Source organism: Hordeum vulgare, chromosome 3H, assembly GCF_904849725.1.
Source record: "Hordeum vulgare subsp. vulgare chromosome 3H, MorexV3_pseudomolecules_assembly, whole genome shotgun sequence".
Classification (NCBI taxonomy): domain Eukaryota; kingdom Viridiplantae; phylum Streptophyta; class Magnoliopsida; order Poales; family Poaceae; genus Hordeum; species Hordeum vulgare.
The window spans coordinates 374342302-374414390 of NC_058520.1; the positions used below are offsets into that span (position 1 = coordinate 374342302).

The window sequence follows — 72089 nt, forward strand, 5'->3', positions numbered from 1 at the left end:
AAACTCTGTCCTTGGTGTGCTTTGCCGGACAAATTTCCCGGGGTTTGTCACGTTGCCTGGTGAGGGTCAGGTTCCTACACTAGGATTTACCTGGGAGCACTACCAGGTTGCGCAGGCCCCGCCGGAGGAGATTATAGATGGTGTCTTGTGCCACACGAGGGCCGAGATGGTGATCAAGAGCTTTTGGGTAAATTATCCTTTTACAGAATCTAAAAATAACAATATAGCTAATTATTGTACTAATCGGTGTTTTCACGTTTGATTGCAGACCTTCTATAGGTGTGAGGATGGATATGAGGAGGAGGCGGACAGGGTTCTCGAGGTCGAGTGTAGGCGGTTACTACAGAACTTGCGCCACGAGGCCCGGCCGCAGGCTATTCAAGATTACTATGCCACGCGTGGTATTAAGAAGGAGAAGAAGGATTGCCGCGGAAAGTTTCTGAAGAAGGAGCAATACATGAAGGTAATTACCTATTCTTAAGTCATTCTACGTAGTTTTCTTGATTTCATTCATAGGTGTAGCGCTGAAAATTCTTTCTAATAACTTACAGGTGCCCCCGAGATGGTGTGCGGATAAGATGGATTGTTGGGAGGCATTGGTTGATGAGTGGTGCACAGGCAGCTGGCGAGCCATCCACGAGGATGCGAGGGATCGGCGTAGCCAAATGGTTGGTGTGCCACACCATCAAGGCAGCGCCAACTTACTTCAGTTTGGACGAAACTGGGTATGTGATTTGCTTCATGATTCATGCAATTCATTCTTGATGCTAATATTTTGTTCCTCTCTTTTAGGCGCATCACAATAAGACTGAGATGCCACACTTGTACGACCTTTATGGCATGGCACATACTGCCTCGTACAAGAAGGCGAAGGCATTCTCTGAGTCTGACCTGGATGATCCCAATAACTTCACCAACATATCATCCCACCAGAAGCTCGTGGCATACAAGGACGTGGGGAAGGCTACGAAAGGGGATGACTTCAACCCTAGCCAGGAACCTTTGGATCCAGAGCTGGTGATGATATCTGGTGGCGGGAGGCCCCATGGCTCGATAGCCATTGGAGATGGGATAATACGTTGTCCACTCACTCTTCCGGAGATCAAGGCGCGCCAGTCGAGCAGATGTCCTGAGATAACGTCTCGTCCACGGCCAGTCGAACTTGCCATCGAGGTTAGTTGTACGGACTAAGAACACTTTCATCCATTTCATTATGTGTGTCACCATAGATCATTACTGTGGTAATGAGGAATGGTGTTTCAGGCTGCTCTTTAGAAAGAGAGAGCGGCAAACCAGGTTGCTCTTGAGAAAGAGAGATTGGCAAGCCAGGCTGCTCTTCAGGCTGCTCTTGATGAGAGGGACCAGACCACGTCACGATTGCTTGAGGAGGAGAGGGCCCGGAATGAGGCGGGTCAACGGGCCCTGTACGAGCTTTTTGTGGTATGTTTTTTTCACATTAGCCAAATCATGTGTGTAATGTCTGTTTCAATACTAACTAATACGACCCACTCTTCAGGGTCTGTGCAAGAAGAGCGGTCAAGTCCCTCCGCCGATGCCCGTCTTCTCTTCGATTGGTAAGGTGAGTTTCATTATAAACTAGTATTAATAATTGAGTGTCATCATGCTAACTGAGACATTGCAAAATATCTTTTCTGCAGAATAACTCCCGAGCGGCATCGCACGACCCTTCTCCAGGGCAACCGTCTCCAAATGAAGCCGCCGCGAGCAACCGTGGTGTTTCTCCTCCTTGATGACCACTACGGTAAGTTTCTCCTCCAAACTTAGCTAGTTTTCCTCTAAAATGGGATAATTAGCCCATTTAGCTCAAAAAAGACATAATTAGGTAATTTAGCTCCAACAAGAGGAGAAGAGGAGAAGAAATAGGCAAAATGAAAAGAAAGAAGAATAAGAAGAAGAAGAAGAGAAGAAGGAGAAGGAGGAGGAGGAGGAGGAGGAGAAGGCCAAGGACCTTCTATCCTTCTCCTCATCCTCCTTCTTGATTTCTTCTTCTTCTCCTCCTCCTCCTCTTTCTTCTCCTATTTCATATTATCCTTGCTTTAATTAACCCAACAATGACATAATTAGCCCATTTAGCTCCAAAATACCATAATAAGATCAAAATGGCATAAGAACCTTGGTTAGCTCATTAATATAATATACTTAGCTTGTTTTCCTCTAAAATGGGATAATTAGCCCATTTAGCTCAAAAAAGACATAATTAGGTAATTTAGCTCCAACAAGAGGAGAAGAGGAGAAGAAATAGGAAAAATTAAAAGAAAGAAGAAGAAGAAGAAGAAGAAGAAGAAGAAGAAGAGAAGAAGGAGAAGGAGGAGGAGGAGAAGGCCAAGGACCTTCTATCCTTCTCCTCCTCCTCCTTCTTGATTTCTTCTTCTTCTCCTCATCCTCCTCTTTCTTCTCCTCTTTCATATTATCCTTGCTTTAATTAACCCAACAATGACATAATTAGCCCATTGAGCTCCAAAATACCATAATAAGCTCAAAATGGCATAAGAACCTTGGTTAGCTCAGTAATATTATATACTTAGTTAGTTTTCCTCTAAAATGGGATAATTAGCCCATTTAGCTCAAAAAAGACATAATTAGGTAATTTAGCTCCAACAAGAGGAGAAGAGGAGAAGAAATAGGCAAAATGAAAAGAAAGAAGAAGAAGAAGAAGAAGAGAAGAAGGAGAAGGAGGAGGAGGAGGAGGAGGAGGAGGCCAAGGACCTTCTATCCTTATCCTCCTCCTCCTCCTCCTCCTTCTTCTTGATTTCTTCTTCTTCTCCTCCTCCTCCTCCTCTTTCTTCTGCTCTTTCATATTATCCTTTCTTTAATTAACCCAACAATGACATAATTAGCCCATTTAGCTCCAAAATACCATAATAAGCTCAAAATGGCATAAGAACCTTGGTTAGCTTAGTAATATTATATACTTAGCTAGTTTTCCTCTAAAATGGGATAATTAGCCATTTAGCTCAAAAAAGACATAATTAGGTAATTTAGCTCCAACAAGAGGAGAAGAGGAGAAGAAATAGGCAAAATGAAAAGAAATAAGAAGAAGAAGAAGAAGAGAAGAAGAAGAGAAGAAGGAGAAGGAGGAGGAGGAGGAGAAGGCCAAGGACCTTCTAGTCCTTCTCCTCCTCCTCCTTCTCCTCCTTCTCCTCCTTCTTCTTGATTTCTTCTTCTTCTCCTCCTCCTCCTCTTTCTTCTCCTCTTTCATATTATCCTTGCTTTAATTAACCCAACAATGACATAATTAGCCCATTTAGCTCCAAAATGCCATAATAACCTCAAAATGGCACAAGAACCTTGGTTAGCTCATGAATATTATATACTTATCTTGTTTTCCTCTAAAATGGGATAATTAGCCCATTTAGCTCAAAAAGACATAATTAGGTAATTTAGCTCCAACAAATGATATATAGTTCACCACACATATACTTAGCTTGTTTTCCGCTAAAAATGACATAATTAGCTGAAAAACATCATATTTTGTTCTTCTTCTAACTTTCTTATTCACATTTTTGCACATTGGATATACTACATGCATGGAAGCTGGCATTCATGGAGTTGAACAATGTCAATGGATGAACTTTATATGTATATCATCTAGTTTTCATTTGAGTTGATGAACAATGTCGAACTATATGTATATGTATATATGGATAAACAGTGCAATACTTGGTATGTTGCTTCTTTGGATATATGGGGATGTACATTGGTGAATCATATATGTGTGGTGAATTATATATATATGTGTTGGCAAGTATATGTGTGGTGAACTATATATCATATATGTGTGGTGAATTATATAAATGTGCTATCAGATATATATGTGTGTGTGTGTGTGTGTGTGCTGTGAAATAATATAAAACAAAAAAATAGGAACTATATGGGCTCTTTGCCGTCTGCCAACTGATGGCAAAGACCTGTGCCATCAGCTGGCAGATGGCAAAGGTGCCACATGGCACCCAGCTGTGCATCCTCGGGTGTCTATGTAGTCTCTTTGTCGTCAGCCTCCAGGGTGGGCAGACGGCAAAGAAGAGGGAACAGAGGAGGGGGGGAGGAGGCAGATGGCAAAGAGTGGAGAGAGGGGGGAGGGGAGGAGCAGGCAGACGGCAAAGATGGACGAGGAGGCAGACGACAAAGATGGAGGGGATGGGAGGGGAGGAGAAGGCAGACGGCAAAGATGGACGGGGAGGCAGACGGCAAAGATGGAGGGGGAGGCAGACGGCAAAGCCTCCGTTAACCCCTAACGGAGGCAACGCGTGTCGGCTGCCGTCTCGAGCACTTTGCCGACTGCTCCTAAGGAAAGCTGACGGCAGAGAGCTTTGTCGTCCACTTTGCCTGGGCAGACGGCAAAGAAGATCCTATGCCGTCGTAGGCTGACGCAGAAATTTTGCCGGCCGTGAGAATCTTTGCCGTCTGCGATATTGTCTTTGCCGTCCGGGATATTGTCTTTGCCGTCTGTGATGGCAGACGGCAAAGAAGATGATTCCTGTAGTGAAGACTCTGATACAATGTTCATGCTTAAAGCTGGTACTAAATAACAATTATTAAGGTTTAAAACTAATCCTGATGGTAGATGTAGAGGTAGCGTGCCGACGACGATCACATCGACCTTTGAACCATTCCCGACGCGCATCGTCACCTCGTCCTTGGCCAGTCTCCGCTTATTCCGCAGTTCCTGCTTTGAGTTGCAAATGTGAGCAACATCACCAGTATCAAATACCCAGGAGCTACTACGAGCGCTGGTAAGGTACACATCAATAACATGTATATCACATATACCTTTAACGTTTCCGACCTTCTTGTCCGCTAAGTATTTGGGGCAGTTCCGCTTCTAGTGACCTTCTAGTGACCCAGTCTCAGGCTTGGGTCCATTCTTTTTCTTCTTCCCGGCATCTGGATTACCGGGCGCGGCAACATCTTTGCCGTCTTTCTTGAAGTTCTTCTTACCCTTGCCTTTCTTGAAACTAGTGGTCTTGTTGACCATCAACACTTGATGCTCTTTCTTGATTTCTACTTCTGCAGACTTGAGCATCGAGTACAACTCGGGAATGGTCTTCTCCATCCCTTGCATGTTGTAGTTAAGCACAAAGCCTTTGTAGCTTGGTGGGAGAGACTGGAGGATTCTGTCAATTATAGCATCATCCGGAAGTTCGACTCCACGTGAAGTCAGACGACCGTGTAACCCAGACATTTTGAGTATGTGCTCACTGACAGAACTGTTCTCCTCCATCTTACAGCTAAAGAACTTGTCGGAGACTTCATATCTCTCGACACGGGCATGATCTTGAAAAACTAGCTTCAGCTCCTGGAACATCTCATATGCCCCGTGTTGCTCAAAACGCCTTTGGAGCCCCGTTTCTAAACTGTATAACATGCCACACCTAACCAGAGAGTAGTCATCACTCCGCATTTGCCAGACGTTCAGAATGTCCTGGGCTGCTGCAGGAGCGGGAGGGTCACCTAGCGGCGCATCAAGGACATAAGCCTTTTTAGCTGCTTCAAGGATGAGCTTCAAGCTGCGAACCCAGTCCGCATAGTTGCTACCATCATCTTTCAGCTTGTTTTTCTCTAGGAATGCGTTGACATTGAGGTTGACATTGGCCATCTACAATATTTATAAAGACAACTTTTAGACTAAGTTCATGACATTAAGTTCATTTAATCAAATTAAGTATGAACTCCCACTTAAATCGACATCCCTCTAGTCATCTAAGTGATACATGATCCATGTTGACTAACCCGTGTCCGATCATCACGTGAGACGGACTAGTCACCATGGTGAGCAACTTCATGCTGATCGTATTCAACCATACGACTCATGTTCGACCTTTCGGTCTCTTGTATTCGAGGTCATGTCTGTACATGCTAAGCTCGTCGAGTCAACCTAGGTGTTTCGCGTGTGTAAATCTGGCTTACACCCGTTGTATGCGAACGTTAGAATCTATCACACCCGATCATCACGTGGTGCTTCGAGACAACGAACCTTCGCAATGGTGCACACTTAGGGGAATACGTTCTCGAAATTTTAAGAGGGATCATCTTATTATGCTACCGTCGTTCTAAGCAATAAGATGTAAAACATGATAAACATCACAATGCAATCATATAGTGACATGATATGGCCATTATCATCTTCGCCCTTTCGATCTCCATCTTCAGGCATCGCATGATCATCATCGTCACCGGCGTGACACCATGATCTCCATCATCATGTCTCCGTGAAGTCGTCACGCCAACTACTACTATCACTACTACTATAGCTAACCGTTAGCAATGAAGTAAAAGTAGTAAGCACATGGCGTTGCATCTCATACAATAAATTAAGACAACTCCTATGGCTCCTGCCGGTTGTCATACTCATGGAAATGCAAGTCGTAAAACCTATTACAATAACATGATCATCTCATACATCATACATGCAACATCACAACTTTGGCCATATCACATCACATGTCAAACCCTCCAAAAACAAGTTAGACGTCCTCTAATTGTTGTTGCAAGTTTTACGTGGCTGATTTGGGTTTCTAGCAAGAACGCCTTCTTACCTACGTGACAGCCACAACGATGATATGCCAAAGCTATTTACCCTTCATAAGGACCCTTTTCATCAAATCCAATCCGACTAGAGTAGGAGAGACAGACACCCGCTAGCCACCTTTATGCACGGTGTGCATGTCTGTCGGTGGAACCAGTCTCACGTAAGCGTACGTGTAAAGTCGGTCCGGGCCGCTTCATCCCACAATACCGCCGGAGAAGAATAAGACTAGTAGCAGCAAGAAAATTGAAAAATCATCGCCCACAACTTTTGTGTTCTACTCGTGCATAGAATCTACGCATAGAAAACCTGGCTCGGATGCCACCGTTGGGTAACGTAGCATAAATTCAAAATTTCCCTACGCATATTCAGATCTTCCTATGGAGAGACCAGCAACGACGGAGGGGTAAGAGCATCTTCATACCTTTGAAGATCGCTAAGCGGAAGCGTTGCTAGAATGCGGTTGATGGAGTCGTACTCGCAGCGATTCCGATCTAGTGCCGAACTACGACACCTCCGCGTTTAACACACGTGCAGCCCGGTGACGTCTCCCGCACCTTGATCCAGCAAGGAGGAGGGAGAGGTTGCGGAAGAACTCCAGCAGCACGACGGCGTGGTGTCGATGGAGAGACGAGGTCTCCCGGCAGGGCTTCGCCAAGCACCGGCACAGAGGAGGAGGAAGAAGGGCAGGGCTGCGCCGAGAGAGAGGCAAAAGTCTGATCTCCAATGGCCAAAAGTGCCCACTATATATAGGGGGAGGGAGGGGCTGCGCCCCCTTGAGGGTTTCCCTCTCCTGGGGGGGGGGGGCAGCCCTAGATGGGGGCTGGTGCGGCGGCCAAGGGGGGGAGGAGGGGTGTGGCGCACCCCTGGTGGGCCTTAGGCCCACCTGGCTTAGGGTTTGCCCCCCCTTTTCTCTCCCCACGCATTGGGCTGAGTGGGGAGGCGCACCAGCCCACCTAGGGGCTGGTTCCCTTACTCACTTGGCCCAATTTACCTCCCGGGGTCGTTGCCCCCCCTTCGGTGGACCCCCGGGGCCACCTCCGGTGGTCCCGGTGGTACGTTACCGGTGATGCCCGAAACACTTCCGGTATCCGAAACCATCCGTCCTATATATCAATCTTTACCTCCGAACCATTCGGGAGCTCCTCGTGACGTCCAGGATCTCATCCGGGACTCCGAACAACTTTCAGTAACCTCGTATAACAATTCCCTATAACCCTAGCGTCATCGAACCTTAAGTGTGTAGACCCTACGGGTTCGGAAGACAGGCAGACATGACCGAGACGCCTCTCCGGCCAATAACCATCAGCGGGGTCTGGATACCCATGGTGGCTCCCACTTGCTCCATGATGATCTCATCGGATGAACCACGATGTCAATGATTCAATCAATCCCGTATACGATTCCCTTTGTCTGTCGGTATAGAACTTGCCCGAGATTCGATCGTCGGTATACCTATACCTTGTTCAATCTCGTTACCGGTAAGTCTCTTTACTCGTTCCGTAGCACGTCATCGTGTGACTAACTCCTTAGTCACATTGAGCTCATGATGATGTTCTACCGAGTGGGACCAGAGATACCTCTCCGTCACATGGAGTGACAAATCCCGATCTCGATTCGTACCAACCCAACAGACACTTTCGAAGGTACCCGTAGTGCACCTTTATAGTCACCCAGTTACGTTGTGACGTTTGATACACCCAAAGCACTCCTACGGTATCCGGGAGTTGCACAATCTCACGGTCGAAGGAAAAGATACTTGACATTAGAAAAGCTTTAGCATACGAACAATACGATCTAGTGCTATGCTTAGGATTGGGTCTTGTCCATCACATCATTCTCCTAATTATGTGATCCCGTTAGCAATGACATATAATGCCCATGATCAGGAAACCATGATCATCTATTGACTAACGAGCTAGCCAACTAGAGGCTTGCTAGGGACACTTTGTGATCTATTTATTCACACATGTATTACTGTTTCCTGTTAATACAATTATAGCATGAACAATAGACGATTATCATGAACAAGGAAATATGATAATAACCATTTTATTATTGCCTCTAGGGCATATTTCCAACATCAGCGGACGACAAAGACTTGGCAGACGGAAAATTTTAGGATTCCAGTAGTGCATCCCTTCAGCACACATCATAACACCTCCATACTTGGTCTTCAAGTGGCATCCATCTAAGCACATGACAGGACTACAAGCTTGCATGAACCCCCTTTTGCATGCATCAAGAGAGAAATAACAACTTGCAAAGATACCATTATTCACTCCCACATAGAAAGAGTTGTCTAGGTTTGATCTTCTGAATTCTTGTGCATAATCCCACATATGCTATTATACTGTTCTAACTCATCTCCTTCAATGACTTTTTTGACTAACCTCTTAGCCCTTCTCAATTTTCTTCTTGATGTTGTCATATTCCAGTCCTTCTGAACCACTCTTGAAAAATTCTTCGTGTTCATATTTTCATGAGCTCTAAAAGAACCAAGGTACTTTCCAACCATAAAAGGAGTAGTGAATGACCTAACACTCCATTTCTTTGCGCGGGTATGCTTTGGATTGTATATCTTGACCATGAAGCAACCAATTCTAATGTCACATGAAGCAGACAAAAACCAAGGACACCCATCTTCACACTTAGCAGCAAGTCTTTTCCTATCATTTCTGGGCACCTAATGTCAACTCTTTCTTGAAAGTTGTACTCTTTGATGGCTTTTCTAAGTAACTCAACTGTGCCAAAGGTCTGACCAACTTGGAACTCAGGTTTAGCGAGGTCTTCTTCTCTAAAATATTTGAATTCCAGGTTAACCTTATCTTCATCACAGTCAAGCAAACACAAGTCACCATCTTCAGTAGGATCATCAGGTTGTTCTTGGACTACTTTACCTTTCTCAAAATCAACATTGTTGTCAAACAAGTCATTATCATCTTTAATATCAATGTCTGAATCAACAAACTGTGGATTGTAATCACCATTCGTCGAGTCATGAACAACTAAATCAAACATACCATCTGCCGCATCCATGTTCAAAGCCCTATATGTTTTTCTGGCCATATGCTCAAAGTGATATGAAGGAACATGATATCCTGGTTGAGGGGGTCCTGGTATGTAATCATCTTCTGACTCTTCCCCACTTTCAGATAGTGCATCTCCCTCACTTGGATCTTGATCACCCTCTTGATCACCATCTTGCTGTGGATCTACATGATTAAGTCCTGCTCTGTCTCTGATTGTTCCACTTGTTGTGGATATGCATGGTTAAGTTCTTCTTGGTTAAGCTACTCCACATGCTTGGTCTTTGCTTGTTCCACTTGCTGTTCATCTGCATGTTCAACTTGAACTTGAACAACCTGTTGCTCTTGCTGGTGATGTGACTGCTCCTCTTGCACTTGCTCCTTCTCTGGCCTAATGCCACTGAATTTGACCACAGAAGGATCCTTATCATTAGAATCAACAGGAACAGTAGTAACATATGATGTCAGGTTGTGATCATGATCAAGATAAATCTGAATCCTTCATGTTTTCAGTCATAGTGTTGTCCCCCAGCTTAATCTCTCTTAGTCCATTCTTGTAAACTGTCAACCCAAGAACGCACCAATAAGCCCTGATCCCGCCCTCAGACTCATAACCTATTTCCTCCACTAAACTGGCAACAACATTAGGTGTCCAATTATCTATATCACAATAGTCATACCAAATAGAGTGGCCTTTGTAGTAACCCCTCTGCTTTCCTGAGCAAAGAAAATAGCCACAATGTATAACCTGAACAAAGAAGAAGTTGCATTTGGGTTCTGCAAAACAAGTACATTGACAATGTTCAGACAATGCAATCTTCAAACATGTACAAATAGATGGTCCAAAGTGTAAAATGTGCAGTCTTCAGAATATGAATACAGTAATGCAATCATATGCACAATATTCATACATTTTGATACACACAAATTACACGAGTGTTAGTAAAAAGAGACAGTGCAAACTTCAGACATGGTTTGACAGTTATATCACACAGTGCAATCTTTAGACTTTTTTTTGACATTTTGTTAAAACTTCAATCATCTGTAGAATAAAAACAAGACATATGACCTTTATTTGCACTGTCAAATCAACAGTCATCCACAGGACAAATGCATGATATGTGACATCCAAAATCGTGTACCTTGTTTGCACTATGGTCAACAAAATGCATAAATGCATATGAAAGTGACACACTTTTTTGAGCAAAATTACCAAGTCTTTAAGTAACAGCACCGACAAATCCTAATCATATGAAAGCATACTTCTGTTTCACCCACTAACCGCACCCATGAAACCCTAATCGTAATCTGCTGCTACAACTGCTAAATCCTACTTGGAGTACCTAAAACCCTACAAGCCCGTGGCCTCGATCCGTGACGACAGAGCAAAACCCCAAACAAACTAACGCAATTGAAGACATCACGGAGCCGTTCCATCATTTATCGTTCCATGAGCTACCGGAGAAGGGCGGGACGACGACGGCGTACCGTAAAGTGGGAGGTCAGCATCGGATGGATGGCGCATCGGGGCAAAAGGACGTCGCGCACTACTTTATCAAAGGGGGCGAACGACGGCGGCTCAGCATCCAACGACGAGCTCATGTCGCCGTCACCGCACGCGGGCATGCCGGTGAGCTCGAGGGCACCACATCGACATCGACGGCGGGTGAGCGAGGAGGAACAAGGGAGGGGCGATCAAGGAGGAACACCGGAGCAGGTGGTGATCGGGTGCGGTCCAACCAGGTCTATTTCTGTTAATGCGTGGTGAATTTGCAAAAACCCCGTGGCTTACAAGCGTATAGCAGCCAAGCGATGATTCTGAGCTGAGTTGTCGGTCAAAGCATACGTGGCGAAGCCAGTCAAACGTCAACTAAGCAAATACATACACAAAATCGTATATTGTACTGTATGTAAACCCACATGACAAGTACGAGGAATGTATTTTGGATATTTTTTTTGAGAGTACGCCAAAGGTGCAACTACATGGACTAAAGAGGACGTGTGATGAAATTTTCTCAAAAATAATTCCACTCCACCTCGTCGCCGCATCGCTCTGTCAGTTCGTCGCCGCCGGAGAAATGCCACCCCGGAGGCGGGATCGCCAGAGTCGTCGCGACCCCTCGCCGTCCCCCTCCCGCCCAAGCGGGCCACGAGCTTCCCCCTCTAGCCCCCGCCTCCGCCTCGCCTTCATCGTCCCTCTCCTGCTTCTCCTCGTCCTCACAGCGCTCCACTTCACCGGCCGCCTTTCCCGATCCCCTTCCTACCCCCAAATGCCGCGGAAGACCCCACTCTCCGTCCATGATCGCGGCCTAGTCAAGCGCCAAGTCTCCGCCGGCGAGATCCTTGCCGTAAGGGCCTCCTCAAGGTCGGTCCAGTCGTTCCAGCTGAGAGTTCATCGGCACTGACGCCATGTTTTTTTCTTTTTCCGTCGGGCCGCTCGGTACCGTCTGCAGGAGCACGCTAGAATTTCGGAGAACCAGTCGCGCCGCCACTTCCCCAACCCCGTCCTGGCCTACGTGACCCCCTGGTGCGTCATTTCTGCTAAATCAACTGCTACATCAAGTTAGATAGAGTTTATAGCATTTGAATAAATTTAGACGATTTTTTTAGGGGAAAGATTGCAATTATATTAATAAAACATCATCATCATTACAATCAGATAGCAGCAGCAATTCCAGATGCGGAGGTAGTTGGCCCAAAAAGATCGCCCCTCTACCACTGATCTGAGAAAGCTTAGCTAGTTCATGAGCACACTTGTTGCCCTCTCTCCTTATCTTTCGAAAAACAATGTCTGCAGAAAAAACTACTGTGTGATTGGTCGGCAGAAAAAACAATGAAGATAACCATTGCACATCGGTTCTGCAATTATTTTAAGTTCTTAAATCTCATAGGAATATCATTGTGGCTGTACTTCTCTGTGATTTCAATCCTATCCCAAGCAAATTGAGTCAGATAAGTCGACTAGAACACATTTTTTTATAAGAAGAGGACTGTAGCTGATCTCCCCCCTCGGATTCCCATTACTAGAGACCAATCAAGTTCCTTTCAGCCAAACCAAAACTAAAGAAAGAAATAACTTATCTAAAGAGGCAAGAGGCCGAATGTTGCACCAAGCCATAGTACACAGCCACATGCGTCTCAATATAGAGACCATGTTCAGGGCCAAAGCAAAAAGAAGTGTAGCTGATCTTCCCTCCTTGGAATGCACAGCAACAAGGATCTTCAGCAGCAGGAGGTTTTTTCTAGAACGGAGGCATATCCTGGCCTTAAACCTAGGCCGTTAGAGCATCTCCAGCCGCGCCCCCAACAGGCCCCCCAGGGCATGTTTTTTTTCGCCGGCGCCGAAAAATCCCCCCAGCTGCACCCTCAGGACGCCAATTTTCGCCGCTTCGGCCCATTTTTTGGCCCGGCGATCCTAGGCCGAACCCAGTGCACTGGGGGCGCCTGGGGGCTTCGGCGGAAGGGAAAACGGCGCGTGGGTCACCACTGTCAGACGAAAAACATTTTTTCCACCTCCAGATCCGCCCCCCGCACGCACTACACCTTTCGCCGCCGTGTCGATCCCGGTGCCGCCCACCTGTCTACCGCTGCTAGAAAGGCCACCTCCCCGGCGAGAAAGAGATGGTTCGCCGCGGCATCGTCCCCCTGCTTCTGGGCGAGCTTTTTCGGCGCTCTGGCCACGCAAGCGGGGATACGGGCGGCTGCGCTCCTACCATGCCCGCTAGGTGTTCGGCAATTTGTCTCGGCGATGGACTCCGACGACGAGGAGGCGTTCGCGGTGCTGCTGGAGGAGGAAGTTGATACCGACGCCCAGGACGAAGATCACCTCATGGTCCTCGCCGCTCTGGCCGGCCTGTTCGCGAGCAACGCAAAGCCGCGGCGAGGTGGCTCGACGTCGGCTGGCTGAAGGCAAAGCAGAGGCATCGACTGGAAGGTTATTGCTTGCACTACTCCGACTACTTCTCCGACGCTCCACTGCACTGCGAGAAAATATTTCGGCGCCGTTATTGGATGAGTCAGAAGCTCTTCCTTAGGATTATGAATTCTATCAGGGAGTTCGACAACTACTTCAAGTGTAAGAAGGATTGCACCGGCACACTTGGATTCACCTCACTCCAGAAGCGCACGACAGCTATGAGGATGCTTGCATACGAAGCTCCCGGTGATATACTGGAAGACTATGGATGCATGGCCGAGTGCACCACCATTGAGTGTGTGTACAAATTCTGCAGGGCAGTGGTGGTAGTGTTTGGACCTCAATACTTGTGATCACCCAATGCTGAAGACACTGCTTGGATCCTAGCACAGAATGCAGCAAGAGGATTTCCTGGGATGCTTGGAAGTATCGACTGCATGCATTGGAAATGGAAAATCTATCCATTTGCTTGGCAGGGGATGTACAAACTTGCAGTGTGGTACTTGAGGCAGTGGCCACACATGACCTCTGGATTTGGCACTCCTTTCGTATGCCGGGAACTCATAATGACATCAACATACTACAGTGCTCGAAACTTGTTGAAGGTCATGCTCCTCCGGTGAACTTCGAGGTCAATGGGTACCACTGCACCAAGGGATACTACCTAGCAGATGGCATCTATCCGAGATGGTCCACATTTGTGAAGACTATCTCAAACCCTGTGCCAGGAGGCAAGAACTCCTACTTTGCCAAGTGTCAAGATGTTTGCAGGAAGGATGTCGAGCGGGCATTTAGTGTGCTCCAATCTCGATTTGCTGTTGTCCGGTACCCCGCTCAGACCTGGTCGAAAGATCAAATGTGGGAAGTCATGACTTGTTGTGTCATCTTGCACAACATGATCATTGAGAGCGAGCAGGAAGAGCCAGTGTTTGACATTGAACCATATTACAGGCAGAGTCCTCTTGCCCAAGTTGATCACCATCTACCGGCAACCTGGGCTGCCTTCCTCAACATGCGTCAGGAGATCCGAGACCGACTGGTGCATCAACAACTGCATCATGATTTGGTGGAGCACCTATGGAGGCTCAAGGACAACGCCTAGCTCGATGTGTGATGAATTATGAATTTTTATTTGTTGAACTATTTTGATTTGTATTGATTTGTTGAACTATTTTGATTTGTATTGATTTCTGTGATGAACTATGTGATAAAAATAAGCATCTGTTGAATTTGTGCCGAAGCATGCCGAATATGGTCCAATTTTGTGTCGAAAGTGGGCCAATTTGCGTCGAAAGTGGGCCGGAATCGGCGGCTGGGGGGCGACCTTGGGGGGCGGCTGGGAACCTGACTAACCGAGCCCCCCCACGCAGATTTTTTCGCAGACGCACCCCTAGGCGGCGCTAATGAGCCCCTGGGGGGCCGAACGGTTGGAGATGCTCTTACGGTTAACAACAAGGTAGACTCTAGCCAAACCTTGAATTCGTGAGGCTCTCCCTCCCCGCGTCGCTCCCATGAGGCGAACGGGGGGGGGGGATCCTAGCCCACGGGCCTTGCCCCCCTCCCTCCCTCGCCGCTGCCGGGCCACGCTGATGGGCAAAGCCCGCCGCTGTCGGTGGCGGCGGGGCTCCTTCACCCCGTGTTCGGGGAATGTTGGCGCGGGCCAACGGCTTCCGGCGGTGCGTCGTGCTAGTGAGGAGCGCGGTGGCGGGCTCCGACGGCGGGGTCACGGGAGCTTGGCGGCGGTGCGATGGGCTTCACGGGGCGGGCTCGCGCCCGGGGCTGTGGTGGCGGCCTGGTCTGGGCACAGTCAGATATGGCGGCGTGCGGCTCCCGTTTGCGGCATGCGGCGTCTCTCCGACAGGGGCGACCAATGGCGGCACAGGGCGGAGCTGGGGTCGGCTGCATGCAGGCATGCGCTGGGTGCTGTGTGCCGTGGTTACCGGCGCCCGACCCTCCAGACTTGGACGAGGGCGGTGTGTTCCCGTCGGCTCCGACGCTTGGGAGCTCGACGGGCGGCGTGGGTTGGGCAGTGGCTCGGTGTGGCTGCTGCTCCGGCCGTGGGTGGCTCCACGACAGCTTGGCAGGCTGGCTGCGGCGGCTGGCATGTTCCGGCGTTGGCTCGTCCATAGGTGGCTTGTGTCGGCCTTCGACTCCTCTCTTCGTCGTTCGGGCATAACTTTCGTCGAAGGGCTGGGCCTCTCCCAGCTGCGGTCCATCTCTCGTCTCGCGCCCGGTGCCGCTGGACCTCGCTCGTCTCGCGTCCGGCCGCAGGACCGAGCTCATCTTGCGCCCGGTGCAGCAGGACGGGTCGATGGAGGCTAGTTTTGGCCGGCCTTTTGGGTCTCGGCGCTGGGGGCTGCCTAGGGGTGTGAAAGTTAGGGCCTTTCCGCTCGTCTCTTTGGTTGGGGTAGCGACGTGGCTTGGGTGAGGTGGTGTCAAGGTCTTGGATGCCGGGGTGGCAGCCCTGGTGGTGGTTGCGCGGTGCTCGTGGGTAAAGGCCGTCGCTGGTGCTGCCCGGTGTCCATGGTCGTGTGGGTGGCGTGGTAGCCGGGGTGTGGCGTTCGATGGCGGTGAGTGTTGGCCGGGGTGAAAACCTGATCTATCTTCGGACGGACCGGCGGCGGCGAAGCTCGTTCCCTTCCTGAAGGCGTCGTTGTGGCTCTCATTGTCCGCCGTGTTGCTCCAGGGGAAACTCTGATCCTCAGATCGGGCGGTGGTGGCGCTCCGGTGTCTTTTCCTTCCTGAAGGCGCCGCCTTGGAGTCCACGGTTCGTCGTATGCGGCTTCATCTCTTCGTGCTAAGGATGGTGTAGCTGTGCTCGGCGCCTTTGTATCCTGCCTTGGGTGTGTGAGTGTGTTGTGGTGGTGTGCATTTGTACTGGACTGCTGTTGATCGTTGCTTTATATATAAAGCAGGACGAAAGCCTTTTCCGGTAACAACAAGGTAGCAGAAAATAAAGGGAGTTCGATACAGGGTCATAAACTCATAAATGACCAGACACAGTGACGCAGCGCTAGTGAACAGAAATGAAATGTCATGCTGACAAATGAACGATACAAAGAGGTGTCGCGCCGGGCGAGCCTCACTACAAGTACTGCCTAAGCATGGGTGGCTCCTCTAGCAAGTAGTGTCCCATCTTGAGGCAGCACATAGCACTTGACTTCTTGCGAGGAGGTTGTTGGTGAGCCGATCATGCTGCCATCGGTCATGTTGTCTCCCCCACGGTCTCCAACTCTCCATAGCTGTAAAAAGACAATTAGTCAGCTCGATGAACCATGCCATTTTCCTATCCTTCCCATGTGTTCCCTGGATCAATTGACGGAGATTAGCAAAGCCCGCCAGGCTCCAAGAACACCCGTGGCATCTCGCATAACACTCCAAATGAATTTGGCCACAGTACACCGAAAGAGAATGTGGTCACAACTCTCGTCTTATTTGCGCCACACACACGTCCCATCCCCTGGCCCATGTCTTTTGAGAACCTGGTCGCCGCTCGGAATTCTGTTCCTAGCCACTTACCAAAGGAAGATCTTAATCTTGGTCGGGATCCTTGCTTTCCAAATGTCCCTCTCTTGGCTCGTGGAGCCGATTTAAAGATTTCTCTGTATAGAGAACCTGTGGAGAACTTGCCCGATGGTTCCAAGCTCCCAAGCTCCAGGACACCATATCCTCATCATTGGACTGCGTATTGTTCAAACACACGGTGGCCAGCTGTTGCCAATCCTCTACATCATGCGGGCCCAGAGTCCGCCGAAAATTGGGAGTCCATCAGTTGTCCACCCAAAGATTTGCGACTTTGGCCTCAGGGTCATTAGCAATGGTGAGCTTCATGTGCTACTTGTTCGAACAGCTTTACTCCCCTTCTCAGTGCCTTGCAATTTTCCCTTTTTGTAGGATCGACCAATTGTCAGCCAGTAAGCAACTAGATGTATAAACACAAAAGGTCAGTGACTCTTTTGTTGTCAAAACATGCTTCATTTCATATTTCCAAATGGTCCAGAATACTGCAGCAATACCGACAGTAATCAACATTTTTTCCTGCTTACTGGCTAGTTGGTGTTTTAAAAAAGCAATTACAATGGGAAGGCTATGGTCCAACTTGGTCCTCATGAAGCTCCACCCTTGGTTGATAGAGTGAAATTTATTGACTACAAATTTACAATGGTATAAGCTTTTTTTGGGAGAAAACGCAAAAGCTTGCTTCTTGATGAATTGATAGAAAGAGAGAATTGTTCGTTACAACTTACAAGTACAGTGTATGGACAACACCTCAAAAAACAAAATCGCAACACGGCTAAGAAGACACTGCTGGGAGAAGTGTGGCTAGGCCCACCACCCTCGCCTTCACCAATGATCAAGCCTCAGACTTGATCATGTCGAGCAAAGCGGTGATGCTAGGCTGCGTTGCGTAATCACCGAGGAGGTGCTAAACGAAGTCCTCGCCGGCATCGCGTCGGCGGGGGTTGATCTGATACGGATAGGACCTTGTGGCACAAGGTCCGCGAGAAGGGGAAAACTGTGAGTATGTGAGTCATGGACTCCACAACCTGGTCACAGAACAAACAACGTGGGTGGTGCTACAAGCCCCGGCTCACAAGCCTTTAAGCAGTCCAACAACAGTCTTGGCAAGCAAGCCAAACGAAGAACTTCACCCGCGGGGGTGCCCAGGAGGGCCAGTTCAACCTCCAAGAACCTGACACAGCACCCCCCTGAAAGAGGATGTTGTAACCTGACATAATGGTATAACCATGGCTTTAGATATTCGACGGAGAGTTCAAACTGGTCCATGTGGGCAGTAGGAATTTCGATCCAGTAGAGTTAGCATGTGTGGATATATACTTTCTACCATTGTATCTATTTTCTATTAACTTGTTCAAGGCCCACACCATGCTAGGAGTTGCAGTACAAAAAACAGTTTTTTTTTTAACAAAGCGAATGTTCTTTGTTTAAAGAAACATCAAACTTGCTTCAGATCAGAAGAAACCCAATTAGCATATAGTTAATTCTTAGTGTGAAAAGGGAGGTAATTGAGGGTTAATATCAGATCTTAAAACGGGAATAGAGCTGAGGCTAGGTTTGTTATCTAATATGTGGAATGTAAGGTCTTGAAACTTATTCCTTTATAAGGACTATAGACCTAGATCTACATACATAAAAGAAACAACTAGGATGTATAATTGGCATTTAGCAATACCTTTTGATTGTTGTAAATCTTAATCTGTCTAATGTTTTTCCATATACACTTGTTGTGCAATGAACTTCCCTGCAGGAATTCTAAAGGCTATGATATGGCAAAGTTGTTCAGCACGAAGCTTACTCATGTATCACCAGTGTGGTATGACTTGAAGAGGTATGTGGTTTCCATCCCTGGATGCATTTTCCAATTATCTTGTTTCATCAAGTTGTTTGTCTAACGTGTTCTTTGTCCAGTGATGGGAATAAGCTATCTTTGGAAGGACAGCACAATTATGATGCTGGATGGGTCTCAGAACTTCAAAATGACGGTTCTTTGGTAAATTAATTATCTGCCTGTCTTGCTAAATAGGGAGTTCCATACGTATTATGTTGGCCAAGCATCTGTTCTCTCCAGGATGTTCATAAGTGCGCATAAGTATTGACGATAAACTAACAGAATTTTATGTTGTCTACCTAGTATAATTTGTTTCTGGTTCTTATGCTTGTTCTTTAGGTAGTGCCAAGAGTTGTCTTAGAGGCATTCCCTGGTGTTGTACTTCTGAAAAAGAAGCCAAGGGACAAAACCATTGAACTAATAGTGAGCGAATGCAGGTAAAAGAAAACCTTTATTTGTTGCATTCCAGATGCAGGTATTCTTATGATCGTCAGTTTGATGTCTGACTGTCGGTTAATAGGGATAAGGGGTATGATGGTGTTGTGCTGGAATCCTGGTCAAGATGGGCTGCTTATGGTGTGCTAGATGATCCAGAGCTGCGCCAACTGGTAATTCATTACCACCATACCTTAATAATCTCTACTATGGTTCTAACAAAGAATTTTGCATCACCATCTGGGATAGTATGCAATCCATGCATTCGCGGAGTCTTGTCACATATGTGGTTTGCTTTCTTTTATTATTGCTGAATTACTTTACGAAGTAAACTAGTTAAACAAACTAATCTCGAGGCACTTCTATGATTATATGACCGTAGGTCCTTGTTGATTTAGCACTTGTATAAACTGAAGATGGAGAAACGCCTGGTTTTTCTTTCTAGAAATTATTTTTGAGCATTATACAATTGAATCTCTTGTTTTTATCGCACAACCCGTCGCTGTTTTTCGTGCCATAGCTCCAATATTATTAGTTGCCTCACCAGCTTAACATGATTATCATAGGTCCTGCTTGTAAGAAATTTAGGGTTGTGGTCTACCCCCTATTCCTCTGCGCTTATCCGTGGTGCCGCTCACAATTTGCATCTTTGAGGCTAGGGGTAGGGACCTTCTTATACTGTCTTTCCAAAGAGTCCACCTCTTGTACAGATATAAGATTCTAGTATTTTCCACTAGTTTTCGGGATAGAGTCCAGATCAAATTACCAACCACGATCATATTTGTCTGTTAACGGATTTTACCCGTTATGTCTCCGGAGCACACGCTTGTGAGCAACGTGCCATAATAGAGTGTAAATTCCTCTAATTACGTAGATCAATATTAGGGCTGTAATCTAATTATACGATCTAGCTCCTTCCAATCATCAGTGTACCCGGGTAGTTTGTCCAATATAAATAGTATATTGTATTCCATTGATGATCGACCAACTTCCTTAAGCATATAACTTAAGTACGTTCCAACAAGTAATAATTCCATGATAATCATGTAAAGTAATTCCATGTATAAATACATGTATAATTCCATAATGAGGTATTCCGAATATTAGCAATTCCTATTATCTGAATATAGTTGCAGGACACATAATTCCAACATCTCCCACTTGTCCAAAACGATCATTCAAATATTCGTAAATCCATGGCCTTAACATGGTTGCCAAATACCTCCTGACTAAGAGGCTTAGTCAGGGGATCAACAATCATATTAACACTGTTGAAAACTCAGGAAAATATATATGGTGATACTTCCCTTCAATATGTTTCCTTGTTGTGACCCCTAAGATCACTAGAGACCTTAGTTTCCGCCTAATTATTCCAGCATAGCTGTCCTCGGCGTCCCAAGTATTATTTCCTCGAGTGCAATTCCACCTTTACAGGCACCTTGAGTATTTTGTTTCCTCAAGTAAAAATTCCGCATCATTTATTTTCAGTCACATATATCAATAATACGAATAATTCCACATTGAGTCAAAATATATGATAACCATGTTGAATAATTTTCAGAACCACATAAATATCAAATCCGATCCGTAAATGAAGTTCCATAAGTAACAATGTTTGAATGAAATTCCTGACTTTAGTCAATGAACCTGCACTATATTAGTACTACAAAAATAAAATTGAATTTGCGTACTTGGACTTATTTCTTATCTCGTAGATACAATAATAACTTCCTCAATGTGTTTAACAAGTGACATGTTATGATGCACTTTCCACAATCTAATATGATGTGTGACATTCCCTTAGATTCTTGTCTTTCCTTCCACTACTTTACCGCAACATAAATCCCGGAAGCTAAGGTATGATTGTATAATGAAGATACAGTAAATTTCAACACCATGTATTATCCCTTTTTCCTCACGAGTTCAAACGTAATTCCTCACTGAGTTTGGTTCCAACCACTTTAACAAGTTTGCAATTTTCCATAGAAAACATTTCAAAAAACATGACCAAACTTTCACTTCCATCAATGTAATTTTATCGTTGCAAACAACAAAACAATGTTAACGTATACAATAATAAAGCAAAATATTTTACACTTACATTTTTAGATAACCTCCTTGCTTCATTGAGAAAACCATATGACCCTTCCATTCCGTTGATGTGAAGCTTGTTATAAGACCATACATTATAATATATTCAATTAGCAAACCATGTCTTTAGTTCCTCTTTCCCAAATTCCAGGAGAGAGAGTTTCCACAAGGTATATTTCCCTTTGTGTGAAGAACTGAATAGCAAGAGTGACATTATAATATTCCAATGAGCCAAAATTTCCTCACAAATGAATAAAACCACTTATAATCAATGGGCTTGTGGTTTCTTGGTGTGATAATAAGTTCCCAATCTATATAATTCCTCATTGAGTTTATTCCTTCCCGCAGTTCTTCCGCCCATAATTGTCATTGATGAGAAAACCTTCTTAAGAGAATTTAAAGATTCCTCTAAAATTTAGAGTGACTTCCCCCAAAAATAAAATACATAACAATTATCCAGAGATTAAATTCCAAGTTAATTCCTCCCACTTGTAGTTTCCTTTGGGGTCAAGATTATATTATAGTATGCCTGTCAATAATTCCACCCTTTAATCATAATAATTATGGTGTTCCTACTTTCCCACCAGTTTTCCTTTTCCAAATAAAAAGGAAACAACCTTTGATCCACTAGAATAACCATGAAAAATTCTTGGTGTATGCTTTGTAGTAATTAAGAATTCCCTGCCAGGTGACTGTGCGATATTGACAACCAACAATATATATGTGATGCTTCCTCCAAAAAACAAATGGTAGTAAAAGTATTCAATTCCTCCATTTAATTGCGGAGTGTGCGGTCTATTACAATGGTGAATAGTTCCATGCTTTTTTCATGTTCAATTGACATATTCCTGAAATGTACTTTCCCCCACCAATCAGTTGTTAAAACTTTGATATCTTTTAATCAACTGATTTTCCACTTCAGTACGTAATGTGACAAGCACAATAAAACATTCCGACTTGTATTTCAAATAGTATAAACATAACCATATCAAGTGCAATTATCAATGAATGTGATAAATAAATAATCTAGCCTCTAGTGGGAGTGGGAAAAAATACCATAACTGTATAAAAAAATGATATGAAGTTTCCTTTTGTAATCTCCTTCCACCTTAATAAAAGGTGTGCCAGTAAAAATGTCCAGTATATATGCTTCACAAAACACCAAAGTCCTCCCACTAAAGTTTAGAATTCCAGAACCAATAAGCCAATTCATCTAGTTCCAAGATATGTGACCAAGTCGTTGATGATGTACTCCCTCCGTCCCAAAATTCTTGTCTTACGTTTGTCTAGAAATAGATGTATCTAAATACTAACACATGACTAGATACATTCATATCTAGACAAAACAAAGACAAGAATTTTGGGACGGAGGGAGTATGTAATAAAATACCAAGCACGTGTTCCCATTGTCGGTATTCCTCCATATAGAGTTATCCTTTCTGTTAGGAAATATGCAACTTGTATTTCCAGGAGGCCATAGGCCAGTATATATACATGTACATGTGTGTAATATGCAGAAAACCCCTTATACAATAGGGTAAATACGAAAGGTTACATAGCTACATATATAGCACTCTAACACCCCCCCTCAAACTCATGCTGGATGAAAACAACACTGAGTTTGGAGAGATAGAAGCCATGCTGTGTTCTAGTCTGGGTCTTCGTCAGAAAATCTGCCAACTGTAACTCGGAAGGCATACTGAAGAGCAATAACCTGATCCTGCACACCAGCGCGCACATAGAAAACATCAACACCAATATGCTTGGTGAGCTCATGCTTCACAGGATCGCGCGCAATGCTAATAGCACCTGTACTGTCTGATAGGAGCAGAGTAGGTGTAGTGACAGAAACACCAAAATTCCGAAGTAATCACCGTAACCAAGTCACCTCTGCCGTCAAAAGAGCCATAGCTCGCAGCTCAGCCTCTGCAGTCGAACGGGAAACTGCGGTCTGTTTCTTCGTCTTCCAGGCAATGAGAGAACCACCAAGAAAAACACAGTAAGCAGAAAGTGAATGACGATATGAAGGATCACTAGCCCACGTAGCATCCGAATGTAGAAGTTAATCATGTTGTTTCTTTAGGATTAGGAAAGAAAGCCAAACCGAGTCCTAGTAGTATTAGGATTCCTAGTCCTAGTCTATTTCTATAGTCCCTTGTGGACGTGTATAAAAGACACCCTAGGGGTGTTGATTGTAACACCAGAAAAACGAAAAGCAATACAAAGCAAAGGCACGACACGAGCCTTTAGCCATCAAATCCATCTATCAGTTTTATTCGTGTCGCTAGTTACGCAAGTTCCGTCAAGTAGCCGGCCGAAGCAAGAATCGCGTAGGCACGCCTGTACAGCTGCATACGCACGTTCAAAAGCCAACACCAAATAGGCGTGAAGCTGTAAAGAACTGGAGCGAGGAAAGAATAGACGGTGAGAGATCGTGCCCCGAAGATATCGGAGAACACGAAGGAGGTGACTATAGTGAACCGAGGTGGGAGCGAAGACAAATTGACTAAGAATATGAACCAAATAAGAGATATCCGGACGAGTGACAGCTAGATAGACAAGACTGCCAACAAGATGACGATAACGCGTCGGGTCAGGCAGGGGGTCACCATCAGTATCACGGATGTGAACATTGAGCTCCATGGGAGTCTCAATAATGCGCTCGTCAGTAAGAGCAGCACGAGCAAGAAGACCCTGGATATACTTTTCCTGGGATATAAAAAAGCCATCAGAGGTAGAAGAGACTTCAATCCCAAGAAAGTAGCGAAGGTCCAAGATCGGACATAAGAAACTGCTTACTAGGACGGACCTTTACAAAGGCAATATACTCGGGGTCGTCACCAGTGATGATCATGTCATCAACATAGAGAAGAAGAAGAGTCCGACCATGAGGAGAAAGGTGAACGAACAGTGCCGGATCATGAGCATTTGCTGGAAAACCAGTGGCAGCCAACACAGAGGCAAAAAGCTCAAACCAGACGCCGGGGGCTTGCTTAAGGCCATAGAGAGAGCGGCGAAGATTTCAAGCTGAGATACGGAGGAGATGACTATAGTGAACCGATGTGGGAGCAGAGACGAACTGACTCAGAATATGAACCGGATAAGAGATATTCGGACGAGTGACAACTAGATAAACAAGACTGCCAACAAGATGACGATAACGCGTCGGATCAGGCAGGGGATCACCATCAGTAGCAGAGAGGTGAACATTGAGCTCCATTGGAGTCTCAACAATGCGCTCATCAGTAAGAGCAGCACGAGCAAGAAGATCCTGGATATACTTTTCCTGGGATATAAAGAAGCCATCAGAGGTAGAAGAAACTTCAATCCCAAGAAAGTAGCGAAGAGGTCCTAGATCAGACATAAGGAACTGCTCACTAAGACGAGCCTTAACAAAAGCAATATACTCGGGGTCATCCCCAGTGATGACCATGTCATCAACATAGAGTAGAAGGAGAGTCCGACCACGAGGAGAAATGTGAATAAACAATGCTGAATCATGAACACTGGGGGAAAAACCAGCGGCAGTCACCACAGAGGCAAAACGATCAAACCAGGCGCGGGGGGCTTGCTTAAGGCCATAGAGAGAGCGACGAAGACGACATACCATGCCATCAGGAATAGAATACCTAGGTGGTGGCTGCATGTACACCTCCTCACGCAGCTCACCATTAAGAAAAACATTCTTAACATCAAGCTGAGAGATAGACCAGTGGCGTGTAGAGGCCACGGCAAGAAGTGTACGAACAGTGGTCATATGAACCACAGGAGCAAAAGTCTCGTCATAATCACGACCATGCTCCTGCTGAAAACCACAAGCCACAAGACGAGCTTTGTGACGCTCAAGAGAACCATTGGAGCGGGTCTTAACCTTATAGACCCACTTACAAGTGATGGGACGGACTCCGAGAGGAAGGGAAACAAGATCCCACGTACCTGTACGTTCAAGAGCAGCAATCTCCTCTGCCATCGCAAACTGCCATTCAGGATGAACAACAGCCTGATGATAAGTAGTCGGCTCAAGAACAGCAGCACCAGCGGTGGAAAAGCCAAAGCGATCAACAGGCGGACGAGGACGAGAGCGCAAGCCATAAGTAGGCTGAGACGAGGATGACGACACATCCACAGAGGCATCCACAGAACGTAAACGACGAGTGTAACACTGAGGAAAAGATGGAACAATGGAAGGAGGAATCGCCAAGGTAGAATCGGGGAGTGGCGACGAAGAGGTCACCGGAGATGAAGGTGTAGAATCAGGTGACATGCTAGACGAGGAGACCGTGGAAGATGGTGACGACAAATCGACTGGAGGTGGAGAAACAGAGGGAGCGGAACGAATAGGCAAAGGCTCGACGGGTGTGATAGGTGTGTCAGGAAAAGTGAGGAAAGAGATATCCTCCACTGAAAAAGTCGAGGAAGATGGGCGTGGGTAGTAGGGCGAGACTCATCAAAAGTCACATCCCGAGAGATACGCATCCGACGACCGATAGGATCCCAACAACGATAGCCCTTATGCTCATCACTATAGCCTAAGAAGACACACTCAATAGACTGAGCGGTCAGTTTGGTGCATTCGCGGGGGGCAAGAAGAACATAGCAAACACAACCAAACAAGCGAAGCATCGAATAATCGGGAGATCGATCAAAAAGACACTCGAAAGGAACACCACCCTGTAGAGCAGTGGAAAGCTGGAAATTGATGAGATAGGTGGAGCTGGAGACGGCCTCAACCCAAAAATGGGGCGGGAGAGAGGCATCAATCATCAATGCACGAGCTGTCTCAAGAAGATGACGATGCTTGCGCTCAGCCACGCCATTCTGAGCGTGAGCACCAGGACAAGAGAATTGAGAGAGAGTCCCTTGCTCAGCAAGGACACCACGCAACATCTTAGAAATGTACTCGCCAGCGGAGTCAGCACGAAACACACGAATGGGAGAAGAAAACTGAGTATGAACCATGGCAGCAAAGCGCTTATAAATGGACAACACCTCACTACGAGAAGTCATGAAATAAAGCCATGTGTAACGAGAAAAGTCATCTATGAAAATAATATAGTTTATGACCCCCTTTTGAAGCGAAGGGAGCCGGACCCCATACATCGGAATGAACTAAATCAAAAGGACGCTTAGACACTGACTCACTATGTGGATATGGTAACTGAATCTGCTTGCCAAGACGACAACCCTGACACTCTAAAGAGGCATCTCCTGAGACAGACCCCAGAAGACCTCGACGAACTAACGACGACAAACGAGAACCACACTGATGACCAAGTCGATGATGCCACTGCTGGAAGGAACCAGTAGCCGAGGCGACCAAAGCGGAAGAACTGGCGATAGAGTGGGCAGCGGAAGGAACATGAAGCCAGTCCAACTCCCAAAGACCCTCAGAATCACGGCGGCGAGGACCAGCCCCAACCATAGTGTGCGTGCGACGGTCCTGGACAGAACAAGAGTCAAGGTCAAGGATGACACGACAACCAGAATCAGCAAGTTGACCAGCGGAAAACAGATTCATGGTAAGTCGAGGAACATGAGCAACATCAGGAACAGAATAAGGAGTGGTAAGAGTGCCTCTACTAACGACAGGAAGGGGAGTACCATCATCGGTGAGGACATGAACAGGAGAATCAAGCGATCGAAGAGAGGACAAAGTGGAAGAATTAGAAGTCATATGAAAGGAAGCTCCAGAGTCCAGAACCCATGGGGATGTACCTGACTGTGTAGAAGGTGGTTGCTCAGTGCGGGAAGCCTCAGTCACAGAACCAGCAGTACCCGTCGAGGAAGAACCTGAAGCAGCGAGCAGACGCTTAAGTCTAAGAATATCCTGCTCAGTCAAAGCGATGGCTGAAGCTGTCGAAGGAGATGACGAAGTCGCTCTAGAGGATGATCGCGCCTTGCGCAAGTGTTTCTTCTTCGTGTAGCAGTGGGACTCAATATGACCATCATTGTTGCAGTAGTCACAATGTGGACGGGGGCGACCTGAGCCTCCAGAAGGAGTGGGCAAGAGCGGCGGAGCACTCGAGCGAGAAGGGGTCGGTGCAGCAGATGGCGTAGAAAAAGTCCGAGCAGCGAGCACCGAGGGAACCTCCAGCAAACCAGCACCACGTAAGCGAGTCTCCTCAGCACGAATCTCAGAAAGCGCCTCCATGAGAGAGATACGACCACGAGCAAACAACTGAGCACGCCGGGGCTCAAACTCCTTACGGAGCCGAGACAGGAACTCGTAGACGCGATGAAACTACAAATCGGCCTGGATAGCCTGGCAACAGAGGCAAGTACGACAACCAGCACTGCGGAGAGAATCAAGCTGGCGCCAGATAGCCGAACTCTGTGCATAGAAGTCATCAACAGTAGAGTCACCCTGCTGAAGAGCATGCTCCTGACGGACCATAGAGAGGTATAAGGCATCACCCGAGGGCTCATAGCGCTGACGAAGGCGAGTCCACATCTCAAACACAGTAGGAAGGCCCAGAAACTCAGAGGCAAACTGAGGCAAAACGCTAGCAGTGAGAACAACTGCAGCACGAGCATCATCATCAAGCCACTGGGTGTAAGCAGACAGAGCACCATGATATGTCTGAAGAGCCTCCTCATAAGCCAAAATCTTCTCATCATAAGCACGGATAGCGGCCTCACCAGCAAGCTTAGCCGTATCCTTTGCGGCCTGTGGAGCATCCGCAGGAAGAGCCGGTGGGGTCGGCGGAGTGGGAGCCACGGGAGGAACCGGGCATGGCGGACAACAGACCTCGCCAGAAAGAAAACCCCATAGGCGGATGCCACGCATGTGAATGCGCATGAAGCCAATGAACTCGGTGTAATTAGTGCCATCAAAGATCACCGGACAACGAGGAACAACAACGTAGCCGGATGAAGCAGACATTTTTTTTAGTCAACGAACCGCGTCAGACAGCAGGACTCGATCTGGCGATGGGGGAGCCGCCGCGATCTGGGAGAGCAACGAGACCGCGATCTGGAGAGCCTCGTATGCGATCTGGAATCGTTCTGGAGGTCCCTGACCTTGATCTGGAGAGCCTCAGACCGATCTGGTGCGGATGGAGTCGAGGGCCAGGGGCGGCGCGATGACAGATGGAGTACCAGCGGCCGACAGGTGTCGGCGCAATACCAGGGGCGGCGCGAGAATTCGCGGCGGGCGGCGGCGTGCGAGCTCGAGGCCCTCCTTGCGGCAGATGGCGGCATAGACGTAGAGGCTGGCGACGACGTTCCTTGCGCTCCGCGGGGAGAAGCCGAAGATGGTGGTGGGGCGGTGCACGGACCAGGTGACGCGGCTGTTGGCGGCCGTCGCTGAAGCCCTCCCAGGCGACGCGGGATCCTGGCCAGCGCAGCACGAGGCCCTCCTTGCGGCAGATGGAGTCAGGGGCGCTCGGGAACCAGCAGAGGGAGACCAGATCGGGAGCAGCCCTTCCAGCGGGACGAACGGGACAGGGCTGGATCTGGAGAAGCAGCGACACGATCGGGGAGGAGAGGAGGGTGGCTGGATCAATCACACGAGTTGCGGCGTGTAAAAAGATTGACCTAGCTCTAATACCATGTTAGGAATAAGCAATTTGTATTCCAATGAGGCCGTAGGCCATACACGTATAGGTGGTGGACTATATGCAGGAAACCCCTTATATATTGGGATAAATACAAAAGGGTACATGACTTATATTATAACTCTAACAGCAATCTCCTCTGCCATCGCAAACTGCCATTCAGGATGAACAACAGCCTCACGATAAGAAGTCGGCTCAAGAACATCAGCACAAGCGATGGAAAATCCAAGGCGATCAACAGGCGGACGAGGACGAGGATGCAAGCCATAGGTAGGCTGAGACGAGGAGGACGACACATCCGCAAAGGCGTCCACATTACGTGAACGACGAGTGAAATATTGAGGAAAAGATGGAAGAATACAAGGAGGAATCACCAAGGTAGAATCGGGGGGTGGAGACGAAGAAATCACTGGAGATGAAGGTGCAGAATCCGATGACATGCTAGGTGAGGAAACCGTGGGAGATGGTGGCGAAAATCGGCAAGAGATGGAGAGTCAGGGGTAGCAGAACGAATAGACAAAGGCTCGATGGGGGTGATAGGCGTGTCAGGAAAAGTGAGGAAAGAGATATCCTCCACTGAAAAATCGAGGAAGATGGGCGCGGGTAGAAGGGACGAGACTCATCAAAAGTCACATCCCGAGAAATACGCATCCGACAACCGATATGATCCCAACAACGATAGCCCTTATGCTCATCACTATAGCCTAAGAAGACACACTCAACAGACTGAGCGGTCAGTTTGGTGCGTTCTCGAGGGGCAAGAAGAACATAGCAAACACAACCAAACAAACGAAGCGTCGAATAATCGGGAGAACGATCAAAAAGACGCTCGAAAGGAACGCCACCTTGCAAAGCAATGGATGGCTGAAGATTGATGAGATAGGTGGAAGTGGAGACAGCCTCAGCCCAAAAATGAGGCGGAAGAGAGGCAGCGATCATCATCGCACGAGCCGTCTCAAGAAGGTGACGATGCTTGCGCTCAGCCACGCCATTCTGAGCATGAGCACTAGGACAAGAAAACTGAGCAAGAGTACCCTGCTCAACAAGAAATCCACGCAACATCTTGGAGATATACTCTCCAGCAGAGTCAGCACGAAACACTTGAATAGGCGAAGAGAACTGAGTGTGAACCATGGCAGCAAAACGCTTATAGATAGATAAGACCTCACTACGAGAAGACATGAAATATATCCACGTACGTCGAGAGAAATCATCTATAAAGATAATATAGTAGCGATGGCATCCCTTCGAAGCAAAGGGAGCTGGACCCCAGACATCAGAGTGAACAAGGTCAAAAGGACGCTGAGACACAGTCTCACTATGAGGATAAGGTAACTGAACCTGTTTACCAAGCCGACAACCCTGACAGTCTAAAGACACACCGCCAGAGACGGACCCAAGACCACGCCGAACTAAGGATGAGAGACGAGAGCCTCATAAGTGACCAAGGCGATGATGCCACTGCTGAAAAGAGCTGGTAGACAAGGCAACGGAGGTGGAGACTGGCTGCGGTGGCAGCGGATGGAAGGTGAAGCCAGTCAAGCTCCCAGAGACCCTGAGAGTCACGGCGCCGAGGGCCAGCACCAAGAAGAGCACCAGTGTGACGGTCCAGAATTGAACATGAGTCAAAGTCAAGAATGACCCTGCAACTAGAGTCAACAATCCGACCACCAGAAATGAGCTGCATGGTAAGCCGAGGAACATGAGCAACATCGGGAACATGAAAAGATGCAGTGGTAAGAGTGCCTCGGCCAGTAACCGGGAGAGAAGTACCATCAGCAGTAAGAACATGAACAGGAGAATCGAGAGGTCGAGTAGATGATAGGGTTGATGAATCATGAGAAATATGAAAAGATGCTCTAGTATCAAGAATCCACGGAGATGTACCTGCTTGTGTAGAAGGTGGTCTCACAATGCCAGAAGAGTCCGTAGCAGAACCAACAAAACCTGTCGTTGAAGAACCAAAAGATGGAGCTAGCAGACGTCAAAATCGCCCAATCTCCTGCCCAGTCAGGGGCGCAACTGAAGATGTCGATGTAGACGCACCCGACAATAGAGAGCCGGAGGCAATCAGCATGGCGTGAAGTCGCGCAATCTCGTCCTCGGTGAAGTACACAACTGAAGTAGGTGGCGTAGTGGCACGAGGAGAGAAGAGACCACCACCACATGTGGAAGCCGCTAAGTATGGCGGTGTAGCATGCCCAGTATCGTTGGCAAAGTGCCAAGGGAAGACGCGTGGACGAAGCGCAGTCCGTGGAGTCATAGGCACTAGGACAACCGGTGAAAGTCGCGAGAGGTGTCGGGAAGAGCGACATACACCGATGAAAGTCGCGAGAGGAGTCGGTGTAGAGTGACAATCACCATATGTGGAGCTCGCAGGAGGACCAGCAGAAGAGCTACCAGCACAGCCGTCAGGAGTCACCGGGAAGCAAGGGACTGCAACGTTGCGCGTTGGCGTAGACATTTCTCTCTCTCTCTCTCTCTCTCTTTACCAAGGGAACTCAGTCAACGTGAGTTGCAGCAGACGTTGGCTGCTCGATCTGGAAATCTACCCGGCCTGGAGGAACGGCAGAGTGCTGCAGCAGCAGCAGCTCGATCTGGAAATCCACACGGCCTAGAGGAAATGGCGGAGTGCTGCTGCAGCAGCAGCGAGATCCGCCGAGGGCGAGATAGGCTTGGTGGTGGCAGAGGACCGACGCGGGCCTAGGGGCGGCGGAGGACCGGCGCGGCGGCGGCTGCAACGAAGGACCGGCGCGGCAGCGGATGCAGCGGAGGACGAGCGACGTGGACGTGATACAACACGAGTTGCGGGCGACGGAATCCAGCAGAGACTGGATCGGGGAGACGGGATCCAACACAGGAGGCTGGCGACGGGATCCAACACAGGAGGCTGGCGACGGGATCAAGGAGGAGCCGGCCCAGTCCTGCGATCCACACGGCAGAAGGGCGACGATGAGCGATGGCCATGGAGGAGAGTGGCGGCGCGGAGCGGATCAACAGCATGAGTTGCGACGTGCAAAAAATTGACCTAGCTCTAATACCATGTTAGGAAATATGCAACTTGTATTTTCAGGAGGCCATAGGCCAGTATATATACATGTACAAGTGTGTAATATGCAGAAAACCCCTTATACAATAGGGTAAATACGAAAGGTTACATGGCTACATATATAGCACTCAAACACTTTCCAAATAAACAAATTTGTTTGCCAATTTCCAATGGACATCAAGAAAGATATACCATTGTGTGAAAATCCATAATGCACTAATTTGACCATTGAGCAATATTTCCGCTCCTCCTTTTCCAAATAGTATGTCATAATCAATAGATTCCAAGATATAAAAATAAATCAAATTCCTTCTTATGGAAGTTACACATAGTGTCCTATAACAATAATAGTTTTCCTCCAGAAGGAAGTTTCATGGCATAATTTCCAATCCAAAGTACATCAATTTTTCTTTGAGATCGTTGCATGCCAATAAAGTTACTATGATATTCCAGCAGTAAATGATGTATATGAACCAACACCTTAATTCAACTATTTGAAAAAGTATCCACAAATAATATATATAACGCAAATGTTATCATTAGACATACCAGCAAATGAAGATCAAATTTCCTTGTCCTCGGAGTGACTCTCATATTCCTCCGTACACAAGTGATGCCTCATAATAAGACTTTTCTGAAATCCCTTTTCAGTATGCATAATTTTTCGCATAATATTTCCTTCATAGCAATATTCAGTATGTAATCATTTGCTTGGTGCGCAGTCCATCCACACATTTATGATTTGGAGTCCTCCTAAATTTCTTCCAAGGAGTTAAAATATTTTCCTTGCTTCCTTCATAAATAAGTAACGTCAACTTCTGGTGAAGACCGGAAAAGAAAACCATTGTCCTCAGATATTTCCTCATTCATGTGCATCAGCAATAATATGTTTAATTCCTTCCCTTTCTTGAACGTCTTCCAGCTTGAGTTTAGCTGTAATCAAGATTCTACGAGAGCAAAAAAACTAGTAGTAGTTCGGACACAACCGACATGGCGGTGTATATGTCGCATCTGTATTCCTCCTTTGCAAGAGTACTAGTTCCAGATTACACCAAATTCCAGCATACACCGTCGAGTGTGGCTGACAGTCGACATTGAAGATCGTACTGTTTTGATCATGAAATCATTACCTACCTTACAATAGCAGCAGCAGTTCCTTGGCAAATAGGTTAATAACAACAGTAGCCATTCCGAGAAATTTGTGACGTGAAGAGAGTTGATATACGGTTGTGCCAAAAATCTGAATCTGTATAATCAAGTGAATCAGAAGCATGCTGACTTAATTCCTCAATTCCTGTAAACATGCAAGAATTTCCTCGTTCTAGGTGCAAGACAATGCCTGTAGTTCCCTTTCCAATCTTCCTTGCTCTTCATAGTGTAGATAAATAATATTAGAAACAAAGTATAGCGACCTCAACCTTCATGATTGAGGACGTAAATTGGCTATGCCCCAATTGATTTTCTCAGTCCACGTGATAAGTGGAACCAGTACGGAGTACACTCTTTTGGGTTTGAGAGAAGTTCCAACCAAGCTACTCTTTGGGTTTGAGAGAAGTTCCAACCGAGCTACTCCTTACTCGATATCCACGTGTTCTGCTGCAGATTCCTTGATCCCTGTGAAAACTGTAGGCGGTGAATACAGCAGAGGCAACCGCAGGCTTGTGGGATTCCGTGGACCAGATCCACGCAGATGCAGAGTATTAAGCATCAGTCGTGCGATCCTTGTGGATGGATCTCGGCATCTTAACAGGAAATATGTACTGCAAGCGACAGATCCATATAGCCACAACAGCCGAAATCACACGGCGACAAAATCATCTGACGTGATGGAGCGACACCGTCGAACGTGCTGCGTGAGGTAAAGAGGCGAGGCGTCAGCGAGGGAATCGTCCGGCGGCTTCTCGTAGTTCACGTTCGGCAGACCGGATCGATCTATGTATACGAGTTCGCAGCGGAATCAATCACGCACAACACAAAGATCGTGAGAGCATGGGCCGATCAGCATCAGCGATGGTGAACCTAGCTCCGATGCCAATGTAACAAATTTAGGGTTGTGGTCTACCCCTAGCCTCAAAGATGCGAATTGTGAGCGGCACCACGGATAAGCGCATAGGAATAGGGGGTAGACCACAACCCTAAATTTCTTACACTGCTCGAGATCTCAGATTGAGCTAGCTCACTATACATATGCCCTTTCTGAGTATGCCCTCCTCCGCTGATGACGAAGCACGCGGCAATTGCTTGGACTTGAACTCCTGTGCCGCCATGACTTGCTCTTGCTGCACTTAGCCGATGGGCTTCAGGGTGAGATTCACGTTACCTTGTACCACATCCAGACGATCTACTTGCTCGGCAAACTTCAGGTCCAACCCATCCAAGGGCGCCGTGATGTCATCAGTATTGTCCATCTTCTCGCTGACTGCAGTCAGCGCCTCCAGCTGCTTGAGGACCTGGATTCGAAGGACTCCATGGCTCCCAGCACCAGCCGAGTCTGCCTGTTCTCCTTCGTCGGAGCCATTGCGCCTCTCCCAAATCAACCAAGCTGAATCCGGATTTACGCCAGATCAAGCCGCAAGACCATCAGCCACGTTCCTCAGGATTTTACGCGTATGATCGAGGGATTGCGCCATTGTGGAGGCGCTCAGGATCGAATTGACATCTTATACCTGTTAGGAATATGCAACTTGTATTCCCACAGGGCCATAGGCCACTATATATATATGTACAGGTGCAGGAAATATGCAGAGAACCCCTTATACAATGGAATAAATACAAAAGGCTAAATGGCTATATATATAGTACACTAACAATACCAACTGTAATAACCCGTATCCGCGTAAGGATCACGAATCACCGATACAGAGAGAGAATTGCAGACTGGGAGAAGGTAGCTTGGGGAAGGGGAAGAACAGTGAGACAGGGAAAAGTTCAGACTGATTTCATTTTGATAGCTGAATTAGCCATTCACGGCACTGCGAGTTATATACCTTGCTTACACTCCACGACACCCAAACTCAACCAAGCCTCAGCCCATACAACGACACAGCCCAATACGGTTTGAACACTCGCTCCCGCTTTCCTTTAGCTTCCTCTTGCCCGGAATGGCCTTTGTCAGCACCAATGTCTTGGTGCTGACACAAGGGAATACTGTAGCTGGTATAGATCACAGCAAGCCTTCGATTACTCTACAACTAACAGTACAATTGTAGCAAAAGAACAAAAATGCTACAATGGGGGTGCTGTGGTGGCCTAGTGAGGGTAACTGCTTATTGCAGTCATTCTTAAATTATCTCTACAGCAACTACCTCTCTCCTTATTTACATATTTTGGATATCGGCAGTCCCGATTTTTTTAATACTCAAAAGAGCTGTGCGTCAAGCTTCTGGCGTACTCTGTGACAAGAGAGTGCCACAAAAGCTAAAAGGCAGGTTTTATAGGACAGCTATCCGACCTGCGATGTTGTATGGCGCGGAGTGTTGGCCAACCAAGAGACGACATATCCAACAGTTAGGTGTAGCAGAGATGCGCATGTTGAGATGGATATGTGGCCACACAAGGAAGGATCGGGTACGAAATGATGATATACGAGAGAGACTTGGGGTAGCACCAATTGAAGAGAAGCTGGTCCAGCATCGTCTCAGATGGTTTGGACATATTCAACGGAGGCCACCGGAAGCGCCGGTGCATAGCGGATGGATAAAGTGTGCTGAGAATGTTAAGAGGGGTCGTGGTAGACCAAACTTGACATGGGAGGAGTCCGTTAAGAGAGACCTGAAGGTTTGGAATATCGACAAAGACTTAGCCATGGACAGGGGCGCGTGGAAGTTAGCTATCCATGTTCCAGAGCCATGACTTGGCTTCGAGATCTTATAGGTTTCAACTCTAGCCTACCCCAACTTGTTTGGGACTGAAAGGCTTGGTTGTCGTTGTTGTAAAAGAGCTGTGCGTCGTTGCATTGATAGTAAAGAAATTTGACAAAGTTTCCCATCCTGGTTAGGATTACTAAATCGAGAGGTGCATGGCTAATTAGCACCTGTAGGCAGGACAACCAAAGGCCACACACACCTGCCAGCCCATGCATGCGCCTGCTCCTCAATAATGCTAACAAGCAGCTGCACATTTGGGTGGTTGCTGTTGAAGATGAAGTGATTCCGCTGCTTCCAGATTGACCAATCAATGAAGGGAAAACTTTGTTTTTGCCACTCCATTTTTTGCCCACTTTGCTTATGCCACTCTAGAATTTGACACTTTTGCCACTCTTAGCTTTTAACAATACATCACAATTGCCATTCTGTGGCAAAAACAATAATTCTGGAGTGGCAATTGTGATACATCGTCAAAAGCTAAGAGTGGCAAAAGTGAAACAAAAAATTATTGTTTTTGCCACGGAATGGCATTCGTGATGTATTGTCCAAAGCTAAGAGTGGCAAAAGTGAGATGTCAAATTGTGTTATGGAAGCCACTCCCTTTCGTAAAAATGTTGGCACCGTGGCGATCATAGAGGACCAGGCCAATCCGTAAAGATCATGTTTGTCATGGGGATGCTACCTGATGAGCTGATCCAAGCGAGGATTTGGGTCAGACTTGGTAGCTAACCAAAGGAAGAACTTAACCTACATCGGCACCCTGGTTTTCCAGATTGCTGAGGCATAGCATAGCATAGCCAAATCGAACATTACTTTTTTTAAAATATTTTAGTTGAAAATAAGAAAGAATTATGATATAAATATACTTTTCCGGAGTAATCTCCTAGTACCGTTACCGTTTTACTCAAGAAAAAGTACCGTTACCATATCATAAATGTTGATCATTTGGTATATAATAACTGTCAAAGTTTGACTGCATGAATTCTAAAGTAACAGCAGTTTGAGATCAGAGGGAGTAGCATTCTTGGGGCCATTTTTTAATTCATTCAACATTTTTGTTGCATGCCACAGGCACTTCAGTTTGTTAAGCAGCTGGGCGAGGCTTTGCATTCTCTCAGTTCAAAATCAAGTACCAGGAACCATTTGGAACTAATTTATGTTATCCCAGCTCCACGGATGGAAGGGCCCAACAATCAAGACTTTGGACCAGAAGATCTCCTGCAGTTGGCTGACTCAGTAGATGGTTTTTCTCTTATGACATATGACTTCTCTGGACCACAAAACCCTGGCCCCAGTGCACCTCTGAAGTGGATACAATATTCTTTAACAACACTTCTTCAAGCCAAGGGTTCTGCTTCTCAAGGCCATTCTCACATGATATTCCTTGGGATGAATTTCTATGGGAATGATTTTCTATTTTCTAAAGGTATATACTTATACTCATTTTCACCCCCTTGCCGTTGAAATGAGTCTTTTTACATTGCCATGTGAAACAGAGAGGCCACCCATGTTGTGTTGGTGTCCTGTTTGCTTGAAATGTCACTAATTGACCCATATTATGACATTACACTCAAAATTCAGTAGGAATATTGTTTACCATTGGTAGCAGGTGGTTTTTGTTAGTTGCACGGTGTATTATGTTTCTTGCTTATAGCTTATGTTTGGCATGAATTTGGAATTATTGTTTCTTATTAATCTACATACACAGGTGGTGGGGGTAGTTCTATTACTGGAAGGGATTTCATTCATTTACTTGAGAAGTATAAGCCATCTTTGCAATGGGATGACAAAAGTTCAGAGCATTTTTTTATATATTCGGATAAAGGTGTGAGGCATGCTGTATTTTATCCAACGCTATTGTCTCTTTCTGTACGTTTGGATGAAGCGCAAGATTGGGGGACAGGGCTTTCAATCTGGGAAATTGGACAAGGTTTGGACTACTTTTTTGATGTTCTGTAGAAATATCTATTTATGAATGTTATTTTTTGCACAATTCCAGTTAGTCTTAAACAACTTCTGATGTGAAGTACTAAAAAGATACTTGTATGTCTCTTTGTTGTATGCATTGTGAGCGCTGATATGTCAAGCTTCCTTACTGTTAGGAATATGCAACTTGTATTCCCATGAGGCCATAGGCCGATATATATACATGTACAGGTGTGGACTATATGCAGATAACCCCTTATACAATGGGCATGGCTATATTATATATACTCTAACACCCCCCCTCAAACTCATGGTGGATGAACAACATTGAGTTTGGAGAGATAAAAGCCGCTCTAGTCTGGGCCTTCGTTAGGAAATCCGCCAACTGTAACTCGGAAGGCACATACTGAAGAGCAACTACATGATCCTGCACACCAGCACGCACATAAAAAGCATCAACACCAATGTGCTTGGTGAGCTCATGCTTCACAGGATCGCGCGCAATGCTAATAGCACCTGTACTGTCAGATAAGAGCAGAGTCGGTGTAGTGACAGAAACAGCAAAATCCTAAAGTAATCACCGTAACCAAGTCACCTCTGCCGTCAAAAGAGCCATCGCTCGCAACTCAGCCTCTGCACTCGAACGAGAAACTGCGATCTGTTTCTTCGTCTTCCAGGCAATGAGAGAACCACCAAGAAAAACACAGTAAGCAGAAAGTGAACGGCGATCTGAAGGATCACTAGCCCACGTAGCATCCGAATAGGCCTGAAGCTGTAAAGAACTGGAGCGAGGAAAGTATAAACGGTGAGAGATCGTGCCCCGAAGATATCAGAGAACACGGAGGAGATGACTATAGTGAACCGATGTGGGAGTAGAGACAAACTGACTCAGAATATGAACCGGATAAGAGATGTCCGGACGAGTGACAGCTAGATAAACAAGACTGCCAACAAGATGACGATAGCGCGTCGGGTCAAGCAGGGGATCACCATCAGTAGCAGAGAGGTGAACATTGAGCTCCATAGGAGTCTCAACAATGCGCTCATCAGTAAGAGCAGCACGAGCAAGAAGATCCCGGATATACTTTTCCTGGGATATAAAAAAGCCATCAGAGGTAGAAGAGACTTCAATCCCAAGAAAGTAGCGAAGAGGTCCTAGATCAGACATAAGGAACTGCTCACTAAGATGGGCCTTTACAAAGGCAATATACTCGGGGTCATCACTAGTGATGATCATGTCATCAATATAGAGAAGAAGAAGAGTCGACCACGATGAGAAAGGTGGACAAATAATGCTGGATCATGAGCAATTGGTGAAAAACCAGCAGCAGTTACCACAGAGGCAAATCGCTCAAACCAGGCACGGGGGGCTTGCTTAAGGCCATAGAGAGAGCGACGAAGACGACATACCATGCCATCAGGAACAGAATACCTAGATGGTGGCAGCATGTACACCTCCTCACGCAGCTCACCATTAAGAAAGGCATTCTTAACATCAAGCTAAGATACAGACCAGTGGCGTGCAGAGGCCACGACAAGAAGTGTACGAATAGTGGTCATATGGGCCACAGGAGCAAAAGTCTCGTCGTAATCACGACCATGCTCCTGCTGAAAGCCACGAGCCACAAGACGAGCTTTATAACGCTCAAGAGAACCATCTGAGCGAGTCTTAACCTTGTAGACCCACTTACAAGTGATGGGACGGACACCAGGGGGAAGGGAAACAAGATTCCATGTACTAGTGCGTCCAAGAGCAGCAATCTCCTCTGCCATCGCAAACTGCCATTCGGGATGAACAACAGCCTGACGATAAGAAGTCGGCTCAAGAACAGCAGCACCAGCGGTGGGAAATCCAAGGCGATCAACAGGCGGACGAGGGCGAGAACGGAAGGCATAGGGAGGCTGAGATGAGGATGACGACACAACCGTAGAGGCATCCACATGACGTGAACGACGAGTGTAACACTGCGGAAAAGGTGGAACAATGCAAGGAGGGATCGCCAAGGTAGAATCGGGGGGTGAAGACGAAGAAGTCACCGGAGATGAAGGTGCAGAATCCGGTGACATGCTAGGAGAGGAAACCGTGGGAGATGGTGGTGGCAGATCGGCAAGAGGTGGAGAAGCAGAGGTAGTTGAACGAAGAGACAAAGGCTCGATGTGGGTGAGAAGTGTATCAGGAAAAGTGAGGAAAGAGATATCCTCCACGGAAAAGGTCGAGGAAGATGGGTGTGGGTAGAAGGGACGAGACTCATCAAAAGTCACATCCCGAGAGATATGCATCCGACGACTGATAGGATCCCAACAATGATAGCCCTTATGCTCATCACTATAGCCTAAGAAGACACACTCAAAAGACTGAGCGGTCAGTTTGGTGCGTTCGCGAGGGGCAAGAAGAACATAGCAAATACAACCAAACAAGCGAAGCATCGAATAATCACGAGAACGATCAAAAAGACGCTCGAAAGGAACACCACCCTGTAGAGCAGCGGAAGGTTGCAGATTGATGAGATAGGTGGAGGTGGAGATGGCCTCAGCCCAAAAATGAGACGGAGAGAGGCAGCAATCATCAATGCACGAGCCGTCTCAAGAAGATGACGATGCTTTCGCTCAGCCACGCCATTATGAGCGTGAGCACCAGGACAAGAGAACTGAGAAAGAGTCCCTTGCTCAGCAAGAACACCCCGCAACATCTTAGAAATATACTCGCCAGCGGAGTCAGCACGAAACACACGAATGGGCCAAGAGAACCGAGTGTGAACCATGGCAGCAAAACGTTTATAAATAAACAACACCTCACTACGAGAAGTCATGAAATAAAGTTATGTGTAACGAGAGAAATCATCTATGAAAATAATATAGTATTTATGACCCCCTTTCGAAGCGAAGGGAGCCGGCCCCCATACATTACAATGGACTAAATCAAAAGGACGCTTAGACACTGACTCACTATGCGAATATGGTAACTGAATCTGCTTGCCAAGACGACAACCCTGACATTCTAAAGAGACATCTCCTGAGACAGACCCCAGAAGACCTCGACGAACTAAAGACGACAAACGAGAACAACAAAGATGACCTAGTCGATGATGCCACTGCTGGAAGGAACCGGTAGCAGAGGCGACCGAAGCGGAGGAACTGGCGATAGTGGTGGCAGCGGAAGGAACATGAAGCCAGTCTAACTCTCAAAGACCCTGAGAATCATGGCGGCGAAGGCCAACCCCAACCAGAGTGTGCGTGCGACGGTCCTGGACAGAATAAGAGTCAACGTCAAGGATGACGCGACAACCAGAATCAGGAAGTTGGCCAGCAGAATTCATGGTAAGTCGAGGAACATGAGCAACACCAGAGACAGAATAAGGAGTGGTAAGATGGCCTCTACTAACGACAGAAAGAGGAGTACCATCAGCAGTGAGGACATGAACAGGAGAATCAAACGATCGAAGAGAGGACAGAGTGGAAGAATGAGAAGACATATGAAAAGAAGCTCCAGAGTCCAGAACCCATGCGGATGTACCTGACTGTGTAGAAGGTGGTTGCTCAGTGTGAGAAGCATCAGTCATAGAACCAACAGTACCCGTCGAGGAAGAACCCGAAGCAGCGAGCAGATGCTTAAATCTCAGAATATCCTGCTCAGTCAAAGCGGTGGCTGAAGATGTCGAGGTAGTAGACGAAGTCCCTGAAGATGATGATCGCGCCTGACGCAGGTGTTTCTTTTTCTGGTCGCAGTGAGACTCAACATGACCATCCAGGTTGCAGTAGCCGCAATGTGGACGGGGGCGGCCCGAGCCGCCAGGAGGAGTGGACAAGAGCGGCGGAAGACTCGAGCGAGACGAAGTCGGTGCAGCATGTGGCGTAGCAGGGGCTCGAGCAGCGAGCACAGAGGGAATCTCTAGTAAACCAGCACCATGCAAGCGAGTCTCCTCAACACGAATCTCAGAAAGTGCGTCCATGAGAGAAATACGGCCACGAGCAAACAACTAAGCACGCCGGGGCTCAAACTCCTTACGGAGCCGAGACAAAAACTCGTAGACACGATGAAACTCCAAATTGGCCTATACAGCCTGACAACATGGGCAAGTACGACAACCAACACTGCGGAGAGAATCATGCTGGCGCCAGATAGCAGAACTCTGTGCATAGAAATCATCGATAGTGGTGTCACCCTGCTGAAGAGCATGCTCCCGACAAACCACAGGGAGGTATAAGGCATCACCAGAGGGCTCATAACGCTGACGAAGACGGGTCCACATCTCAAAGACAGTAGGAAGACCCAGAAACTCAGAGGCAAACTGGGGCAGAACACTAGCAGTGAGAACAGCTGCAGCACGAGCATCATCATCAAGCCACTGGGTCTAAACAGACAGAGCACCATGATACGCCTAAAGAAGCCTCCTCATAAATCAAAACCTGCTCATTATAAGTACGAACAACGGCCTCATCAGCAAGCTTAGCTGCATCCTTCGCAGCCTGATTAGCATCCACACGAAGAACCGGTGGCGTCAGCGGAGTGGGGGCCACAGGACGAACCGGAAGTGGCGGACAACGGACCTCGCCAGAAAGAACGCCCTATAGACGGATGCCACACATGTGAATGCACATGAAGCCAATGAACTTGGTGTAGTTAGTGTCATCAAAAATCACCGGACAACGAGGACCAACAACGTAGCCCGATGCAACAGACATATTTTTTTTTGGAAAATAGGCAGCAAACAGAGGCACCAGCAGTTGACCAGCCGGCAGCACAGAAGGCCATGGGATCGGCCAACAGCAGAGGCAGCCACGGGATCAGACAACAACGGGATCCGGCAGCTGGGGGCGAACAACAACAGGATCCGGCAGATGGGGGCGAACAACAAAGGGATCTGGTAGATTGGGGCGAACAGCAACGGGATCCGGCAGATTTGGGGCGAGGATCCGGCGAGACGCTGCAGGATCCGGCGGTTGGGGGTGAGGATCCGGCGGTCGGGGGCGAGGATCCGGCGGCGTGGGTTGCACCAGCTGTGCTCGAGGTCGGCTTCGTCAGGATGTTGCGGGACAGAGGAGACCGGCAGCTTGGGGCGAACAGCAACGGGACAGATCCAATCGAGACAGAGGAGACTGGCTGGGGCGAACAACAACGGGACAGATCCAATCGGGACAGAGGAGACCGGCTGTGCTCGAGATTGGAGCGATCCAATCGGGAGATCGGAGCGGAGACCGGTGGCTGGATCGTGACGGGATGGAAGCGCAAGAGGATCAAGCACGAGTTGCGCGTGCTAAAAAAACCCTAGGCTCTGATACCATGTTAGGAATATGCAACTTGTATTCCCATGAGGCCATAGGCCAATATATATACATGTACAGGTGTGGACTATATGCAGATAACCCCTTATACAATGGGATAAATATGAAGGGGTACATGGCTATATTATATATACTCTAACACTTACTAGTGCAGTTACAGATATACAGTAACAACAGTCAACTATGTTCTAGTTTTGCACAGAGATATACATCTTCCTACCACATGATGGACATTCCTATTGTTTCTTGCATGTCGTAACTTCTCTGTGATGCATTGTTATGAGATTTAAATTTGGAATTAGTTCCCCGACCAAATATATATAATCATGCAGTGTCTACATTTTTGGTTATTCTGCGACTTTATAGTCACTTTGGCCATTTAACATGTGATGTAACTAGTACGAAATGTTAGAATAATCCTGGAACAAAGCGAATTCATATTTTTGTTTATTCAGCACATGTTCCTCCTTTTTCTTGAGGTTTTCTTATGTACATCCATGCTTGGTACAGAACAAGTTGCTTTTGTTAGAGTTATAATATAAGTCATGTACCCTTTTGTATTTATCCCAATATATAAGGGGTTTTCCTGCATATAGTCCATCACCTATACATGTATATATATCGGCCTATGGCCTCATGGGAATACAAGTTGCTTATTCCTAACATGGTATTAGAGCCTAGGTTCTTTTTGCACGCGCAACTCGTGCTCTTCCCCATCTAAATCTTTCCCACCTCGTCTCGTTCGTCTCGTCCTGCTCGGCTCGTCCCGCATCGAGGCGGCTCCAGATCGGTTCCATCCGCGTCGAGGCGGCTCCCGATCGGTTCCCTCACGCGGCTTCCTCTCCAGCGGACGCGGTCCCCACCAGCCGACGCAACAGCCAGATCGCGGTTCCTCGTGAGATCGAGGCCCTCCCGCGCATAGGGTTGTCCACGTTCCCATCAGGCGGTTCCCACCAGCCTGCGTCCCATCAGCAGAGGCGGTTCCCACCAGCCGCGAACGCTGTTCCCACCATCGCCAGATCGCACCAACCCGCGGATGCTGTTCCCACCATACAGCCAGATCGCGGACGCTGTTCCCATCAGCAGAGGTCCTCGACTCCATCCGCACCAGATCGCATCCGAGGCTCTCCCAGATCGAGGCGGCTCCCCCATCGCCAGATCGAGTCCTGCTGTCTGACGCGGTTCGTTGACTAAGTAAAAAAAAATGTTTGCTTCATCCGGCTACGTTGCTGTTCCTCGTTGTCCGGTGATCTTTGATGGCACTAATTACACCGAGTTCATTGGCTTCATGCGCATTCACATGCGTGGCATCCACCTATGGGGTTTTCTTTCTGGCGAGGTCTGTTGTCCGCCATGCCCGGTTCCTCCCGTGGCTCCCACTCCGCCGACCCCACCGGCTCTTCCTGCGGATGCTTCTCAGGCCGCAAAGGATACGGCTAAGCTTGCTGATGAGGCCGCTATCCGTACTTATGATGAGAAGGCTTTGGCTTATGAGGAGGCTCTTCAGACGTATCATGGTGCTCTGTCTGCTTACACCTAGTGGCTTGATGATGATGCTCGTGCTGCAGCTGTTCTCACTTCTAGCGTTCTGCCTCAGTTTGCCTCTGAGTTTCTGGGCCTCCCTACTGTGTTTGAGATGTGGACTTGCCTTCGTCAGCGCTATGAGCCCTCGGGTGATGCCTTATACCTCTCTATGGTCCGTCAAGAGCATGCTCTTCAACAGGGTGACTCCACTGTTGATGACTTCTATGCACAGAGTTCTGCTATCTGGTGCCAGCTTGATTCTCTCCGCAGTGCTGGTTGTCGTACTTGCCCCTGTTGCCAGGCTATCCAGGCCGATTTGGAGTTTCATCACGTCTACGAGTTCGTGTCTCGGCTCCGTAAGGAGTTTGAGCCCCGGCGTGCTCAGTTGTTTGCTCGTGGCCGCATCTCTCTCATGGAGGCGCTTTCTGAGATTCGTGCTGAGGAGACTCGCTTACGTGGTGCTGGTTTGCTGGAGGTTCCCTCGGTACTCGCTGCTCGGGCTACTTCTAAGCCATCTGCTGCACCGACCCTTTCTCGCTCGAGTGCTCCGCCGCTCTTGCCCACACCTTCTGGAGGCTCAGGTCGCCCCCGTCCACATTGTGGCTACTGCAACAATGATGGTCATATTGGGTCCAACTGCTACACGAAGAAGAAACACTTGCGCAAGGCGCGCTCATCATCTACAGAGACCTCGTCATCTACCTCGACAGCTTCAACCATCGCTTTGACTGACCAGGATATTCTGAGACTTAAGCGTCTGCTCGCTGCTTCGGGTTCTTCCTCGACAGGTACTGCTGGTTCTGTGACTGAGGCTTCCCGCATTGAGCAACCACCTTCTACACAGTCAGGTACATCCCCATGGGTTCTGGACTCTGGAGCTTCCTTCCATATGACTTCTAATTCTTCCACTCTGTCCTCTCTTCGATCACTTGATTCTCCTATTCATGTCCTAACCGCAGATGGTACTCCCCTTCCTGTCGTTAGTAGAGGCACTCTTACCACTCCTTATTCTGTTCCCGATGTTGCTCATGTTCCTCGACTTACCATGAATTTGTTTTCCGCTGGTCAACTTGCCGATTCTGGTTGTCGTGTCATCCTTGACCTTGACTCTTGTTCTGTCCAGGACCGTCGCACGCACACTCTGGTTGGGGCTGGTCCTCGCCGCCGTGATTCTGAGGGTCTTTGGGAGTTGGACTGGCTTCATGTTCCTTCCGCTGCCCACTCTATCGCCAGTTCTTCCGCTTTGGTCGTCTCGGCTACTGGTTCCTTCCAGCAGTGGCATCATCGACTTGGTCATCTGTGTGGTTCTCGTTTGTCGTCGTTAGTTCGTCGAGGTCTTCTGGGGTCTGTCTCAGGAGATGCCTCTTTAGAGTGTCAGGGTTGTCGTCTTGGCAAGCAGATTCAGTTACCATATCCACATAGTGAGTCGGTCTCCAAGCGTCCTTTTGATTTAGTTCATTCCGATGTATGGGGTCCTGCTCCCTTCGCTTCGAAAGGGGGTCATAAATACTATATTATTTTCATAGATGACTTCTCTCGTTACACATGGCTTTATTTCATGACTTCTCGTAGTGAGGTGTTGTCCATTTATAAGCGTTTTGCTGCGATGGTTCATACTCAATTCTCTTCTCCCATTCGTATGTTCCGTGCTGACTCCGCTGGCGAGTATATCTCTAAGATGTTGCGTGGTGTTCTTGATGAGCAAGGGACTCTCTCTCTCAATTCTCTTGTCCTGGTGCTCACGCTCAGAATGGCGTGGCTGAGCGCAAGCATCGTCATCTTCTTGAGACGGCTCGTGCATTGATGATTGCTGCCTCTCTCCCGCCTCGTTTTTTGGCTGAGGCCGTCTCCACCTCCACCTATCTCATCAATTTCCAGCCTTCCGCTGCTCTACAAGGTGGTGTTCCTTTCGAGCGTCTTTTTGATCGGTCTCCCGATTATTCGATGCTTCGCTTGTTTGGTTGTGTTTGCTATGTTCTTCTTGCCCCCCGCGAACGCACCAAACTAACCGCTCAGTCTGTTGAGTGTGTCTTCTTAGGCTATAGTGATGAGCATAAGGGCTATCGTTGTTGGGATCCTATCGGTCGTCGGATGCGTATCTCTCGGGATGTGACTTTTGATGAGTCTCGTCCCTTCTACCCACGCCCATCTTCCATGATTTTTTTAGTGAAGGATATCTCTTTGCTCACTTTTCCTGACACGCCTATCACACTCGTCGAGCCTTTGCCTACTCATTCCGCTCCCTCTACTTCTCCATCTCCAGTCGATTTGTCGCCACCATCTTCCACGGTCTCCTCGTCTAGCATGTCACCGGATTCTACACCTTCATCTCCGGTGACTTCTTCGTCGCCACTCCCCGATTCTACTTTGGCGATTCCTCCTTCCATTGTTCCATCTTTTCCACAGTGTTACACTCGTCGTTCACGTTCTGTGGATGTGTCGTCATCCTCGTCTCAGCCTACTTATGGCTTGCGTTCTCGTCCTCGTCCGCCTGTTGATCGCTTAGGATTTTCCACCGCTGGAGCTGCTGTTCTTGAGCCGACTACTTATCATCAGGCTGTTGTTCATCCTGAATGGCAGTTTGCGATGGCTGAGGAGATTGCTCCTCTTGAACGCACAGGTACGTGGGATCTTGTTTCCCTTCCTCCTGGAGTCCGTCCCATCACTTGTAAGTGGGTCTACAAGGTAAAGACTCGCTTCGATGGTTCTCTTGAGCGTCACAAAGTTCGTCTTGTTGCTCGTGGTTTTCAGCAGGAGCATGGTCGTGATTATGACGAGACTTTTGCTCATGTGGCTCATATGACCACTGTTCGTACACTTCTTGCCGTGGCCTCTACACGCCACTGGTCTATCTCTCAGCTTGATGTTAAGAATGCTTTTCTTAATGGTGAGCTGCGTGAGGAGGTGTACATGCAGCCTCCACTTGGGTATTCTGTTCCTGATGGCAATGGTATGTCGTCTTCGTCGCTCTCTCTATGGCCTTAAGCAAGCCCCCCGTGCCTGGTTTGAGCGTTTTGCCTCTGTGGTGACTGCTGTTGGTTTTTCACCCAGTGTTCATGATCCTGCATTGTTTATTCACCTTTCTCCTCGTGGTCGGACTCTTCTTCTTTTCTATGTTGATGACATGACCATCACTGGGGATGACCCTGAGTATATTGCCTTTGTCAAGGCTCGTCTTAGTGAGCAGTTCCTTATGTCTGATCTAGGACCTCTTCGCTACTTTCTTGGGATTGAAGTCTCTTCTACCTCTGATGGCTTTTTTATATCCCAGGAAAAGTATATCCAGGATCTTCTTGCTCGTGCTGCTCTTACTGATGAGCGCATTGTTGAGACTCCTATGGAGCTCAATGTTCACCTCTCTGCTACTGATGGTGATCCCCTGCTTGACCCGACGCGCTATCGTCATCTTGTTGGCAGTCTTGTTTATCTAGCTGTCACTCGTCCGGATATTTCTTATCCGGTTCATATTCTGAGTCAGTTTGTCTCTACTCCCACATCGGTTCACTATAGTCATCTCCTCCGTGTTCTCTGATATCTTCGGGGCACGATCTCTCACCGTTTATACTTTCCTCGCTCCAGTTCTTTACAGCTTCAGGCCTATTCGGATGCTACGTGGGCTAGTGATCCTTCAGATCGCCGTTCACTTTCTGCTTACTGTGTTTTTCTTGGTGGTTCTCTCATTGCCTGGAAGACGAAGAAACAGATTGCAGTTTCTCGTTCGAGTGCAGAGGCTGAGTTGCGAGCGATGGCTCTTTTGACGGCAGAAGTGACTTGGTTACGGTGGTTACTTTAGGATTTTGCTGTTTCTGTCACTACACCGACTCTGCTCTTATCTGACAGTACAGGTGCTATTAGCATTGCGCGCGATCCTGTGAAGCATGAGCTCACCAAGCATATTGGTGTTGATGCTTTCTATGTGCGCGCTGCTGTGCAGGATCATGTAGTTGCTCTTCAGTATGTGCCTTCGGAGTTACAGTTGGCGGATTTCCTGACGAAGGCCCAGACTAGAGCACAACATGGCTTTTATCTCTCCAAACTCAGTGTTGTTCATCCACCATGAGTTTGAGGGGGGGTGTTAGAGTTATAATATAAGTCATGTACCCTTTTGTATTTATCCCAATATATAAGGTGTTTTCCTGCATATAGCCCATCACCTGTACATGTATATATATCGGCCTATGGCCTCATGGGAATACAAGTTGCTTATTCCTAACAGCTTTTAGCATGGGTGAGAAGATAGGACGAGTAAGATCAACACAGGTTTTTGATGGACAGGAAAAAGCACCCTATATGTCAATCTAGTTTTACTGGATGCATCCTGCTTTCCCTTTCATTGGTCCTGGTGCTTTTTTGCCCAGAACATCTCTACTTCTTCTGCTGTTCTTCCGGGGATTCTTCCAGCTATAAGTTCCCACCTGCACAAGCCCATAATATGAGAAGCGCGATTAGGGAATCACAGATAATATTACTTGCTTGGAACTGATAGATTTATGGATTTCACGAGTCTGTCAAATGATCTTCATTCACTCAAAACACATTTCACATGTATATGTAGGTATATATCAGTATAAGGGCAGTAGGAAACCTGTTCCCGACAAGTCTGTGCATTCTGAAAACAAGATCTTCCTCTGCCTCCGTGAAATCAACAAAATGCTTTGCGTTGCTATTAACTTCTGCCAACATTACATAAATATTAGAAACTTAAAAATATGGTCATAAAATTAAGAAACAAACTCTAGTAGCAACCATATATGAATATTTAACAAATGACATGTGTGTTCACCACTGGAATTCAAAATGTTCCTTGGAGGAGTTTACTCGTATGCTGGAAGAGACCAAAGATGTACTCTGGCCTCCGCTGGCTTCAAGGTTAACTCTTGTCTAGTACTACCTCCGATCCATAGTAAGTGTCGCAGTTTTGAACTAACCCCGGTTCAAAACTGTGACACTTATTTTGGATCGGAGGGAGTAACAAATATCCTGTTTATTACTTCTACGATTTCTTTATAATTTCTGTAGTTACAAGTGCATTGCTTCCTTGCTGATCTACTCTGAAACTGGTACAACCTTCCCTCGGTTTTGCTTTGTTCTCTTGAATATGTATGTTTCTTCATCCTTCTTTAGTTCACTAAAAATCATATTAAGAAAACGTGCACTGTTTCTTCATCCTTCTTTAGTTCACTAAAAATCATATTAAGAAAACATGCACTGTTTCTTCATCCTTCTTTAGTTCTCCTTTATTTTTTACCAAAATGGCAGTAAATAAAAGGTACTGCCTGCAGTTCCTATATCCATCTGGTAAGGCATGAAAGTTCAGTAATGTTCGATGGAATCGGGCTAACTTGCTCACATTAGATAGAACAGTAGTGTGTCTATCTAACAGTGGCTAAGATGGTCCAACTCCATCGAAAAGAACTTCAATTTTGTGCCTCCATGTACATATCTAGTGAAACAGAGGGAGAGTATAATTTGGAGAAGAGAGTGAAGAGGATTGAAAGGAACAAGCAAGCGAAACAGGATGGTGGCGAACCTTTTCTTTCACGGCCACTCATGATCTTGGAGTTCTTGCCCAAGCTTTTGCTGCTCATATGCTTGCTCAAATGGTGAGGTTAGCTTGTGAGTGTAGCGGCGGTTGTGGGTGGGGGGTTACAGTATGAGGCGCCGCACCTTAGTTCTGCCCACAAAAACACATGAGAAAACCCCTGGTTTTAAAGACACGGAGTTGGTGGTCAGTATTGACTAGGTCAGTGGCTGTTGCCTTCTGGCCTTCCCAAATCATCTGCCAGAGAAGACCCTAGCATGATTTGATTTTAGAGAAGTGCATGGTTGATTGAAGCTGAGAAGTCAATTTACTGAATCGAGCTTCTTCACTTCATTTAAAAGCTGAAACTCAATATAAGTAGACGTACTATCCAACCTTTATGACAACTATGCATGCGCCCACCTTGAAAGTCGTTCTTCCACCCATTCAAGCAATCTCCTGATTGATTATCTCATTTCCAATAATCACTATTTTGTCGTTATTTTTGGTACATTGGTTGTTGTGAGGCATCATCGTACTGTTAGCATTGTTGATTGATTGATTCCACCCTGCGGGTCTTGCAGTATACTCTACTTAAAAAGTGTTGTGGTAGCATGGTAGGAGGAAAGATCAATATATTGCTTAGCTCCTTTGGGTTACCATGTTCCGCAGTTCATTTTCTGGAGGTCTTGCAGTATAGTACTTCCTCCGTTTCAAAATAAGTGACTCAACTTTATACTAACATTGTATTAGAATTAATATAAAGTTGAGTCACTTATTTTAAAATAGAGGGAGTACTATTCAATGTGAAAGAGGTCTATTCTGAAAGCATCATTCTTGAGTAGTACTATAATGGTTGGCTGGAATTCATAGGTAATTACTCGATGTCAATACTGCAATTCTCAATCTCATTAAATGTCTTAAAAGTATTTTATTTATGGGGGCCTCATTATCACACTTGTGTCATCATGGCACTTGTATTTACTGCTGATTTCGTCCACATATTTCGTCCACATGGATGAATAAATTGTTTCATAAGGAACGGTTTTGTTACTAAGTCGTCTTTCTTACCCGTTATTATTACTTGCCCTTGCGGCATCCTGATAAACTCGACACAAAAATTCCGCTATACAGAAAATAAACATATTTTGAGTAAACAAAACTGCTCTTTGCGGTGCTAATCAAACTTGAAGCCCATGTTCACGGAGCAATAGATCTGTTGACCTTTCTTGGTATGGCTGGGCCTGGGGACTGAATTATGCAATTATTTTTCCGGGTGATGTGTGACCTATAATAGTAGTATGGATCGATTTAGAATTGGAATGCGTCGCGACCAAAGCAATTTTGTGGTGGCTAGCGAGCACTGTCGAGTATCCATTCATCCCAATCCCAATCCCAATCCCAATCCAAATACCGCTCCCACGCACGGCACGGCTAGAACAGGCAGTCCGATGGTTGGTGGACAGTTAGTCCGTCTTGTTTGCTGCTCAACTGTAGCTGTCTGGGTCGGCCCGGCCCGCGTGGCAACCACGTGATCCGGTCGGGACTTCACGTGATCCGGCGGGGACCTGAAGCTGAAGGTTCACGTTTTTGTGTAGCCAGAAGTTTCTCCAGATAAAGCTGGTCTGTCACCGTTACCTTTCTGTAGCATTGTACGGCCGTTACAAGAGAATCCGATTTCCCCCCTGAAAAAGAAGAATCCGATTTCAAAGGCACTTTTTTTCGAAACGGAGGCAAAAGCGTTGCCTCATCGATTAATTAATTTTTTTTTGCCTAGTTAATTCACGGAAATCCAGATGAAAACCGATACAAACTGATTACAGATGAACAACCCATCAACACTACCACCAAGCAAAGTGATCTCCGACACAAGACATCGGATATCCCAAAAACATAACGACAACCCAATCCAAAAGGACACTCGACCTAAGATCAAGCACTCACATATATCTTCCTTATGGTGTCATTCTTCTTGCCTTTGTCCACCATCTTGCCCCTTATTTTTGTCCCCGTCAGGAGGCAATCAATTGATCTGTCCAAACCAGGTTTAACAATCTCCACGCGGGCAAGTAAGTCACAAAGCTCCTTTGCGAAGGGATCATCTGGAACAGAAGTAGGCGCCATCGGACCTGCCTCAGTGGTTACGTCACTCACATGAATCACATGTCCTAAGGTCATAGGTGTGACAGCCCCAGACCGACGCTTCAGAAGATTCCCCTTTTATTCCATCGCTGTTGTGCGATTAGATTGTTTATCGCATTCATCATCGCATTATTCGCATCATCTGCATTGCATCGGCACTCCGTTGCTGTGGGTTTTTAAAACTTGCATCCGTTAGTAGTTGTTGGTTCTCTTCGTTTTCGTCGTTGACTGTTTTGAGACCAACCACACACGCACGTGCCGCAACATCGTTAAAATATTGTTTTTAAAAATGTTTGAAAAATATTATCGGATTGGGTTGAAACTTGGTGTGCGGTCTTTTTATGATGTAGGTAGGCCGCCTGCCAAATTTTGACGCGATCGGAGTTCGTTTGATACCCGACCGATAAGTCCGTAGCGACACCGTCATCGGTTTATTCATCGGACATTTTCCGGTTTTAAAAACGTGTCACGGGCCGCAGACCTCCCTCTCTTCCCCACCTAGCCACCTCTACACATCTCAACTTAGCCCACCATACCCATCCTCGCGACCGGGTCCGTCCGATCGCGATCGGAGGGTCGAAAACCCCCCAACCTTAAAACCTAGCCCTTCCTTGCTATAGTCCAACCATAGTCCATTTTTGGACAACCCTAATATCTAGGAGCCTTTTCCCTCATCTGCCGTCGCATCTCAGATCCACCTTGGGATCCCTTCCAATCTGTTCCAGTCAACCAGCCTCCACCACCGAACCATCCATCTCGAGCCAACCAAATCTGATCCAGCCCACCCTCGATCCTGGCCATCGGATCGAAGATCCAACAGCCGAGAGAGCCTCCCGCAGCCTCCCTCAAGCACCAGGTCATTAGGAGCCCGAACTCCTCCTCGCCTCCACCAACATCGAGCGCGCCCGACCCCGCTGTCGCGCCTCTTCGACGAGCCGTCGTCGCCGACGAACGCCATGCCTAGGCCAATGCCAGCCCGTGCCCTTCTCCATCCTCTCTTCCCGTATCTCCTTGTCGGGAACGACACCTATGGGACCTGGAGGCGTCCCTTGTGGTTCGGCGGGGGAGACGGATGCACCAAGAGCAGACCAAACGGTCGGGGCGGATTTTACCCAGGTTTGGGCCGCTATTCAAGCGTAATACCCTACTCCTGCTTTGTGTGTATTAATTTGATGAAAGATGATGAACTCTTAGCTGCGTCCTCACTGAGTGACCAACTCCCCCTTTTCGTGCATTCCCAGGGCCTCCTTTTATAGGTCTAAGGGGTTACCAACAGTGGCAGTGATGGGGTTATAGTCCCAGGGTAGGGTCATAGGTCGTCTAAGCGACTTTCGGCGAGTTTGCGATTTCATCTTTTTCGTCATGTCTTCCGGCGGAGATCTGTGCATGGGTCACGAGATCCTCTTTGGTGCACTCTCCTTCATCGCCGACGATTCGGCATGGCTTCGAGATGTGCCCCTCGACGTCGAGGCGCTTCCGAGTCGCGGGGCTACGCACTTCCGTGCCAGTTCCTGCGGCGTTCTTCTTCTCCAGCCATCGACCCCGGTGTCGATCTTCGCCCCCGTCACGCGCCGCAACAAGCGATCCCGTCGTCCGCGGCTCCAGCGTTGGGTGCGACACGCCCAAGCGCGACAAAACGCGTCCTCTCAAGTGGCGGTGCTCGAATCGGTTGTGGTCCCGCCGTCGTCCCAGTGCTTGGAGTCAGTTCCGACTGAGCTACATTCCGAGTATCCGGGTCGCGGGCCTGCAGCCGAAGTACTCATGGCCGATTCCCACGAAAGTCCCCTCGGGACTGGTCGGAACGAGCGTGAGTTCGGAGAATCATCCCGCGCTCGTCGTCAACACCATCGTTCTTCCAGTCGAGGCCAGAGCAACGTCGAGGTGTTCCGCACACCCATCCTCAACTTGGCTGCAGCCGCCAGAATAGCCGATTCTCTCCAGCCGACTGATTCAGAGGCTGGTAGAGGAATCGAGCAGATCCGTGCCTTGTTGCATACGGCGTAGCAGTAAAATTCGGCGGTCTCCCAGTCGCACAGCAGGATCCACAACAGTTCTGTTCAAGCGAACACGCATCGGTCGGTTTTCAGTCCCGACTCTCACCAGCGACGCAGAGGGGGCAGCCGTTCCAGGGACCCGAGTCGGAATCCGCTTCCCATTCGGTCTCGTCCTGAAGATTGTCGCCGTTCGCGTACTCCTCCGCGGAGTGGGCCTTACGTGCCCCGGCATTACGATGATCGTCGTTCGGGCGGTGGCGCGCGTGATCCAAGGCCTGATGCAAGAGGGTACATCGCCCAGAAGAAGGTCGACAGAAGTCGAGCCCACCGTGATGGTCACGATAGAGACCGTCCGAGTGGAAGCAGGACCGTTGTTTCTGGTCCCAAGTGCTTCAGTCGGGCCATCCGCTCGGCTGACATCCCTCCCAACTTCCGATTGGCGGCGGGAATCAACAAATTCACGGGAGAGTCCAAACCAGAAACTTGGTTGGACGACTACAGAGTGGCGGTCCAAATCGGTGGCGGAGATGACCATGTCGCCATGAAGCATCTCCCATTGATGCTCGACGGTTCAACGCGAGCTTGGCTAAACCAGTTAGCTCCGTCAAGCATCTACAGTTGGGCAGATTTGGCCCGAGTCTTCATCAGGACCTTCGAGGGAACGTGCAAACGCCCTGCTGGTCTTGTAGAACTTCAGCACTGCGTTCAGAAGCAAAATGAGCCTTTGCGCGATTTCATCCAGCGCTGGACGACCCTCTACCACACGGTGGAGAACGTCACGGAGCACCAAGCAGTCTGCGCCTTCAAGGCAGGCGTTCGGTACAGAGATCTGTACCTGAAGTTTGGTCGGACAGGCGACATCTCCATGAGCAAGATGATGGAGATAGCCGCGCGCTATGCAAATGGCGAAGAGGAGGACCGCATACGTAGCGGCAAGCATAAGTCAGTCGCCGATGGAGATGGGAACAACAATCGGAAGCAGAAGCAGAAAGCTCAATCCACTCCGCAGGCAGAGGCAGCAGCCGTTACAAATGCCAAGTTCAAAGGCAAGGGGAAAGCACAGTTCACCCCCAAGAAGAGGCAATCGGGGAATTCCATCCTAGATCAACCGTGTCCAATCCACACGAAGACGGATGAAGAAGGCAATGTCATATTGCCGAAGCATACCACTCGGCAGTGTCGCCTCCTGATCCAAGGATTCGGTGAAGGACAACCGAGTGAGAAGGACACCGAGCAGGATGATGAGGACAAGGAGGATCTGTTCCCCCAAGTCCATGCAACATTGATGATTTTTGCTGATGTAGAAAGCAAAAGTCGACTGAAGCTGGTCAACAGGGAGGTAAACATGGCAACCCCATCCACTCCCACGTTCCTCAAGTGGTCACAGACTGCGATCACCTTTGATCAGTCAGACCACCCAGCACACGTACCCACCCCAGGGAGGCAAGCTGTGGTCGTCGACCCGGTGGTGGAAGGAGTTAGGCTGCGCAAAGTCCTCATGGACGGCGGCAGCGGCTTGAATATCATGTACGCCGACACTCTCAAGGGAATGGGCATTCCGATGTCCAGACTTAGCGAGAGCAGTATGCAGTTCCACAGAGTCGTCCCGGGAAGAAAGGCCAAATCACTCGGCCAGATTGCGTTGGATGTCGTCTTCGGCTCTGACAAGAACTTCCGCAAAGAGAAGTTAACATTTGAGGTGGTAGACTTCCAGAGTGCATACCATGCGATTCTGGGTCGTCCAGCATATGCGCGTTTCATGGCCCGTCCATGTTACGTCTATTTGAAGTTGAAGATGCCCGGTCCGAAGGGTGTGATTACTGTCACATGCAATCGGCAGCGGGCCGAGGAGTGTCTATAGCAGGGGTCGAGAATTGCTGATCATCAGATGGCTATACTCGAGCTGGATGAGTACAAGAAGACCGCCGACCCCGCTGACCTGATGCATTCAAAGAAGCCAGCTTCCGAGTCCGCATTCCAGTCGGCGGGACACGAAGAAAGTCAGCATCCACCCGACGGACGACACCGCCGCCCCAACGAACATCTCCACCACCCTTGATCCAAAATAGGAAGCCGAGCTCACCCAATTCCTCCGTGAGAACTCGGACATTTTTGCATCGAAGTCTGCTGACATGCGAGGTGTACCCAGGGAGTTGGCTGAGCACCGACTGCATGTGGATCCTGCTGCTCGGCCCGTCCGAGAACGCCTGCGTCGGTCCGCCACGCACAAGAGGAAAGCAATCGGAGAGGAGGTGGCTAAACTTTTGGCAGCCAACTTCATTCGCGAGGTACACCACTCCGAGTGGCTCGCTAATGTTGTCATGGTGCCCAAGAAGGACAAGTCTCTCCGTATGTGCATCGATTTCAAGCATCTCAATAAGGTCTGTCCAAAAGATCACTTCCCGCTCCCCCGCATTGATCAAATCGTTGATTCGACTGCGGGTTGCGAGCGCTTATCCTTCCTTGATGCCTATTCGGGCTATCATCAGATTCGTCTGTATGGTCCAGATGAATTAAAAACAGCCTTCATCACCCCATTCGGGTGCTTCTGTTACATCACTATGCAATTCGGTTTGAAGAATGCAGGAGCAACTTTTATGCGAATGATCCAAAAATGCCTCCTAGACCAGATCGGTCGAAATGTGGAGGCATATATGGACGATATTGTAGTCAAGTCACGCAAAGGTTCCGACCTGCTGACTGACTTGGCAGAAACATTCGCCAACCTACGTAGGTACGATATCAAGCTCAACCCAGCCAAGTGTTCATTCGGAGTTCCCGGCGGGAAGTTACTCGGTTTCTTCGTTTCCGAACGAGGGATCGATGTCAACCCCGAAAAGATCGGGACCATTGTTCGAATGGAGCGACCGGTAAGAGTACATGATGTTCAAAAGCTCACAGGTTGCCTAGCGGCTTTGAGCAGGTTTATCGCTTGACTCGGCAAGAAGGCGTTACCTCTGTACCGATTCATGAAGAAGTCACATAACTTCGAGTGGACACACGAAGCCCAAATTGCATTCGACGACCTCAAAGCCCTGCTTTCCACCCAGCCGGTTCTTACTGCCCCGCTCAGTAAGAACCCCTTCTTCTGTACATCGCGGCTACAAATCAAGTCGTCAGCACCGTTCTGACAGTCGAACGCGAAGAAGGCAAAGCGTACAAGGTTCAGCGACCAGTATATTATGTTTTCGAAGTTCTGACTCCTTCCAAGCAGAGGTATCCCCATTATCAGAAGCTTATTTATGGGATCTACATGACTGCAAAGAAGGTGGCCCATTATTTCCAAGACCACTCGGTATCTGTCATATCTGATGCTCCGTTGTCGGAAATTCTCCATAATCGGGACGCATCAGGCCGAGTGGCAAAGTGGGCAATGGAGATGCTATACTGCGACATCAAGTTCGAAGCCAAGAAAGCTATAAAGTCTCAAGCTCTTGCTGACTTCATAGCAGAATGGGTAGAACAACAGCAACCGACTCACATCTACTCGGCTCATTGGACCATGTTCTTCGATGGGTCCAAGCTGTTGAATGGCTCCGGCGCCGGCGTAGTGCTCATATCCCCAAAAGGTGATAAACTCAAGTATGTGTTGCAGATCCATTTTGATTCTTCCAACAACGAAGCAGAGTACGAAGCTCTCCTTTACGGGTTGCGCATGGCCATCACACTCGGCGTCCGTCGCCTGATGGTCTATGGCGACTCAGATCTAGTGGTTAATCAAGTAATGAAGGAATGGGATGTAAGGAACCCCACCATGACTGCATACTGCAACGCAATAAGGAAGCTCGAGAAGAAGTTCGAAGGTCTGGAACTTCACCATGTTCCCCGACTGAAAAACCAAGCAGCAGTTGAATTGGCAAAACTTGGATCCACTCGGAGACCGGTCCCGAGTGATGTCTACCTCGAGCACCTACACCTCCCCTCGGTAAAAGAAGATCCTTTTACAGAGGAACCAGTACAACCGAAGAGCTCAACAGATCAGACTGAAGTCGAGGTCCCCGCTGTGGTTGATTTGATCATGGAGATTCTAGCTGTCATTCCCGAATGGACTGTGCCGTTCATTACGTACATCATGAGGCAAGAGTTACCAGAAGACGAAGTCCAAGCTAGGCAGATCGTTCACAGGTCGAAGTCCTTCACCGTCATTGATGACCAGTTATACAGGGAAAGTGTTTCAGGCGTCCTTCAGCGGTGTATCTCTCCTGAGGAGGGGCAGTTAATCTTGGAAGAAATTCACTCGGGAACCTGCGGCCATCATGCCTCCTCAAGGGCAATCGTCGCCAAAGCATTCAGAGCTGGTTTCTTCTGGTTGCAGGCGAATGAAATGGCAAAAGATATGGTCGATCGTTGCGAAGGTTGTCAGTTCTATTCAAACAAGTCCCATAAGCCAACGTCTGCGCTGAAGACAATTCCTCTTGCTTGGCCATTCACCGTGTGGGGATTAGATACAGTCAGACCATTCAGAACAGGCCAAGGAGGATTCACCCATCTGCTGGTAGCAGTCGACAAGTTTACCAAGTGGATTGAAGCCAAGCCTATCAAGAAGCTTGATGCCCTTACGACCATCAAATTTATCAGAGACATCATCGCCAGATACGGGGTTCCGCACAGCTTAATCACCGACAATGGCACAAACTTTGACTCGGACAGGTTCAAAGGTTTTTGCGCAGGCCAAGGTATCCAAGTGGATTTTGCATCCGTCGCGCACCCCCAAACAAATGGACAAGCGGAGCGGGTGAATGGACTCATTCTTCAAGGGTTGAAGCCTCGACTCCTGCGAGAAGTTGGACATGCCGCCGGCGCATGGGTCACCGAGGTGCCTTCGGTGCTGTGGGGCCTCCGCACAACTCCGAATAGATCGACAGGGCGATCCCCGTTTTTCCTCGTTTATGGAGCAGAGGCAGTCCTTTCGAGTGACTTGCTTCACAACTCTCCACGAGTCGAACTCTTCTCCGAAGCCGAAGCAGAGCAAGCCAGGCAAGACGGAGTGGACCTTTTAGAAGAGGAGCGCGAGATGGCACTGATCCGTTCAACAATTTATCAACAAGATCTGCGGCGATTTCATGCGCGACACGTCAGGAGCCGCACGTTCCAAGCAGGCGACCTGGTGCTCCGAGTGGATCGACAGAGACCACACAAGTTGGCTCCCGCCTGGGAAGGACCGTTCATCATTTCTAAGGTGCCGAACAACGGAGCATATCGACTCTACAACCTCGACAGGGAAACGGACGAGCCGCGAGCATGGAATGGAGATCTACTGAAGCGCTTCTACACATAACTGCCGACGGAGACAATGTAAAGAACAAGTATCATCGAAGTAATACAAAGCAGATTGATTTCTTGCCGATTCAAAATTCTTCCGCGTTTGCAGACTCCGGTCTAGAAACCTAACTCCGAGTGTGCACTAAAAGTCACGCTCGGGGACTTAGCCGCGACCCAGAGTCGCCTAAGTAACAACTCGCTCCGAATGTGCACGAAAAATCACACTCGGAGACTTAGCTGCGACCCAGAGTCGCCTAAGTACAAACTCGCTCCAAGTGTGCACTAAAAGTCATACTCGGAGACTTAGCTGCGACCCAGAGTCGCCTAAGTACAAACTCGCTCTAAGTGTGCACTAAAAGTCACACTCGGAGACTTAGCTGCGACCCAGAGTCGCCTAAGTACAAACTCGCTCCGAGTGTGCACTAAAAGTCACACTCGGAGACTTAGCTGCGACCCAGAATCGCCTAAGTAAACAACTCACTCCGAGTGTGCACGAAAAGTCACACTCGGGGACTTAGCTGGGACTCAGAGTCGCCTAAGTAAAAAGCTTCCTCCGAGTGTATACTCGACATACACTCGGGGGCTTAGCAGACCCTCATTGAGGCTCATGTGGATGTGAAGACAACTGACAACTACATGAGTAACAACTCGCTCCGAGTGTGCACGAAAAGTCACACTCGGGGACTTAGCTGCGACCCAGAGTCGCCTAAGTAAACAACTCGCTCCGAGTGCGCACTAACAGTCACACTCGGGGACTTAGCTGCGACCCGGAGTCGCCTAAGTAAAAACTCGCTCCGAGTGTGCACCAAAAGTCACAGTCGGGGACTTAGCCGCGACCCAGAGTCGCCTAAGTAAAAACTCGCTCCGAGTGTGCACCAAAAGTCACACTCGGAGACTTAGCTGCGACTCAGAGTCGCCTAAGTAAACAAATTGCTCCGAGTGTGCATTTCAAGTCACACTCGGAGACTTAGATGCGAACCAGAGTCGCCTAAGTAAAAAGCTTCCTCCGAGTGGGCACTCGAGATACACTCGGAGGCTTAGCAGACCCTCATTGAGGCTCATGTGGATGTGAAGACAACTGACAACTACATGCTCCGCATGTTTGCCATTGGCTTCACCAAGAGACGCCCAAACAAAAACCACGAGCCAAAATCGTGTCAAAACAAACTCAGCGAAAGAAGAGCAAAAGATCCGGTTCGAATTCAAATCGGTTCTGCGATTAGTCGGCTCGGTGTGAATCAAGTTCATCCACACCGAGCCACGAATGTACTGGCCAACAGCAGTGGCCAAAGTTTAATACAGACTCCACTCGGCATACCGAGGTAAATGTGCGTTCTACATAAAGTTTATCAAGCGTTGGCGGGACTGCCAGGCTCCACGAAGGTGTCGAGGTCGATTCCATCTGCAATCCGAGTGGCTGTGTCGAGGAAGGTCTCCATAAAATCTTCAAATCGAAGCTTCTTGGTGTTGGCGACCTGCAACGTCTTCAGCTTGTCTTCATGAGCTTCCTTGCAGTGCACTCGGACCAGAGATAGTGCCACGTCCGCACCACACCGAGCGACAGACTTCTTCCATGCCTGCACTCTACTTGGAACGTCCTTCAGTCGAGTCATCAACCCCTCTATCTCGTTCCGGGAGTCATTTTCAGGCCACAGCTCCTTGTCGATTCGGCCGACAACTCTTCTCAGGCGACCAATGAAAGGGCCCACCCTGTTAAGGTGAGAATGCACTCGGAACATGTCCCGGTTAGCTTCATCGCCGAGTGCGACATTCGGAAGAAGCGACCGTTCAATTTCGGCTGTTTCGGCCTCAACATCCCGACAGAAATCTACAAAGAAAAGATAAGCAGAAAATAAGCGCGGAGTGAACTCCAAAGTCAAAAAGCACTCGGCAAGAACTTACCACCAAGCAGTGCGACCATCTTCTTCGCCCAGTCGCCGACGTAGTTCTCCTGCGCTCTGCACCGAGTGTTCATTACCTTCAGCTGGCCCATCCATTCGGATCTCTCCCTCTTCATTTTTTCTACCTCGGCTAGCAGTGCCTTGTTAGTCTCCCGAGATTCCTCCAAAGATTTCTCTCGGTCAGCGAGAGCCTTCTTCACGGCTGCCAGGTCATTCACAGCCACCTCTAAGTCCGCAGCAAGTTGAGTCTTCTGAGTCTTCAGAGCATTGTACGCCGATCCCATTTCACAAGTCTTCTGTCAAAGAGACACAAAGGGAGGATCAGACACACTCAACAAGGAAAAAGTCTCGACAGATTTGACAAAACAATCAAAACTCAAAATTCTTTAGACCCCTGCCGATGCAAGCAATCGACAGCGGTCTCGGGGACTACACCCAGTGGGTTCACTGAGAGTGACCCCACTGGTACGAAGCTCGAAGAGGTCGGTCCCATTGAGCTCCATAGCAAACCAACAACACTATGAGTAACACTACTCTCGGAGACTACACCAAGTGGGTGCACTCTGCGTACCCCCACTGGTACCATTCAGGCAGATCAACTCTGATGGAAAATACATATAAAGACAACTGTCGGTGCAAGCACTCGACATAAGTCTCGGGGACTACACCCACTGGGTTCACTCGGAGTGAACCCACTGAGAAATCAACCTACTGTATCCGAGTATCTCGCTGAAACCCCCAGTGGGTACCAAGAGGAATGTAAACACTTACTGGCGCACTTACTCGGATATCATCCCGAAGCTCCAAGCTCTTCTGGTACAGAGACGCGATGGAGTGATATGCTCCCTTGGCGTCGCCCACCATCAGCTCCACTTGCACCATGGCGTCCTTGGTGGCTCCTACCTGATCCTCCGGGAGGCGTCGGGCATCATATTGAAGAGCCGACGGACCCGACGTGGCAGAAGGCTCCCTGGGCATCCCGAGCTCCGCTTCAGTCGGTTCCGCCGTGAGAGCCACCGTCTCAGTCGGCGGAACGCTCATGGCGGGATTGGCAGCAGGTTGGATAACCCCAGAAGCAGGCGCCAAAGCTGGTTCCAACCTCCTTTGGTCGTCATCGTCCAGATGGATCACCTCCGAAGGAAGCCCGACTGAACAAAATAAAAACACAGAAAAAGGTCAAGATCAAAGACAGCACTCGCGAAACAGTAATACAACTCTCGGAGTCGTGACAACATACCTTGCTAGGACGTGGCGGCATTATCAGTGTCCATGGGATCATCATCCTGACGCGGCAGAGGGTGGCGGAGGTAGCAGCTCTGTTGAGTGAAATCCACTCGACGGGTAAACATGAATTCCCAAAAAGAAGAGTCCAATCGGATACTGAAGGAAGATGGAAGAACAAGACACTTACGCTGAGGCGACCGGAACAACGATCCTCATCCGAGGCAAAGCTTTTCGAGGCTTAGACCCGCTGGGTTTAGCCACCTTGGACGGCTGATTCACGGGCTCGGCAGAAGCACCCCTGGTTCTCTTCACACTCCGAGCACTCGGGGCCATGGGAGGAGCCGGCGGAGCATCCGGGGCCGCGGGAGGAGCCGACGGAGCAGCGCAGTCATGACGGCGCTTGGTTCGGTGCTCTGGTGGTGAGGGTGACGAGCTCTGCTCTCCACTCTCCTCCTCCTCCTCTTCCGTCTCCTCCTCCGTCTCCCCACTGTCAGAGACGTACTCGGTGCTATCCGCGCTGCCCTCCATGCTGCCTTCCTCTTCCTCGACTGGATTCCCATTCGAGACTGCAGAATGCCAGTTCGTCCACTCCTGCATAAAACACAGTCGGCAACGTCAGTCAGCGAGACAAGAAAAGCAATAAAGCTGAGAAGGTTAAAAGCACTCGGCAACATGTACTCACCTCATTCGGAGGAGGATTTTCGGCGCGGAAGGGCTTCACCCGTCGAGCTCCCACGGGGTTATCACACGTGCCTGTGATGCTGCGGACCCACGCACTCACAGTCTCCCCGCTCACGTCCTCTGGATGAGACCGAGTGGTATCCGAAGGCCCCGTGTAATGCCACATAGCGTGGTCTCGGGCCTGCAGTGGCTGGATGCGCCGACCCAGGAAAGTCTCCAGCAGGTCCATGCCGGTGACTCCCCTCCGGACGACGGCTATCAGCGCGTCGACCAAAGGCTGGATCTGGGTTCTTTCTCCCTTAGAGAGCGCTAGCTTCCTGGGAGGGCCCGGACGGTCTAAACTAAAAGGTGGCAGCCCACTCGAAGCATTCGGACAAGCAATGTCCTGGCAATAGAACCAGGACGATTGTCAGTTCCTAACTGACTCGGATAGCTGAAGAGATGGATAGCTACTCTTTGTTTTCTTCTGAAAGCCTAAACCCCCGCAGAGCTGGAGGATGTGTGTCTTATCATCCGACTCGCTAAGCTTCTTAACAGTTTGGGATCTAGCGGAGAAGACATATTTAAAGATCCCCCAGTGGGGAGGACATCCTATGAAGCACTCGCAGAGAGTGATGAATGCGGAAAGGTGGGCTATCGCATTCGGAGGAAAATGATGGAGTTGCGCCCCGAAGTAATTCATGATACCTCGGAAGAATGGATGGGGAGGCAAGGAGAAACCTCTGGCCACGTGGCTGAGCAGCAGAACGCGCTCCCCCTCATTCGGCGCCGGCTCCGTCTCGCCTTCCAACAGCCTCCAGGACTTGTTGGCGACCATGCCATGCTCCACCAGCTCCAGCACGTCGTTCTCCGTCACCGAGGAGGGGAGGAAATCCCCTGGATCCAGCCCGCCGGCAACGCCCACTGCCGCCGCTGAGTGGAGGCCGCCCCCTTCTTCTTCTTCTTCTGCGCCTCGAGCTTGCTGGTCTGCCCCTTCGTCATGGCGAGGGCGACGGATCCGCAGAGGAGGAGGGGAAGGAGGTGGATGGAGGTGTCAGAGAGTTGCGGGAGGAGCGAGATTAATGGGAGGAGTATGAGCAGCGCAACAGTGCACCCATGAGATGTATAGTGAATTACAGTGTTCCTGGCGTCTTAGTAGACACATTTAATGCTTCGTCAGGTGCCGTAGAGATGGGACAGGGATGCGTCCCTTCAGCACTGTTCTCCTCAGATATCGCCCGACACCCATCGTGCGAATCGACACGTATCGAGTGGCGAGGGTAGCTGGCCACTGTGCTGGCACAGGGCGCGTCGGGATCCTGCCGGGGGAGAACCGCATTGGAGTGTTGCTGACTCTCCCGGCAAGGGCCTTGTCGAGGCTTCGCTGGCCTCCTTCGGTAAAGGGGCTTGCCGGGGGTTACGTCTTCAGTCTTCTTGATGAGGACATGACTATCTTTGATATTACCACAATCATTGCATACACGTATTTATTTGAGGTGATTTCTAATAAAACTCATGCAATGATTTATTTATGTTATCCGAAAGAAAAATACTTCACCTGTTTTTATTTTATGCCTAAATGCAGAATGACTGAACACTTGTATGAATCACGTGTGATGACAAGGAAAGAGGAAATGGTTGGATGCTATTCAAGAGGTTCTCACATGTTAAAGAAAATAATTAGTTCATGTTCAAGAAGTTCTCTCATGTCAATTTTAGCCCAAGAGAAGATATAGTCCAAGTCTTTCACGTTCTGGACTCAGATTCGGACTACACAGACATACCTGTACCAAAACGCCTTTAACTTTTCCATCCGGACTCCGAATTGTGTAATTCTTTTTGGGCAGCAAAGTAGATTTTACTAGCTTTCAGGCCCAATTGGAATCACCTTCAAATTCGTCCGGAGCTTGTAGATATCGACCAAACAAAATGACGTTGCACCAGAATCCGAGTCAAATAACAAGTCCAAAGGTGTTGCACCACCTTCACTTGGGCCCATAGGCCTTGTACGACCTAGGGTTAGTTTTAGGCTGCCTTGGGATGTCCTCCCACCTCCTTGGCCGCCACCCATTGCTCCTATATAAGTAGATCAACCTAATAGCTTTTTGCTTGGGATTTGTTTAGTTAAAAGTTAGCCATTGCAACTTTGTGTACTTCGTTTGTGTCCAACAACCAGACTAAGACCGCTTTCGGATCCCCACCCTTATCAATACTTCATCTATATTTGCAATATTCAGATTGCAATATCATATTCTTGCTTGTTCTTCGATTGCTTGCAGGAATAAACCTTCGTGGTCAGGTTGATCGTGCTCCGGCGTGGTCAATAACCTCTTGGAGTTGGTTTAGCGATTGCTGAGGCGCAACGTCGTGCTCGTTTGTAGTCGGATCGTCAAAGTCATCTCCACCAAATCGATAGTTATCATCTCACCGAAAGATCGGGACACCCGCTATCAAGTGGTATCAGAGCGAGGTTGCTCGGTGAGAATTTCCAGTTATCCCTAGATTAGATTTATATTTCTTACCTATTACCCCAGAAAAAACCAAAAAAAATAGTTAGATCTAGTCATCCTTTGTCCAAGCCAGTCTGAGCCTTTGCAATTTTTTTTAGTGCTTGCATAGTTGAATTATCGGTTGCATCGTCGTGTCAAGTTGCTGGTCTTAGCGTCTAGTCTTTTAGAGTTTCGAGTTCTGTTCACAAGTTGTCACGCCGTCGTCGCACCATCCTCATCGCTGCTGCCATATACCACCACCACGCCGCCATCATCCCTTCCGTTGTCGTCCACCACCATCCATCAATATTCACCACGTGCTTCAATTGTTCATTATCATTATCATACTTGAGGTCATTCGCATCTGTGCTTGATCCAATCTGCATCTTAATTGGTTGTTCGAGAGAAGAGAAAAAAAAGTGAGAGCAAAAAAAGTGAGATTAAAAAAGGGAGAAAAAAAAAGTGAGAGAAAAAAGAGAGAAAAAAAATACAAATTTCGGATCTATCTAGAGTCAATCCCGTATGTGAATTCGCATTGAAAACTGTTTTGTGCACTGTTCAGTAAAACAGGTGTATCTTCCTCATATGATGTCCGTTTAGGCTCCGCGAGTACTCAAATTCGATCTATCGACGAGCCGCATCTGAATAGTTGATCAAGCTAGTTCATTATTGTCACCTCCAAATCGTCTTCTAAATATGACTTTTTGCTCTCGGAACTTCAGGAACACAGTTTATCAATATTTTCCAGGTCCGTTCCCAATTTTTTGAGTCCTCATACGATCTCGGAATGAGTGATTCTTTTTTGCATTCGAAAGCTTGAGTCAGTAGCATTCTTGAGAAAAAAACATCAGAAGTTTCACATAATATTTTCAAGAGCGAAGTTCTAGAGATAGTTTTGGTTTATCCTGCTTGGGGTCATTTATCATCACTATCTTTACTGTCATTGTGATCTTCACTTATATCTTCCTATGCAGAGCTACTTCATATCATCCATTGATGCTATTTCTGCTTTGAAGTGACTCTATTAGTGTTCTAGACTCGCGTCTCTAGTACGGTCTAGCCTAGGACCAGCACAGTACCGTCGTTGAGCGTTTATTCAGCATTGCATATCTGAATTGATTATTGATAATCTTTTGCTACCATATATTAAGCCTTCCTAGCTCCACATATTTCTACACCGTGTATACATACGTTTACCTAGTAATCGCTTTACTCAATCTTCGGAGATATTGACACCGTCGGTTGCCGGTCACCGCCTGCTGCATGATAAGAATTTGTAAGAGATTGATATTTGTTTTACTGTGAGCGTTTTACCACCACATCCTCGTAGTTCATAGAAACAATATTTTTGAATTTTTGTTTCTTGTTTCTACTAGTCATGACAGGATCCAGAGTTGTCAGTTCATGGGCTTCTTCGATCGTGGGAGACGTGCCACCACAATAACTGCTACGAGAGGTGCAGAGAGATACAAATGCACATCATGAGGTTAATGTTTCTATACCACCATTTAATGGCCGTTTTAGACCTGTTTTATACATTGAATGGGAATTTGAAATAAATGATATATTTGCTTCCCATAATTTTGCTGAACATAAGAAAGTTAAGGTCGCGGTTGGTTCTTTCACCGGTTATGCTTCAGTTTGGTGGAGCGAATATTGTCGATTACACCCTGATTATAGACCTACTACTTGGTATGATTTGAAACTTGCCATGAGACACGCATTCGTTCCTACTTATATGGCATGATTAAAAAGGTACAACATTTAAAACAAGGTAGTGACACCGCAACAAAATATTATGATGATTTACAAACAACCTTGTTGCATTCCTCATTAGAAGAAAGTGAAGAAGATTTTATGGATATATTTTGGGGAGGGTTAAACCATGATATTCAGGAGATACTAATTCATGAAAAGTGTTATCCTATGGATCGTTTGTTTCGTCTTGCTTGCAAAGTTGAACAGGAAATAAAACGACATATTTCCCACAAGGAGAACGAGCGCAAGGTGCTTATTCCAAGAGTTGATATGGTTGTTCCTTCAACTACTGAGCGTACGATGACAACCACATCAATTGTTCTGAGGGATACATCACCTTCATCATGTGACATGTTACCTTTGAGAGTGCCTACATCATCTGAGTTGATCATAAGAGGTAATGAAAAAGGTACCTATCTTTCACCTTCACATGATTATGATGAATGCCTTGTCAATTGCAATGTACCTTGTGATGAGCCACCTATTACTTTGATCACACCACCTATTTTAGAGAACTACGTTGATGATTTGACTTTGCCGTGTGCTCAAACAACTACAATATCAACAATTTTGAGTGCATCCATTGAATTAACTATTGTCGAGAAAGAACCATGTGAAAAAGGGAATAAATCAAATTTGGATCAAATATGTTTGAAAATAATTGTGCCAATATTTAATCATTTTGATATGACCTTCAATTTTGGTGATGATTCTATGTCAAATGACATGTTGCATGTTTGCTTAGTTCAGCCTGTTGTAGCATATACATTTGAAACAATTCAATTTTCTTCACCAATGTTGGGATGGTATAGTGATGAGCATTGTCAACCTTTTGATATAAATAAGAGATTCACTTATATGTGCAAATCGAGTTGCAATATTTTTATGCTTTTTACTTCTTGTGATAATATTTTGGCTTTATATTTCATAACATATGAAAGTTACTCATGTATACATGTGTCATATGTGCAAAAACCAAGGGAAGTAAAAATGGATGACATATACATATACAACATGTACACATTGTCTCTTTTGTTAGCCAAATTTCAGATTAAGCAGCGCCGAGGATGGCTTTATTTTCAAAAAGGGAAGGATGATGAGGACATGACTATCTTTGATATTACCACAATCATTGCATATGCGTATTTATTTGTGGTCATTTTTGATAAAACTCATGCAATAATTTATTTATGTTATCCGGAACAAAAATACTTCACCTGTTTTTATTCTATGCCTAAATGCAGAATGACCGGACACTTGTATGAATCACGTGTGTTGACAAGGGAAGATGAAATGGTTGGATGATATTCAAGAGGTCCTCTCATGTCAAAGGAAATAATTAGTTGATGTTCAAGAAGTTCTTTCACGTCAATTTTAGCCCAAGAGAAGATAGAGTCCAAGTCTTTCACGTTCTGGACTCAGATTCGGACTACACAGACATACCTGTACCAAAACGCCTTTAACTTTTCCATCCGGACTCCGAATTGTGTAATTCTTTTTGGGCAGCAAAGTAGATTTTACTAGCTTTCAGGCCCAATTGGAATCACCTTCAAATTCGTCCGGAGCTTGTAGATATCGACCAAACAAAATGACGTTGCGCGAGAATCTGAGTCAAACAACAAGTCCAAAGGTGTTGCACCACCTCCACTTGGGCCCATAGGCCTTGTACGACCTAGGGTTAGTTTTAGGCTGCCTTGGGATATCCTCCCACCTCCTTGGCCGCCATCCCTTGCTCCTATATAAGTAGACCAACCTAGTAGCTTTTTGCTTGGGATTTGTTTAGTTAAAAGTTAGCCATTGCAACTTCGTGTACTTCGTTTGTGTCCAACGACCATAGTAAGACCCCTTTCGGATCCCCACCCTTATCAATACTTCATCTATATTTGCAATATTCAGATTGCAATATCATATTCTTGCTTGTTCTTCGATTGCTTGCAGGAATAGACCTTCGTGGTCAAGACCTTCGTGGTCAAGTTGATCGTGCTCCGGTGTGGTCAATAACCTCTTGGAGTTGGTTTAGGGATTGCTGAGGCGCAACGTCGTGCACGTTTGTAGTCGGATCGTCAAACTCATCTCCACCAAATCGATAGTTATCATCTCACCGAAAGATCGGGTGTACTTCATCTAGATTTGCAATATTCAGATTGCAATATCATATTCTTGCTTGTTCTTCGATTGTTTGCAGGAATAGACCTTCGTGGTCAGATTGATCGTGCTCCGGCGTGGTCAATAACCTCTTGGAGTTGGTTTAGCGATTGCTGAGGCGCAAAGTCATCTCCACCAAATCGATAGTTATCATCTCATCGAAAGATCGGGACACCCGCCAGGGTGATGGAGAGGAGAAGCCGCTCGTGCTGTGGCTGAAGGAGCACGGTTGCTGTAATGGCACCGTGCATGTGGACGTGGAGTATCCGGAGCCTCGCGTCCTGCTCCTTGGGCGCTGGTAGAAAAGCTTCACCCGTGCCCACAGTCTCTAGGATGGGCACGTTCTCTGCTTCAAGATGCTGGAGGCCGACCTACTCTCCGTCAAGATATATGGGAGCTCAGGTGTGTGCCTCAGCTGCTGCGAAGAGAGCTCGAGCGGGACTGCAAGTCCTTCCTCGCGCGATAGCGATTAGGAGGACAGTGATGGCGGCGACATCGATGACGGGTCCGTGCTTCGGGAGGTCAAGCCGGAGTACGAGGACCTGACCTCGAACTGACCGTGGGTTGTACCATCACCGTCAGCTCGCGTCTCTCTCCCTTTTCGGTGGGGTGGACTCGTCGGTGGATTCGACATTTTCTCATCTTCCAGGAGGCTCGTGGACCCCTGCTTCATCATCCCTTCCGGTCGCCCTCTCCTCTGCGCAGTGTTGGTCCAGGAGGGACCAACCTGGGGCCTTGATGCTTTTTTTCTTCTTGTAGGTGCCGCCTCGTGGCAAAAGACAATGTTATGTTAAGTTAGTACGGCAATCACTATCAGTGTAATATATCATATTATCATGAATGAAAATATATGTTATTTTCCTTGTCTGTTTCCTCCTTGTATGGTACGAAAAACCCTACGCTGTATTGGGCAAATGCCGGTGCGAACATTCCTGCCGCGAGCGCTTACAGGATGGGTCCTTAGTAGCCCGCTGAGGGCACCGCTGCCGGCAAGCTACCTTGACGCGACCGACCTTGCCGGTGCGTACAGCCCCACCACAGGCACTCGAAGGAACATGTCGTGGGCAACCTGCTAGGGGTGTAGCCTCCGGCAAGGTGTCTTGGCGCAATTGGTGCAACCGCTTCGGTTGTTGAGCGGACTCGAAACAAAGTAAGGGTGCGACCGGCCGTGACAAGGCCCCGTGTGCGTGCAAGTTTCTAGTACCGAAAAGGGTGAAATCTACTAAGGAAAACAACTGCTTCATTGGGACCTTGCTGACGCGGCTAGCCCTGCCGCGCGCACTTTGAGGAGCGGATCCTTAGCTACCTGCTCGAGGTGCCGTTGCCGGCAAGGCTTCCTTGGCGCTGTCAGCGCTACCGCTTAAGTTGTCGAGCGGGCTCGAAGCAAAGTAAGGGCGCGTTTGGCCACGCCAAGTTCCCCTCACGGGCAAGTTTCGGAAAGTAGGTGGTCCGTCGTCCCTTGCCGGAGGTAGCATAACGCACAACTATGCGCACCAATATATATGAAGAACGGCAAGAACTGTGAAACGCTTAACTCTTATTATGGTGTGCTCAGGATTGTGCTTGGCTTTGTGCAAAGGTTTACATGCCCCGCTGGCAAAACTTGCGCAAAGGAGGGTTGCCGGGAGCCCCCGGCAACCGAGCTTCATGGGCTACCGGCAAGAATCTTTCCGGCCTGGAGACGGCTAGGGCAGCGCCGGGCCTCCAAGGGAGCGCTATCCCCGGCAAGGACGCATTTTCTTGCCAGGGGCGCTCCCCATCGTACCCACGATAGCAGTGCAACACTCCTAAGAGGTGTGTCTGCCGGAGCGAGCGTCTGGGGTCTTGCCGGAGCTTCCTGGCACACCCTTGACAACGGCGCATCACACCGGGGGAGGGGGTGCACTTCCTGGAGAGGGTGCCAGAGGTCTTGCTAGAGCCCCCAACGCGCGCTCAACAGCAACGCTCCACTCTGGAAGGAGGTGCGTCCACTGGAGCGCGTGGAGACCTAGGGCCCCTACTTCCCTAGCCTTCGTCCGAGCCGCCACCAGGCCCGGGTATTCGCAGGCGCGGTGGCCGCGGATTGATGAGTCGCCATGGCCGCTCTTCTCTCGGAGGTCATGGCGGTGGTGGTGATGACGGAACTGATGCCCCGATCTCCTTGTCAGGTTAGCACACCTTCTTCCCCCTACCTCGCACGCGAGAGATGTCGGGGACGACACCTACGGGACCTGGAGGTGTCCCTTGTAGTTTGGCGGGGGAGAAGGTTGCACCAAGAGCAGACCAAACGGCCGGGGTGGATTTTACCCAGGTCCGGGACGCTATTCAAGTGTAATACCCTACTCCTGCTTTGTGTGTATTAATCTGATGAAAGATGATGGACTCTTAGTTGTGTCCTCGTTGAGTGACCAGCTCTCCCTTTTCGTGCATACCCAGGGCCTC

The 72089-nt window shown here is 47.9% G+C and overlaps 2 protein-coding genes across 3 annotated transcripts; one reads left to right on the top strand and one right to left on the bottom strand.

Annotated features, from left to right (window-relative positions):
* The first annotated feature begins 11608 nt into the window (after window positions 1-11608).
* On the top strand, window positions 11609-37940 carry LOC123443898 (chitinase domain-containing protein 1). The gene is made up of 8 exons (XM_045120447.1): window positions 11609-11924; window positions 12030-12103; window positions 18762-18842; window positions 18923-19004; window positions 19182-19279; window positions 19363-19450; window positions 36911-37265; window positions 37548-37940. The coding sequence occupies exons 1-8, from the start codon at window positions 11655-11657 to the stop codon at window positions 37796-37798; spliced, it is 1299 nt and encodes a 432-aa protein (XP_044976382.1). The 5' UTR covers window positions 11609-11654; the 3' UTR covers window positions 37799-37940.
* A 10721-nt stretch (window positions 37941-48661) lies between these two features.
* LOC123443899 (MYB-like transcription factor TCL2) lies at window positions 48662-50390 on the bottom strand. Of its 2 annotated transcripts, none has more exons than XM_045120449.1 (3): window positions 50103-50390; window positions 49158-49242; window positions 48662-48987 (listed from the first exon to the last, which is right to left on the bottom strand). In XM_045120449.1, exons 1-3 carry the CDS (start codon window positions 50158-50160, stop codon window positions 48903-48905), a joined length of 228 nt encoding a protein of 75 aa, XP_044976384.1. In that variant the 5' UTR covers window positions 50161-50390; the 3' UTR covers window positions 48662-48902. The 2 variants fall into 2 exon arrangements, with proteins under 2 accessions (XP_044976384.1, XP_044976383.1); XM_045120448.1 differs by having other exon boundaries at window positions 49158-49245; window positions 50103-50348.
* Window positions 50391-72089: the final 21699 nt, after the last annotated feature.

What these genes read in the sequence shown, in the direction of transcription:
- LOC123443898 (XM_045120447.1), top strand. Translation starts at nt 11,655, where the DNA reads ATGCCACCCCGGAGGCGGGATCGCCAGAGTCGTCGCGACCCCTCGCCG. An exon ending in CCGCCGGCGAGATCCTTGCC is followed by an intron (nt 11,925 to 12,029) that starts GTAAGGGCCTCC and finishes TACCGTCTGCAG; the next exon opens with GAGCACGCTAGAATTTCGGA. An exon ending in CTAATAGTGAGCGAATGCAG is followed by an intron (nt 19,280 to 19,362) that starts GTAAAAGAAAAC and finishes GTCGGTTAATAG; the next exon opens with GGATAAGGGGTATGATGGTG.
- LOC123443899 (XM_045120448.1), bottom strand. Translation starts at nt 50,160, where the DNA reads ATGAGCAGCAAAAGCTTGGGCAAGAACTCCAAGATCATGAGTGGCCGT. An exon ending in GAGTGGCCGTGAAAGAAAAG is followed by an intron (nt 49,246 to 50,102) that starts GTTCGCCACCAT and finishes TAATGTTGGCAG; the next exon opens with AAGTTAATAGCAACGCAAAG. An exon ending in CACAGACTTGTCGGGAACAG is followed by an intron (nt 48,988 to 49,157) that starts GTTTCCTACTGC and finishes GGGCTTGTGCAG; the next exon opens with GTGGGAACTTATAGCTGGAA.